The following is a 72,089-nucleotide window of genomic DNA, read 5'->3' as shown; positions in this document are numbered from 1 at the left end:
AGTCACCCCACGGAGCTGTCGTGAGGATTTGAGATAATGTTTGTACCAACTAACTCCCTAAGCTGTTCCTGGAGCACATTAGGCACTCCATGAACTTGAGTTTTCGGGAAGTTTTTTGCTGTTGGAGGCAAATACATGTTGGGAAGTCTAGCAAAGTGCCTGTGAGCAGTGTTTCTGAAGTCAAACAACTCTGATACGAATCCCACATTTACCTTTTACCAGTTGTGGGATCCCAGGCAAGTTAGTTAATCTCCCTGTGCCTTGTTTCCCAATCTGTAAAGTGGGGACGTTAAGAGCACCTGTCTCATGAGCTTGCTTGAGGAATAAATGAAATAAGTGATTGAAAGTGCTTAGCTTAGAACCCGGTGTGTAGAACACATTCCACATATACTAGCTAATAATGTTGCTTTCCCAGCCCAGCACGGGCTATGCTCACCATGGGGGGGCATGTCCCATGCAAACCGTCCGGGGCATGTCCCATGCAAACTGTCCGGGATGTGAAAACCCCAGTCTTTCTTGTCTCTACTACCTCCCAGGCAAGGAAAACACGACCATAAATCCTCATCAAATGAAAGAACGGAATCAATGAAAAGAACCCCTTCCCTCTGCCCCTCACCACAGAAGTGGAACATCTTATATTGGTTCTCAATGTCTTTTTTAACCTTCCTTCCCCTACATTTTGCTAAGTTTAATTTCTGAAATGTTTAACCGTTGTTTTCAGATAAATCACAGTCGAGTTTTCTGGCCCGATTCATAGGACTTTTCATTCCACGGGGGAAATAAGCTCTTCCGGAGTGACGGAGAAAAGCAAATGTGTTCTCATTGTCTATTCATGGTTGTGTCGCTGGGAAGGGTCCTCCAACAAGCAGCCTGTCAGACTTCCCACTACCTGTCATTCAAATGTGTAGCAGAATTCTTTTAAAAATGGATTGCTATTCAACTTCCCTTTTTTTTTTTTTGGCGGAGAAGTGGTTTGCTGGTATGGTTGCATGCATAACAGCTTTGTAAAGATAAACTTGCCTAAAAATAATATGAAACTATTCACAGCATGGGTGCAGATACAGTATATACCCATGATTTCAAAGGAGGACATCCTGAATTCCTTGTCTGTTGAGAATTGGAGACCCTATCAGCTTGCTATTCAAAGTTTTGATTTTCCCAGGCATTTCTCGGCATGGTACCAGCCCCGCCATTTTCTTCCAGAAGAAGAATTGAAAATTCATGGCAGAAAAAAAATCCAGGTTTGAAACTAAGAATTATAACACCTAGATATTCCCTGTCTAACCCCACAAACCCAACCTTCATCCTTTTCTACCTAGTTCTGTGCCCTGCAAGGTTGTTACAAGTGGCCTACATCAACCAGAGACTCCATTGCCTTCTGGATACTGGTTGGGTTTGACCAGTGGGGGGCCCGGCAAGGGGCTGGAAGCTAGAAGAAAGTGTGTTGGGTGTATATTCTCCTGGCTCCCTTCCTGAGGAACTGCATGTTTGTAGTAGCTATTTTCCTTTATGCAAGCCCTCTCCTCCCCCTAGGACCCTCTCTGAGTTTGGACTTGACTGTTCCTTCATTAACTTGCCACCGTTACTCTGCTTGAGTGAACATGAAAGCTGCTTCCTACTGGCTGAGAAGCCATCGTGTCCATGACTCCACCTCTCCAAGCCTCAGCTCCCACCTCTGTATATAGGGCGTGGAAAGAGCACCTACCTCCTCCAGTCATGAGGACCAGATGAGATGATGCGGGTGCTATTATGGTCTGGCATAGAGTTCATGCTTAATAAATGGCAGCTGTTACTTGTCACCATCACCACTGTCATCCACTTAGATTTCCAGACTACTGATGCTTACCACTCGTCGTTCCTGATTATTGTCTGTGATGGTGATTGGTGCCATTCATCGAAATAGTTCCAGCTCTCCTCCCAGACATGAGGTGGGACTGCACTCCCTGTCTCCTCTACTCTTGGGCATGGACATGTGACCTGCCTTGGCCAATGCGATGTGAGTGGGTCACATATGCCACTTCCCAGATGAAGTGTTAGGAGCCAGTATGTGATTCTCACTACATTCCCACCCTCCCCACCAGCCACAGTGATCTTGGAAGCATGGGTTGAGATGCAGCCTCCATCAGCTAGGGCCTCTGAGTCTCTGAACCTGTCTGCTAACCCACATGCACGTGTTACTTGAACAAAACTTCAGCCACTGCTGTCTCCTGGCTAAGGTAAGTGAGGAACGGAGAGGTGAAGGTCCTGGCTCAAGGAGTCGTCACACTCCGGTCTCCCTCCCACCTCTACTCGACGCTGGGGCTGGAAGTGAGGGAGGCAGAGCAGCTGGGACCTGCCTCGCCTTAGCCACATGAAAGAAGGACCACGGAATAGGTCCAGGCTGTGCTCATCACAGAGGGAGAGGCGTCCACTGAGGGTCCAGTGTAGGGAATTAGAGCTGTTTTTACAATGTTCCTGAACGAATGAGTTTCCCTAAGACTGAAATTTCAAAATGTCCCCCGAGAAATGTCACCTACTCTGTCCGAGGAATGCTTAGGAGATATGTCAACTTTGGCGCAATTTCTGAGTTCCCATGGAGAAAAGGGAAAATTGCTAGGTGCTATGTTCAGTGATTTATAAACCTGCTTTGTTTAAAATTTTCTCACAACAACACAGCAAATATTATTATCTCGGTCTATGGATAAGGTGACTGAGGCTCAGAGAGGCTAAGTAAACATGTTAATGTCCCAAACAAAGTGAGTAATAGAAGTAGTACTAATAATTAATATAACAAGTGATAATTTTGGGTGACATTTATCAAGCGCTTACTCGTATCAGGCATTGCTAAGCCCTTCCTGTGGATTACTTCATTTGCAATGTGCTTGTGAAATGTGCTTAAGAAAATGGCAGTTTTATTATTACCATTTGGTGGGTGAAAAAACTGACTCAAGCCCTGGTCTCATTTTCCGATATTTTCTCCATAATGTGGTATTTCCCAAACTGTGTCCTATGGAGCTCTTGAGGTTCCGTGGAATCTACTCAAGAACAAGCAAGGAGAGATCTAATGTCTCACGGCCAAGTTCTTGTCCCTGTCTTAAAGCAGCTAAACCTCCATCTGCTTTTTTTTTTGTTGTTGTTGTTTCATAAGATTTTCTTTAAATAAAATTTTCCATGGCTAGGAAAATGTCGACCTCTGAGCAAAATGCTCTCCAAGGCACCATCTACACTGAGTCTTCTAGAATTCTGTAAATGGAATTCCAATTTTCTTTCTGCAGGGCTATGGAACATTCTCCTTTTTCTTGACTGTCTTAGCCATCTGGCATCAACTAGTATCAGCCAGATATTTATTAGTTTATAATTGGCTCTACCTGGGCCCGATGTCACCTATTAGATGAAAATCACAAAGCCCAGCCATTCCCACCAGGCTTTGGTCCAGACTCACCAAACAGTACTGTTTGGAAAGCATCTGGAGACCAAGGGCTGCCTGATAACAAGACAGCACACATTTTGCTGCTTTGTCATCTCACTTAGTTACATATTTTCTTAACTTGGGCTGCTCACCCAGAGGTCCCTGGCAGCAGACATGCTTTAAATAATTTAAACAACAAATAAAGTTCAAATGAGTGACCATTCTAGCTTTCCAAGTCCAATCTGTCCCCAAGACTTGGGGTCCTCTTTCCAGTGTGGGGTTTGGGATGGACTGTTTATTTGACAAACCCATCACAGTGGATCAAGAGCAGGGCCTGATTGCCAGGACCTATAACTCTGCTTCTCTAATCTGGGAACTCAGTAGTGGTTGCTTTCCTCAAAGCATCAAAACCACCACCTGTGTCCCCTTGGTGTGCTTGCAATTAATCATATAAGTGGAGAGGTATTAGCACTTACCGGATGCCAGGCATCCTATCAGGCTGTACAGCTGTTACTTTGTTACGTTCTCTCAAGGATGCTATGAGACAGCTTACTGGGTCTCCCATTTGATGGATGAAGAGACAGAGACTTAGGGAGGGCAAATCATTTGCTCAATGTCACGTGACTAGGAAATGGGAGACCTGAGATGTCACCGAGGAACCTGACTCCAGAGCCTGTGCCACTGCAGGATACTGCCAAGGAGGTCCTGGCTGCTTCCTGGGAAGCCAATTCAATGGCTTCCCATGGAGTTAAGTTATCCTCTGGGTTTCTCACTGTTGGGGAAATGGTTAGCAACACGAGCTTTGAACTCAGACATATCTTTGTGTAAGTCTCAGGAGGATTCCTGAACCCCACCCGTGGATCTTCTTACTCAACAGACCTTGTGGAGCGGTGGTTAGGAACATGGATTGTACAGCTAGCTGGTTTAGATTTGGTCCTGACACCAGTTCTGACCAGCTGCTTGACTTTGGGAAAGTTACTTGGCCTCTCTGTGCCTCAGTTTTATCATCTGTGAAATGGCAATAATAGTACCTTACAACATATTTACAAGGTTATTGTGAGGATCAAATTAATACATACGAAACACTGAGAACAGCACCTAGCACATAGTAGGTGCTCTGTAAGTCTTCGCTAGAATTATTAACTATATTTTGCACACAAGAACTGTAGGCTTCCAGAACTGGAAGACCCATGAATCTATCACACATCTGAGTGTAATCATAATATTACTAATAACATTACTAAGGCTGTGTAGTTATGTTCTACTTTTGAAAGTTCTTCATGCCTACTATCTTGGTTGATCCTCATAACCTCCCTGTGACAGGGCCACTGAGATCCTCCCCTTTGCACACATGAGGACCAGAGAGGTTCAGTGACTTGCCCAAAATCACACAGCATAAACTGGCATACCTGAAACTGTTATCCAGAACTCATGAAACTCAGAAACAACCATGTAACCTCCTCAGGGACATCAAAAGAAAAAGGAACTCCTGTGAGATGGGGTATTATAAAGCATCCCAGCCTCTGAGGACAGGCTTGGCATGCTACTGCACCTTGCAGAGGCTAGGTCAGCTCTGCTCATGACAGAGAAAGAGCACCTGGGATCTGCCACCTGCTTTGTCTAAACAGAATGTTACAGGCTCTCTACCTCAGACCACATTTCCAAGGAGAGCTGTTCTCAAGACCCCTCAGTCCTCATCTTCAAGCATGAGCATGCCAGCTGCTATCTCTGGCACTCCTGAAAAGTTGTCATCTCTGAAGCAATGTGGGTTGGCCTTTTCCTCCCTCTCTCTCTCCCTCCCTATCTGCTGCAACACAAACCCAGTTTCTTATCACTTGTCATCACTAACCATCCCCTGGCCCTTGGGTACCAGGAGAGACTGTAACCCGGGTGGCCTGGCAGGAGTCCAAGCCAGGCAATGCTACTCTTGTATACCCAAATTTCCTGCCTGTGGTTTGCACTGCTGTAATTGTGCTAGTTCATACTTCCTGTCCGAACCCTTGGGTTGGTGTGACACTGCATTCCTCCAGGCCTCTGCGGTCACAGCACAGGTGGCCAGCCATGGCCCTAGGCCAGGTGAGAAAAGAAACTAAGGCCTTGGACCCTCCTGGACCCTCACACATCCTGACTGGGCCCTCCTGGTCCACCATGTGTCCTCCTTCCATGAGAACATCTTTTCTAATGGGTGACTTTCTCCTTCTGGAAGCACTCCCTGTCAGTGCAGGCTGAGCTGGGTGGGAGGGGATGCTGGAGGCCTATGGGGAGATGAAATTGCATTGCACAAAGACCCCGGGTGTGTTCATTTACACTTGCAGCTCAAAGGGTGCGTACTTTTGCCAAGAGCCAGCCTCTTCTGGGTTCTGAACACGCCCAGGTGAACCCTTCAGCCACTGCCTGCTAACTCTGCTCCCATCTTCCCATCTTGCCAGCCACTCAAGCCTTCCAACTCCAGCTCCACCCAGCATCTTATGCTAGGGTGATCTTGTGATATAACTCACATCAAGTCACACTCTTCCTTGAAGCCCCTCAATGATCTTCAATCCTTCCAAGAAGTACATCACAAGTTCTGACTGTGGTCTAAAACGCCCGTCAAGTATCTGGCCCCTGCTTCCCTTGCCACATGCATTTCCCACTCCTACAGCAGCCCTGCTGAACTCCTTCCATCTCTAGGAGCTTCCCTCAGGGTACGCAAAGAGCCCTGGCATCCCTAACCTCGTCCTCCCACATCCTGGCCTGCAGCTCCCTTCTCTCTTTCGTCTCTGACCTACAAGTTTTGAAATCCTGAAATATGGCTAACTACATGAAAATAGCTTCTCTTATTTATTATCTAGCGGGTGTCAAAGAAATGGTGGCCAATTTGAAAGAAAGACACTATTCCTGGCAGTGAGAGAATAGAAAAGAGCACTAGCTTTGGAGCCAGTCGGATCTGGTTTAAGTCCCAGCCCTGTCCTTGGATGTCCTTGGGCCATCTCCATCTACCTGCTGGAGCTTGTTTCCTGAAAGCAGGGCATGACATCTAGGATGCCCACTGCCGTGAGTTTTCATTGCTCCTAATGAACAGGACTCAGCATCTTAAGAGTGTTAGCCATGTGCCTGGGACCCTGCTAAACCTTCGCCTGTTTTTTCTTTATTTCAGCCTTACAACACTCTAGGAAGTAGGCGGTCCCATCATCGCTATATTTTAGATGACTGAGGTGAGGTTCAGAGAGTTTAAGTCACTTACCCAAGATCATTCAGTTAGAAACATGGGAGCCTGACTCCAGAGAATTTTCTCGTAACCACTGTACTATACTTTCCTCTAGGATTCAATGGCGTAATGAATTTAAAGCAAAAACACATAGGAAGTGCTTTGACACTGTTCATGGGGACAAGTAGCAGGGACTGTTAAGGTGCATATCTTGTGCTCAAGTGACCAGCTGTTCTAAACCCAGGCTCCACAGTAGATACTTTCCCTATTTACTTTTACTTAATAAAATCACAAAATATCACTGGAGCTTAATGGGAACCCGAGGGGGTTAATTATATGGTGGGGAATTGTTCTGGAGCTCAACCACTGTTGCTTGAATAGATGTAGCTTCAGAAGAAAGAAATATAGCACATTGATCTTTAAAAAGGAAAAGTTAAGATCTCCCAAGTGCAGATGAGGAAGGGGAAATGTCTTCACTCAGCATTTCTCCCGCCATTAATCCTCAGGACACATTTCCTGCAGGATCTCTGGGTTCTTCCTGTTGTGGACTCCAGATTTCTAGGGCTCAAGGCTTCCAGCCACAGTAGTTTCCCAACCACCCTGAACAACAGCTTCCTTCTTCTTCTTAGTGTTAGACTCTCAGAAAAAATCCTCTGCAGACTCTCACCACCACCACCACAATAACCCATGCACCAGTTGGCTGTGCCTTTCAAGCACAGAAACCTCCAACATGCTTGTGTCTCTGAGATTCAGTTTCACCATCTATAAAATGGGAATAACACTATTGATTTCAGTAGGACGCTCATTTCAAGCAGTTACTGAATCAATTATAACTAGAGCCAGTAGTTTCATCTGCCTTCAGTGTGAAAAAGACAGCACGCTAAGCACTTTAATTAATGTATCTCTATCTCATAACTCTATGTGATAGATATCGTTATCGTCACCTTCCAGAAAAAAATGCTGGGCTCCAGGGAAATAAAGATGAATAAAATGTTGAGACTGCCTTCAAAGAGTTTGACTTCTAGTTGGGGAAACAGCCCAGGAAAATAGCACTTGCAAGGAAACTGAGTCAGTGTGGAGAGGGGTGGGTCAGGTCAGGGTACAGCGAGCACATGGCAGAGAATCTGAGCTGTGTAGGAGGCTAGAGACAGTGTCCTGGGGTAGGTAGAGGAAGCATATGAGATTCGGAGCAGTTAAGTATCATGCTCAAGGACACACAGGTACTTAGAGGTAGAGTCTGGACTGAGATCAAGTTGGTTTTAGCCCCAAACCATGAATCCTACACTGTCCCGGTGCTGTTTGGTCTCTTCAATTATATTCTGTTTCCCTGGGGTAGAAGTCACATTCCTCTTTTTACGTGAGTCTTTCTATATATGTAAGAAGACAGTGCTCAGTGACTCAGTTACACAGAAGAGGAGTAAGTCTCCAAATGGAGGCCTGTTTCCCCTATCCAGAGCTGCTGAAGAAGCTGAGTCTGTAGTGCCACCTCTGGTTGCATGCACAAGGGGAGAAACAGTTACCAAATAAATAAATAACCAATGCAGTTCAATAGACATACAGCGGCTATCCCACGCCTGGCGCAGAGCGGGTGTGTCAGTGGCCATCTGGACTTCACCCCTGCCCTGTGGGAGTTTACAGTCAAGCCGGGGAGACAAAAGCATGCATAGAGTTGTGTCCAAAGGTGAAGCAGAGTGACACTGTGAGCGAGGTCCCAGCAGTGCCCTGGGAGTGTAGAGAAGCCCATGATTAAATAAAAGAGGCTTCTTGGATTGAGATCAGTCCAGTGATGGCTTGCTTGCTGGGACTTTGGGCAAAAGTCATTTAATATTGCTGAATGTTGTAAGGCTGAATTTGATTAAAGCTCTAAACGCTCAGAGCTCCTTGGAGAAACTTGTTTCATAAATACTGCACAGTCGGAGAACTCAGAGTAGTGACCTTATCTCAGAGAGCATCATGTTTAGATTTTCAAATTCCAAACAGGAGACATGGTGTCTTTTGACTTAAAGTCTTACACAGCACAAGGAGAAAGACAGAATGATGGGAAAAAAATTTTGAGGGTTTACTGAATGATAATAGCATTAGAGTCATCATAAAAATGCTACCCCCAAGAGATTTCTCTCCTGGAATCTAATTGTTTTTCTCTTCTTCCTGGGCATTTCCTGATCCATTGTCAATACTGTTTCATAACAGATACTATTCTGATATAGAGCACAAAGTTTGCTATGTGGCCAAACCAAAGTAGCATCTATTTGACTCAACTAAGCAATCATTTTCAGGCACCGTTGTTCTAACAGGAATTCTCCACCATAGCTATGGGGAGAATACCCTCCTGTGGCTTATTCTCTAAGGTGGGTAGATTTCATTCTTCCCCCACTGAGGGCAAGGAGAATACAGAGGACTTTTCTCTGCACTAGACCATACTTCGCTGCCAAAAATGAGATTATGCTGAATCTCTAAAATTCTTGAAAGAACTTTCACACATGTGGCTTGTTTCTTTTTTTTTTTTACAACAATCTATAAGCACGAGTTCATTCATTCATTCATTCATTCTAAAATGTTTGCTACTAATCACCCACTTCAGCCAGATACTTTGCTGAGTGATATGACTGGACTGTTGAATAACAGATACCAGCTTCTTTGAGGGTTAAGTACAGAGAGAAGAGTAAACAAAAGTAAAATAAGAGACGGTGCTGACAAAGGTGGGGAGTAGTGAGCTTGACAAATGTTAGAAGTTCCATCTTACATGAGGGGAACTGAGGGGCAGAGAGGTTAAGTGGCTCATACAATGTCATACATAGCTCCAGTGTTAAGCCCCTGTCATCCAACAAGGCCTATGGAGTCAGTTCCTTGGAAATGAGTTCATTAGGCCAATAACAACCTAAATTAAATGATTACTTTTTCTGCTTAGATGGGATTTGAAAAGTTGACTGTGTATTATTATTTTTTTCCTCTATTTTGGAATCATATAGTTGTGATGATCCTATGAGTATCAGCATGAAATGACCTCAAACCCTCAAGTATAAATATACACACACACCTATCCTGGAGATGTCTGGTTCCACCCCTCCCCTCACTCCCCTTTCTCAAGCCTACTCAGGCCCTGGGGGATTTGGGAAGCTTTTGAAGGGACTTGCTGGCATCCAACTGTGCCCATCAGCATCCCCAGCTGCTTTGCCTCCTTGATAAATCCTCTGATCCCTGTTCAGGTCAGTTTCAATGGGTGAACGGGAAGCCTGGAAAGCGATCTAAACGACTTAACCCTTCCGCAGGGGAGTTAATTTGTTGCATTAGCTGGGGGCTACGAAGTACCTTCCTGCACGGATTCCCTGCTTCTCTGCAACCCGCATCTCATAGGGATTACGCCTTCCTCTGGGATTGGACTTTGAGGGCGAGTTTTTAGATGCGGATTTATTTGAAACGGGCAAATGGAACTTATCTAGCCATTAGACTGTTGCAATTATTCCTGTCTGGTCAGCCAAATGAGAGCTCAGCTCAACATCCCAAAGGTTAAAGTTGGCTATCCAACATTCATCCTCGATTCTGGCATTTCTAGGAACAGCGATAGAACAGCGTTTTACCCTTCTTCATGTGTTCCCCTCGTAATTGCACTCAGTCGCATAGCAGTTTTTAGTTTGATTGTGTGTGTGTGTGTGTGTGTGTGTGTGTGTGTGTGTGTGTGTGTGTGTGTGTGTGTTTTGTTTTAAATGCTGGTTTCCTCGACAGCTCAATGTCGACAGATACTTCTTTGGAGAGAGACATTTTCCATTGACCAAATATAGAAATCATTCAGTTATCGTCCAGCAAAAAATGTGTCATTACTTTCTTTCCCCTCAATTTTTTATCCCATTGGATATGGGAATTAGATAAGATTAAGTTCTTAGGCAACATCAACTTATGGGGTGGACAGATTCTGTGCTTTTCAACTGTGTCAGGACAACATTTATATCTGCTTAAATAGAAGACAATGTGGCCCGCACGCGCACAGAGATAGCCATGTGAGGTTGGCTTTAAGTAGAGCAGCATTAGGTTACTTTAAGGTGACAATTTCTAAATGAGAGCAAAACTGTGTAATAAGATTTAAAAAATTGGACCCATTCTTAGTTCACCAGCTCCCCAGCCAGTGACAAAATATGCCATTAGTGGCCACAGCACGATTCTGAAAATATACCTTCCTTACGATTTAACACTTTATTTTTTCCCTGTGAGCTAAAAATTACAAAGCCCCGGATTTCATCGCTCTTGCAGTCTATTCTTTTCCCCTGACTTCCTGTTTTCATGAAATTTTAATCAGGCACTTAAAATAAATAGCTATGCAGAGCTTCTCTGCCTCCCCCAATACCCAGGATGGATGTTTTGGGTAAAGTGATAGTCCGGAGACCTTGAGAACAGTGAATCCCATTCTGACTTGGCAAGACAGCAGAAATCAAAACACAGCTCTGTCCATGGCCACGCACTTGGAAGGGACAGAATGGTCTTGGAGGATCAAAGACATAGTACGTTGGACTTTTTTTTTTTTTTCAATTTTTCTTTTTCCAAATATTGACAGCAATTTGATCAATTTAGAAAGACGAGCAAGATAAATCACAACTAAATTATTCCAGAAGACAGAAAAAAAGAAATAAACCACAGTGAACTTTTCAAATCCCCTTGAAGTTGTAAAATTAATCATTTAATGTAGGCTGCTACTTTTTTCATTGCTAATGGTGTTTAATGATATATGTTTGAGTTCCCTTCATTTAAACAAAATGATGCCTGGTGTTTAAAACCTGCTGGGACTTTCCCCCTATTTTTATCATGTAATGATCACAAGTACAAATGACATTATAGAAAGTTTAATATATTTGTCACAAAACCATTCTATTCAAGGGGTAGATGTCTTTTCTAGTAATAACTTTAGCATTCATGGAGAGTGTTATAGGCCAAGAAAGAGGTGAAAATCCTGGAGAAAGAAGATGGTGACAAAAATTCATATTCTATAAGACAAAGTCTTAGAAGGCTGCAAAGGAGATTCTTGGAGACACATGTGGAAATTCACTTCCTTGCCTTAAACTGACAAGCTTGTGTATGATGGTAGGTAAACAGAATGAAAGGCTCGTAATTCATGAGTAAAAATAAAATGAAATGCTGCAAGTTAACATCATTCAACCCCCATGAGTCCCCACAAATCTTCTCCTTTTGTCTCCAGTGTAAATAGATTCATGCTAACAGTAGGTTCTGACAAACAGCCACAGACGATCTGTGAAGGCACACGTCTCCCTGACTTTGGAAGGTCCACCACCTGGTGTTGAATATTAGGAGATGGGTCTTGTAGGTTAGTGATGTGCTGGTAAATGTCTTCCAACTGGCTCTCTTGGACAAAAAAAAAAAAAAAAAAAAAAAAACGAAAAACCTGTGTGTGGGGAGGGGACCCTGATTTATAGCATTTGCCCGTTTCCGTGATGTAAATACTCCCACCAAGGCCAAGTTCAAGCTACTGAGAAGTCACTGAATGTGGAATTGGGAAGAAATACGTAGGACCATCCTGTTAGATGCTACAACAGACACAAAGAATAAGAGCATAGATTTTTTGAGTACCTATTACATATTTTAAAATAGAATATTTGACTGTGAGTTCACATGATGTAATTTTTTGTAATGGCTGTGTATAACAATGACTCACAAAATTACTGAAAATTTAACAGCAGGCCCTTGTGAGGCATGCAAGCTACCTCCAGCACACAGTGCTATAGGGGAACCTGGCTTTAGGGCTCCATTCAGTTGGAAACGGCTGTGCGTCATCTGTGGTCTAGTAAACTTGCCCACTTCCAGGGATATCCCATATTTGGGGGACTGTACTAGTTTGGTGTTGGTCCCCCAAAGTTTCCTCCAAATTAAAATTGACCACAAACTATCAGTGCTGCCTGTGTTCTTTGATATAGGGTTTCATCTCCTTCATTGTCTCCAAATATAGCTCTAAGCTGGCTTCTTACCTTTTTAAGTGGAATCTAAATAACCTCAAGAAGAGAGGAAGCGACTCCCCAAACAAAAGAAGTCATTCAGCTTCGTGGCATCTCAAGTCAGAACAGCTTGAAAACACTTCCCTTCCTACAGCCCCAGAGGATAAAGTTCCACCAGGGAAAAAAAAAGGTTCCTAAGTTTCCACTGAATTCCTTTTCTATTGCCAATACTTGGTGCTCCCGTGGAACAGGAGACTTGGGATGCTTCCACCCTGATGGGAGTCTCATCATTTCACCTCACAGTCATTAAGGGCACTTCTGTGTTGAGGCCTCTGTAAGAACTCTACAGCAGTTTGAAGAAGAGAATATGGTCAGGTCATTTGGAAGAGCCACCTGAAAATGGTTTCTTAATATGATGGCGCCAGCAACATGTTGGTTCAAGATCGACAGAGGAGAAGGTGACAGTTTTGAAATGAAAAGTAAATTTGAGGATTCAGTTCAAGTTGCCAGGGATCTCATATTCCAAGAATTTTCTCTGCCCCCTTTAGTTCCTTGGCCACGTCCATCTCCAAGGTGCCAGCTGCCTCTCACCCCTTCTCGTGGCCGTCTCAGTAGCAAGAGTATGATTTTTTGGAATCGCACTTGTGGAGAAGAAAGCCAAGTTCGTGCAATTGAATGCATCTAGCTCCTGTGAACCACCCACACTATCAACAGACACTGTCCCAGTGGCCAGGAAATCATCCCACTCTTGGCAAAAACTCTGCCACTTGGGTAGAAGCAGAGCAAAGTCATCCAAGCCAAGCAAAACTGAATAAAGCGGGCTCACTCTCTCTGTACTGAAATCCAGATTCAGCATGAAGGATGTTGGCAGAACTACAGCTGGGCTTAGCCCTGGTTAATGTCACAGCCATATCTCAAATAACCCATTCTCTTAATAAAACACAGTTTGAGTTAGGGCTTTGAGATATCAATTTGAAGGGAGAAAAAAGGCAAGAGGGAAGCTGGGGGAGAGCTTCCTACAATATTAGCGCTATTATTGAATGCATATGCTTATATGCATTTCTGACAGAATAATCCAAAACCCTGAAAATGAAACTGGCTGTCTTTGGCTTCTTCATTTACAATCACTAACTACTCAGGGATTTGCAAAAATGCAGAGATTTCTCGGAGCTGGTTGCCTGCAATAACATGCCTTCCCTTCAGTCTCATCGAGGTGGCTGGTGACCTGGTGCAGGATTTCCCTGCGTTTGCATATTTATAGGGTCTCCTCCAGCTCCACTGAACAGAGCTTGGAGCCAGCAAAAGGAAATCAAGCTGTCAGGAGTTTCTATTTTTGTTCTTACCTATAGTCCTAGTAAGCCAATCCAAGTTCTTCCCCCAACTGAGAATAAAACTACCCGAGGACTTGACTGCTACATCAGCAGCATCCTGAGGCAGTTTGGGATGTAGGAAATAACTGACTGGAATGCCTGGTTCCAGAATAAGAGATTCCAAACTCCAGCTGGGCTCTCAGTCATCAGTTCCACCTTCCCCTGGGCCAAAAGCAGGAAGGAGGTTTTACTTTGGATTCAGATGAACCCAAGTTGGACCCCAGTCTCAAGCCCTCACTTGCTGGAAGTTGGAAAATTACTTAGCTATCCTAAGCCTCAGTTTCCTTGTGTATCAATAAGCCAATAAACAAACAAAAAGCAGGAAAAGAAAAGAAAGAAATTCACCACTGGGGAAAGTTGGGTAAAGGGCTTTCAGAACTCTATGTATTATTTTACTAACTTCCTGTGAGTCTAAAATTTTTTCAAAATATTTCTTTAAAAAAGGAAGATTAATAATAACAATGGAAACTTGAATAATATCTCAGAGGGTGTTTTTGGAAAGCTTAAACATAATAATATATGTATCAGTGCTTAGCAGGTGATTGATAATAAATGTGAGCTCAATGTATAGACAAAAGTATGGATACTAAACACTGAATAAATGTTATTTTCACCTAATTTCAAACAAAGGATGATGCATGTTATGTCCATCAAGTATTAATAGAGACATTTTCTTCTCACAGAGCTGGAATAAACATTAAAAGATCTCCCCAGCAGCCTCAACTGGGGCCCACATAGGGGTTAGTAATGCTATGTATTTATGGAGTGCCCAACTATGAAAACATTCCCAAATATTTTCTTTTAAAGACCTTTTTATCTTTACATTTCTTCTAGCTTGAGGACACACCTGCAGATTCCCATTTCTCGGGGAAACTGTGACGCAAAAGGTCAGTGGGATTTCTGAGGTCCCATGAGTAGTAGTTCAAATGCACCATGTCCAGAGCCCGTTCCACATGCACTTGGCTATCCTGTCGCATCAGGGCTCACGGGGCCTCCTTCAAATTCAGAGACCCTGAGGGTACCAAAGGAAACAGGTATGAGTACTAGCCAACACTGAAACCCCATTTTCTCAAAAAACATCGAAATGCCTTTGGAAAATGTGTGTAGAGGACACTAAATAAAAAATTAGAATAAAATATTTGAGGATGTTATTAATTTTATAAAGTGTATTTCCAGGCATTTACACAAACACGAATGGACATGTGTATTTATGCCTCAAAAAATAGATATAAGCGAAAAGACCAAAATGTTAATAAGGATTTTTCTAGTTATTGAGTATATAACTGAGTGATTATTATTTTCATCTTTATGTTTTTTCAAATTTTGTAAACTTTCTCTAATGTAGTACTTTATAATAAAATAAATCTAATGATTGCGGTTTATTGTCTCCTTTCAAAATTAGTTACTGCTCCCTCTGTGCATAATTATGACCCTGGAGGTAGTAAAACAACAGGACTATGAATGGAAAAATGGAAATTGATTACCTTTGAGCCACTTCCCTGTGGACAGAAAGGACACTTGAGCAGCCAGTGCAGTGCTGAGTTTCTGGAGACAGTGCTGGGAGGGGACAAAGGAACGGAAACCAGGAGGCTTACCCTGCCAGTAAGATTTTGGGTAAATTTACAATTCTCCAAGATCTAATTTCCTAAAATTCCTGCATCTACAAGTGTTTGGAAGGTCAGTGGAGTTAAAGTGTATACTTTGAATGCTCTAGATGGAAAGCAGTTACCAAACATGAGACATTTTAATTCTATTGCTGTAGCACTTTTATAATCATACCTGGCTGGAATGTATGTAAGGAGTAACATCTGGGTGTCTCCAGCATCAAAGAATTAAATAAAAGGACGGCAGTGGAATCAGAGTGAGACAACCTCTATACTCAGCATCCCTCCCTCCCTCTAAGAAGTGTTCTGGGAGGCATTTCCTAGGCCGGGAGTCTCTAGGTTGTCTAAAGGATAAGGAAATAGGCACCAGGAGGATCTAGGAGGTTTGATGTCTTGTCTTATTATCTTAGTGTTCTGTGTCCTGTGTGGATTGCCCGGGGACCATGGGAACACCCCAGCACAGGGTTGCCAGATAAAATGCAGGATGCCCACTTCAATTTGAATTTCAGATACATAAAGAGAAAGTGTTAGCATAAGTAGGTACCAATATTGCATGGGACCTACTTGTGCTAAAAATATATTTGTCATTTATCTGAAGTTCAAATTGAACTGGGCATCTTGTGATTTTATTGGCTAAATCTGGCAAACCTACCCCAGCAGCACGTCGCTCTCCAATTACTTGGATGGAGTCTGGGGTGTAAACAGGCCCGATCTCTGGTTTGAGACTAGCCTAGGTGGGGGGCATGGACAAAGGAGAAGCCTGTCCCCCAAGGTCTGCAGTGTCTCTCATGCAGCATTGCCCCAGGCCACCACGAGACAAATCTAAGCAAATAAGAGAGTTGATCTTTGAGAAGCAGCTTGGATGGGGTTTCACTAAATACAGGAAAGAAAGGCAAAACAAACGTGCAGTGGGTAAGAAGCAGGTGCATTTCAGGTGCAGTTTATTTCAATTCGAATCACTAAGTTCAATAGACTTTCAACTGCTCGATAGTCAAATCCAGTGTTCTCCATTCTGGAGAGATGCTGCGAATGGTCTGGCCTCTGTAAACTCGGACAATCTTTAACTGGGAAGAAACAGTTGAAATAAAGTATCCTCATCAGATTGTTAGGAGAAATGAGTGGTCCCTTCCTCGTGCTCTTTCTGGTTTTTCATCAAAGTTGAATTGCAAATGTTTGAGAGTTGGGGGCCTCTGCCAGGCGTGATAATAGAGCATGTGCGTAATGAACTGCTCATGTGCTCGTATGTGTGTGCGTGTGCAGTGCCAGGCCTAGAAGGTGGACAAAAATAACACAAAAGAATCACTTGGTGCCTCAGACGTCTTTGAAGAAGCTCTTGGATCTCGTTGTCCGTCCCCAAGTGGTCAACTTATCCGTGCGGTCACTGCCAGCTTTGCGCAGTTAAAATAAAGAAAACAAATATCCAAATATCCAATATCATTGCTGCGAGCTAGCCTGTGGGTCTTTGCCGACATCTGAACTGCTTCACATAACCTCCTGGGCTCTAAAAATAGATATTCTGTGGTACATATAATTTTTATAAGATGACTAATACAGGAATGCCCTTTGGGATAACTTTGTGTCTTAGTTTCTCTCTTTTCTCTCTATATTTATCTATGTCTTCACTGGCCTCTTTGTAGAAACGTTAGACTGTAGCCATGGACCAAGAGCATTAGCCAAGAAATTATTTGTTTATCCCTTAAAGGGCTATAATTTTTATTGACAGAAGAGACACTTAGATTTTTTTTAAAAGGGGGCAGAGTGATGATCTTAGGCTTGTTTTTTGTTTCTCCGTCTCTAAATATCACTTTTCCACACGAAGGGCACAGAAGGGGTTTCTAGCTCTCCTGCTGGTTCTCTGTTTATAGGCAACTGAGTCAAAACAGAAAGTCAAAAACAGGAAGGTAAATTTATGGAGTCTAAATCCATACACGCACACACACACGCGCACACACGCACGCACACGCACGCGCACACACACACGAGGAGAAGGGGGAGGAGAGATGAGGATAAGTTTGACATCCATTCAAGTCTCCGTCATTGTCTACCTGCAGCATAACCTGATCTTTTGTCTGGAGGTGAGGATTCCAGAAACAGGTCGACAAGATCTTCTTGAGGAAAAAGCAACACAGATCCATTTCTCACTTCCTGTCACCTTTATCTTGACACCAGTGACCTCAATGCCACCTCCAGGTGATTAACTCTGCTCACAAGGACTTGGAAAAATGAATGCTCTTATCCAGTGGTGTCCTCCCTTTGGAAATACCATTCTCCCTCCTCAGTCACCATCAAGACAGTAACTGTTTAAAGTCAATGCACTAAACACAGAGGCTGTGCCCAGATCGCCTCCCTCTCCGTGGACGAGGGCGCTGGGGACAGGGCGAGGAGCCCAGAGACAAGCCCAGGAAGGCCTGGGAGGCTCCTGCCCTTGTGGCCCATGCCCCTCTCAGCTCTCCGGGAGCCTCACGGTCCCCATTCTTACAAGCTCATCTTAGAGAGCTTTGAGTCTGGTTACATTGTAAACTACAATCCCCTGAGGAAAGAGACCAGAATCCACTCAGATAGGTGACCAGCCCCAAATTGGCTACTCAGAAGTACAGCTTGGGGACAAGCAGTGAGACTTTATTCCTAACCTTTGAAGTTGAGTGAGTTTGTTTTGCTCCTTCCAATGAAAGCAGAATTTGAATGTAATTGATTATTTTCTTTTTCTTTTGGTTAAAAAAAAGAAAAGAAAAGTGAAAAAGTCAGGTGCCTTACATGCTTCTGGCTTCCTTCGTCTTGCTGCATCACCATGTGGTTGTGTTCTTGGAAACAAAAGGTGTTAGGCCTGATGGACACCTGAATTTAAGAGACAGTATTCCTCTGAAAAAGTGCCAGAAACCTGCCGTTACTGCAACGCCACAAAGCTGGCTGAGCACCTGCTAGCGAGGAGTCTTTAGAAAGTCCACGGAAAGACTAGTATTGTCTTTTCATTCTGTTTTGCCAAGAACTTTTTGAAGTACCCTTGTTCATGTAAGTTTTGATGCATTACATGCAATACTCTTTACCCACAAGACCTACGGTTTACAGAATACTGGCAATAGCATCTACCGTAAAGACACCTGACCAGTTGTCAGCCACCTCCTTTTCAGGATATCGTCTGTACGGGGCCTACACCTAGAGAAAAAGCAAAAGAGATTTGAGAGGAAACCTACAATGTTTGAGTCCAGGTTCTTCCCTGGATAGTGTGGGCTAGTCTCTTAATCTCTCTGGACCTCAGTTATAATGTTCTCATTTGTTGGGGACGGATGATGACAACGACAATGAGAAAACCACCACCCCTTTCACAAGCCTGCTGTGAGGATTAAACAAACTACTCTTGTTAAGCCTCCACTTTTGCTGTGAAATCTCACTCACAGATTTTCACGCTCCTTGGTGAAGTCTTCCTTGACCCACTTAGGACAAGGTCATTGATTCAATTTTGCATTTGGCTCAGCCAGGAAAGGTGAGACCCTGAAACTCCAGGAAACTCACAAACAATCCTGAGATCTCAGTGGCTTTGCCCATCAGAGATTTCCTTCTGGTTCACACTAAATTTCTAATGGCTGTCTGCAGGGGCAGGTGGAGAGATTGCTTTACACTTTGTACAGTTACTCAGAGACTCTGGCTATTGGCATGCCACAACCTTAATATGTGGCTTCCTAGTCTGCCAGAGCAGGGGAACAGAGTTTAGACAATCCTGCCCTGACTCTTCAATGTTTCTGTGCAGAAATCACACTAGTCACTTCTGCTCATATCTTATTGGTCACAGCAAGTTGCATGACCATGCTGCATGGTCAAGACGTGTGAAAATATCCTAAGGTCTAGGAAGGGGAGAAGAGCTGGAAATATTAGGGAGTTTTACTGATTGTCCCACATTTATACATAATATGCATTGCTCATGAAGGATTGGAGACCTCAAGCACTGCTTCTTTAACTTAGCTTTAGCTTTATTTGAGATCTCCATTAAGGCAAGTATAGAGTTATATGTTCATTATCTGCTTACATGCCTCTCTCCTACAGTTGGCTGTATTTCCAGAATCAAGATTATTTCCAATTTACCTTTAGCTCTACATGCTAGGTAGATAATAGGTGCTCAAAAATACCTACCAGATAGACAGACAGACAGACAGATAGATAGATAGATAGATAGATAGATAGATAGATAGATAGATAGATAGATAGATAGATAGATAGATAGATACAGAGATAGATAGAAACAGAGATAAAATAGAATAGATAAAGCAAAGCCCTTTTCAGCTATGAGACCTCATGATCCTAGTGCAGTACTCAACACCATGCACATGGAAGGCAGCTCTTACCAACACTATCTTGAGTAGCTAACATCCATTTTATAAAACTTTGGCCCAGGCAGAGTCTATAAAATTTTATAGCATGGGATTCACTGCCAATTTTCTCCAGTCAACAGCAGCAACAACAAAAGGCACGTATTTCATGTTAGTGTGGGTGAAGAGACCTTCTGTGAATTCTCCAGACTTAGATATTCATACGTGCATCAGGCATCTGCATGGATGAGCATGTGCACGTATGTGTGTGTGCGTGCACATACCCAGAGGCTCACCATGTTTGCACATCCATAAGACCCGCAGAAGACTGTGCTCTCCACTTGCCAAATCAGCACATTTTTTTGAATGATAAAGTGGGTCATTTGGTGAATCTATTCTCAGCTCAAATCTGCTTTGAGATAGCACAGAGCCACACTCAGACATGCTGTTTCGACTTTAAAGTTTCCTGGTTTTCCTCCGTGAGGCTGCACTAACAGACACATCCACTTTCACGTTGATACTTGATAATAACATCATCATTATTAGCCTCTAATAGTCACTGTGTACTTACTGTACCAGGCATGCTGAAGAGTGCTTTATATTCAGAATCATCTTTGCTTCTCACAAGAATGCTAAAAAGAAGGCGCTACTTCAGTGCTCAATTTATAGCGGAGGACGTTTGCACTTGGAAAGGTTAAGTGACGTGCCCAAAGTCACACAGTTCTAAGTTGGTGGGGCTTGTCTTCAAACCCATCTTCCTTATGTTCCTGACCAAACCTGGCTATAGAAGGATGTCCACCCTGGCTTGGATTTTGCGCTGTAACTCTCTGAACCCCACGAGTCTTTTTCAACTAGGAACAGGTTGTTGTTTGCTGCACATGAACTTGAGAACAGATGGCTCCTAGAAATTCTTCAGATGCCATGAGATCTGCCACCTTCAAATGTCAAAGCAGCAAAATTCAAACCCAGGGGCCCTAGGTGCCAGTGAGACAGCTGACATCTTTTTTACCCCACCAGATGAGGTCAGGGATGGAATGTGAAACCTCTGAACCTCGGAATGACAGTCGCCATTGATTGAGCACCTTCTATATTTCAGGTCCTGAATTCTTGGCTTGATGTGGGTTCCCCTGGTATTCATGAGACAAGAACACTATTTTACCCCATTACACAGATGAGTAAACTGAATATCATGTACATAACATAACTTTGTCCTATAGTTAATGATCCAAAAAATCAAAATTTGAGTCCTTATCTGTCTGGCTACAAAGTGTGAATCTTATTCTATGTACTGCACTTCAAGAAAAAAATAGAAAGCATTACTTTTCCTTTTAATTTTAAAAGCCATTTTGAGAAAGAAGAGTGAGAAGGATAATCACTCTGGCAGATATTCAAATTTGTCATAAAACTATAGAGAGGTTGTGTGTGTGTATAAATTTAAAGAACAATAAAAAATGTTTCTAAATCATTGCAGAAAGGAAGGCTCTTTTGACAAATGCTGTTAGAAAATTGGTTATTTATGAAGAAATCAAGTCAGCATCTCATATCAAATACCCAAATAGATTCTAGATGCACTGAAGATTTAAAAGTCAGATACAAAAATTATAAAAATGAAGAAAGTATAAGGGAAGAGCTAACTGATGTAGATGGGGAAATCTTTCTAAACATAAAAGCCAATATATATATATATATATTAAGTTTGAATATATTTCCTTTACAACTATTGTACATGTAAAAATGTAAATATAATTAAAAGAAGTTTTGTCACAAATATGACAAAGCATTAATACACAATATATAAAGAGCTATGAGAAGTCACTAAGGAAAACCAACACTCATGTCAAATAGGAAAAAGGTGAGGTAGAGAAGGGGAAAAAAAGCCATTAATAGAAAGAGGAATAAAAATGCCCATAAATAAAAATACAAAAAAATATCCAAATAAACAAAGGGACAAATAAAACACATTAAAATAATAAGATAGTATTGTGTCTGACTATCAATGTTCTATGAAATAAATAATTCTAATAAAGTAGTTACAGTAAAACTGGCTGTCTTCTATAGTATTTGTAGTAATATAAACTGGTTCAATCTTTCTGGTAAGCAATTTCATTTTCTGTATTATATTTTAAAATCATGCTTTAACAAATAATTTTACTTCTTAGAATGTATGCTAAGAAAATAAAGATTCAGACAAAGATTCACATATATAAAGATGTTCAGTACAGTGTTATCAATCATTTTTTAAAAAGAGGCAACCTAAATATCCAATAACAGTGTGAAGTTACATTTTCCATTCTTAAAGTATAATATTCAGCAGCCTTTAAAAAATAATTTTTGGACAACAGTTAATTACACATGGTCTAGTGCTAAGTGGAAAAATACAGGATGCATATGCATACCTGTACAAATACCAAATGATCGTAATTACATAAAAGCCTCTAAAACATGTATACATTAAAAATCAATTGCAACATTCCCTAAAGTTATAACAGTCACTTCCTCTGATGGAATTATTAGTGATTTTTAGTTTCTCCTTTATCCTTTTATCTATGTACTGGACTACAGTATTTCTACAATGAAAAAGTATTTTTAAGGAAACACAGCCCAATCACTCTCTCCTGGAGCCCACTGCTGGGAGAAGCTTCCATCATATTCTGCTCCTGCTAAAGAGAGGAATTGAGACTGATATCGTAGAGTCACTGCCAAAAGAATCCCCAAGAGGTCATTGTAGCGACATGCTGCCACAAGGCAGGTAGAAGACTACAGGTTGTTCAGGAATGAGATGGGATTACCAGACAGGTTAGATGACGGATGGAACACAGCATCTCCCTGTAGCCCCCAGAGAGGGGCCACACATCTAGATTACAGCAAAGGCCTCAGCACTCAGCTCTGCTTCCCTGGAGACCTTGAGATTAGGCTTTACTGGCTACCAGCAGAGTCTGAGAACCAAACAACCTTGATACCAATCTGTCAACCACTCAGCCTCCCAGTGAAATCTGTTGCTCCAAATATGAAGGCATTCACACCCCAAAGGACTTGCTGGCCAGTCCAGGAGAAACTGCCCGGGGGACTGGGAAGCCCATTGTAAGTTTCCTTCTCCCATCCCATCTCACTCCGCTCATCTTCCAGGGATTCCTGTTGCGATGATGAGCTCGCCACAAGCCTCTGTGGCCAGTCGGGCCACCTGGCTGGGTGTCTGCTTCCCAACATGTACCACGGAGACGATGGCATGACCTTTTGAATGTGTAATGAGGTCAATGATGGGGATGTACTTTTTCATAGCACGGGCTAGAAAGAAACAATTCTGCATTCAAATCTGGGCATCAGGACTTACCCCCTTCTGCTGCATGTAGAGAAGAGCGACTGTCTCAGGGATGTTGGGAGGAGTAAAGGTGTTGATCCATGAAAGAGTTTCGCATTGTCTGTCACAGCACACAACTGAGGCCAACTACTTACTACTAGTTACTGCTACTACCGTTACTACTACTATTAGCTCTACTACTATTGCTATTACCACTGGTACTACTAACTACTACTGTTGCTACTATTGCTACTTGTAGTACTATATCTCCACGACTGCTATTGCTATTATTATTACTTCTACTGTTACCACCACTATTACTATTATCACCACCACTTTTATCACTGCTATTAACTACTACTGTTACTATTACTACTTTTAATGCTGTATTACCACTACCACTATTGCCACTGTTATCATTACTACTACTATTATTACTATTGCTGCTGCTACCACTAGTACCACCAGTACTATTACTACTAGTGTTACCACTACTACTACAGTTACCACCACTGTTACTAATATCACTACTACTATTACTACTACTATTTCTGCTACTGCTTCTGTTATTACTCCAAGCAGCTGATGTGCATTTACAGCAACCACACATTCCTGACTTGGGGGAAATAATCTTGATTTGAATTATCTGGTCTCATCACCTCCAAAAGTTCTCTCCCAACTGTCAGACCATGCACCTGTTGGTGCAGAAAATATCTGTACCCGTAACCCAAATCCGTGTTGAGTGAAGCAGTAATGCTGAGAGCAGAAGGAGTCTGAGTCAGGTCCTGGTAGGACTCTATGCACATTATTCTCTGCCCCGTTCCACCGGGAGAATTGCCACCACCCGGGAACTGTGCTCCTGTAAGGAGGAGGAAACGGAGGCTTGGAGCGAAAAGGCGATAGACCCACGTTCACACAGCTGTGGGCAGCGGGGCCCTGATGCAGATGACATTCTACCAGGGCTCCTGCCATCAGCTAAGCTATAGGGTTTAAAATGATTAAAAAAGAGGTTCGGGTTCTGGCATTGGCTCAGTTTCCTCGTGGCGTGAGATGGGTTTCAGAACAAGAAAGCTGAGCTGGTTGGTCCCAGTTCTTCTGACTCTGAGCACTGCGTCCTTGGTGATGATTTCCTAGGCCTGCTAATGAGGATTCGCAGGCTGGTGGAGGCGCCCTGTGCAGGAGCCGGAGTGCAGCTGAGAAGGGTCGGGGCCAGGGCGAGGAGGGAGCAGGAAGACCAGGCAAGCGGGAAGACAGGCAAGCGCAAACAGGAAAGCGGTTCCTGGGCCTGCAGGGCCTCTTGATAGCTGGGCCTGGTGTCCCCAAGGCCCCCTGGTGCGTGTTATTTTTGGACCAGCCACGTGATGAGTAAGTGCCTGTCGGATTAGATAGGGTCAAGGCCAGCTTCCAGGCTGGTGTCTCCCAAGCAACACAGGTCAGTGGCCTCAGAGATGAGGCCTATGGCGGGGTTCCAAATCACACCACCCCTGGCCACCCCCAGACCTCTCCAAGACCCGTGGATAACAAAGGGAAGCAGCGAGAGAAAGGGGGAACTGCTTTTCCTTCCCCTCCGTACACTGCGGCCACCAGATCTGATGACCTTAGCAAAGCTGCTCTCGGCCTGGAGAATCTTGCAAGCTTGGACTTTCTGGGGCCTGCACTCTGAGGGGCAAAATGGGTTTCCTGGGTTGGGAGGGATTTGCTTCCTTCCCCTTTGGGCTCCTACCTCAACCCCGCAGGAATTCACAGCACTTTCCTGTCCTTGGTTAATAACCTTCAGTGACCATGGCAAGTAGATCATGATAGACTTTAAGGAGGGAGTTTCAATTCAGTTCATTTCCACCTAATTTAGACACTGGACAGCCTTAATAGCATAGGTTGGCAGAACCTATTCTCTAATAGAAAGAAACTATCCCGTTGTGTGATATATCAGGACAGTGTGTGTGCATATGTGTCTGTATGTACAGCTGTGTTCTTCTCTCTGTCCAACTCTCTCACAACCACATAAACAATAAAAATCGGTAAAATTTTTAGATTTTTAAAAAGCAGAACTATGTTACTGTGAATTTTGCATTTCATGAGACAAGTTTATTCGGGTGGTAAGATCATGGCCAGTGGCAACAGTAATAAAAGCAGATTCTTCCCAGGCTTTTAAAAGGACAAGAGACAAAGGCAGTCCCCACCCCATCCTACTACCTGCATCTGTCAAGTATCACGTAGTTATTCCCCAGAACCTTGAAGACAGACCAGAGTGGAAATAGAATGGGATTTGGAGCCAGAGACAACTGGGGTCCAATTCCAGCCACTCTGCAGTGTGCAATGACATGACTCTGGTTTTCTCGATTCTCACTTAACTCATGTGTGAAAGGGAATGGCACCTGCACTGGAGCCTTGATGCTGAGAGGAGCTGACACAAAGTGCTTATGGCTGGCACGTAGTGGATGCTCAAGGCATTTGGATGTTCTCAAGGTGGTGGTCACACCCACGTCTTCACAACTCCCTCCTTCCACCTTTCCATTGCTCCCTGTGGGCAGGAGAGGAGCTCAGCACTCAGCAGTACTCCTCTGTCTAGATGTCCCTCTTCTGGGATAGCACAGTATGATGCTCAAGTGTGCACAAGTTTCAACACTAGGTCTACGGCTGAGCAATTTCCAGGCCCTCGTTTCTTGTACCAGCCTGTATACACCAAGCAACTCTCCATCATTGAATCTTTGACTAAAAGATGAAAAATATTTGTAAAGTTAAGTTTTAAAAAGACACACAGCAGGCAGTGAGATGTGGTCAACTGTGGGGGGGGGGAGAACAAAAAACAAAAAAAAACCCCTGGAATATTGGATAGAAGAACATACACAAAAATAGGAGAAGTAACTATTTGGAGCCGTGCTGTTCAATACCATAGGAAATAGCAACATGTGGCTATTTAGATTTACATCAATTAAAATTAAATACAATTAGGCATTCAGTTCCTCTGTCACAGTAGCCTTATTTCAAGTACTCAATAGTCACCAATGGCAGGTGGCTATTGATCTAGAATAGTCCATCATCAGAGAAAGTTCTATTGAACAGCACTGATTTAGAGATTAAGGGATTCTGAGTGATTTTAAAATTTTATTTTCCCAAATAATGTTTCATCATTATGTTTTTCTAGGACTTACATATCAAGAGGTAAAATACTGAAGTACTGTTTTATGTATTAATATTATGCATTTAATTACATTCATATTTGTAAATTTATTAATATTATTATATTACCATTACTCAAAAATGCAAACCTGAAATCACAGAAAGAGGTGCTAACCTAATAAGAGGTGAGCTGATACTCTCACAGCATTTTTCACGTCCAGCAGTGCCTGAGATGAACCCTGTCAAGGTTGTTCTGAACAAACCCAAATGGTCTTGGGCCAGGGACTTCTGGCTCCCACAGAGCAGGACAGGGTCCTTCATCATTCCCCAAGAGGCCATTCAGCAAGCGTTTCTGTTTGTTTTTTTCCTTCTTAACTCCTAGAATATTAAATAGATGATCTTTGAATCTTTCCCTCCATAGCTTTAAATTTCATCACTGAATAATGTGGGGGGAAGAAGTAAACTTGGCAGGAAAAAAGACGTTACAGAGTATGCCAGAAAACTGGGAGCAGTTTTGCACCTCAACTGCCAGCAACTCAAACTTGGAGAAGACGGATAGATGGATAGATAGATAGATAGGTAGCCAGGTATACGTGGACATAGGTATAGATGTAGATGAAAACGTAGACATGCATAGACATAGACACGTACCCACTCAGATAAAGGTGGGGAATGCAGAACTGGACCGGTTGCATAACTCAGAGGACACTTTGCAAAATGACAATGCAAAGCCCCTTGCTCAAAAGTTCAAAAATTTCAAGAAGGGAACAGCAGAGTGTTAAACCAAGAGTGAGAGCCTTCTGAGCACTGGGCCCTGTGCAGCTGCACACGTTGCATGCCCACGAAGCTGGCCTTGATGCAGAATTTTAATTTTTCACAAGCCACCAGGGGAAAAAAAGAAGTGATTCCAGTAGAAGATAGCAGACATTTCAAAATCTATCAGTAATTTTTTTTTTTTTTGGATAAGTATCACTGCAAACTCCCCAAAGCATCTTATTTTTCTGTCTATCATTGATCTCAATATTTCAGTCTAAAGCATCTTTATGTAACCTATTTTAAAATGTAATATGCTCATGGGAGCAGAGTAGAATGATGGTTACCAGAGGCCAGGGGTGGGGGATAAGTTGGCCAAAGGACACAAAAGTTCAGTTAGACAAGATAAGTTCAAGAGGTCTATTGCACAACACGGTAACTATAGTTAATAACAGTATATAGTATACTTAAAAATTGTCTAGAGACTAGATTTGAAATGTTCTCACCACAAAAAAAATGATAGATATGTGAGGCAATGCATATGTTAATTAGCTTATTTTAGCTATTTTATAATGCAAACATATTTCAAAACATCATGTCTTATACCATAAGTATGTACAATTTTCTTTGTCAATTAAAAATAAATAATAAAAATAAAATAAAGATATCACTTTATTGGAAAAAAGTAATAAAAATTGGCACAAATGCTAGCAACATCATCAAGGGGTTAAGGAGACTGAATGGACCCTAAAAATTGATCTACTGGTTAAAAGACAAAAAATTCCTATGTTATGACTGCAGGCCTATGTCCACCTTATAAAATAAGTCATTTGCTTTAAACGTTATTGCTTTAAACGTTAAAGAAATCCAAATCCACGAGAGGATTGTTTTTCTCCTCGGAATGGGATGTTATAGACTTAATTCTGAAACTACGTTCAGAAAATAGGCTTTCCTATCATATAACCTAAATTTTGTCATTTCTGTGTGGAGGAAGGGACTTGGGATGGGAGAAGAACTGGAAGATTTTGGCATGTTTGAAAATTCAGGAAGTGATGAGATCTTCAAAGCAGGTAAGTCTTTATGGAAACTTCTAAAAATTAAAACTACTTCATTTCATATAAGATCACGACAGTGTTAAGAGAAGCAACTTGGTTTACATCAGGACACATTAACTAATTCTTAGAAAAAGGAAGAAGTTGGCTAGCAACTCCATCCTTTATACTATTGCTGGCCTCAGGAACAATATCACCTGGTCAAGTATAAGATGGGGAGTTTATTTTCTCTTTCTGCCTCAGTTTCCTCTTCTGTAGAATGGGGTAAATAAGAATACTTGCTTCATGTGCATACATGTGGAACAAAGAGAAAAGGCACATAAAGGGCTTAACCCAACAACTGACCAATTATTAATATTATATTGGAAATAACAGTAGAGAGGATAGATTTTATGACATATTTATGAATTAGAAATTAATCAAGGATGAATCAAAATACGTTGAACATAATTTTCTAAGCCAGACATTGGGACATATGATTTGACAATTGCAAATGCACACATTTTGGGGAGATGAGACAGAAAATTTTAATCCACATCTATCATGGGAAGTGCAGGACGTGTGACTGATATGGTCATAGGACATGAGTCTCAATCTGAAGTTTTCTCTTTGGAAAGTTCCTTTCTGAAATGAGATGTCTCTAGTACTATGGGTGAAGACAATGAGAGATGCTGATGACCTGGACCTGGTGATACAGGAGTATCCTCCACTGCCAAACACACACACACACACACACACACACACACACACACTCCTACACAAATCCCCCACACATGCACTTACACACACATCCCTATGCACACACACCTACACACCTACACACACTCCTACACACACACCCCACACACGTGCACCCCTAAACACACACACACACATGCATACACACATATGCCTGCACCTACACACACAGTCCTACAAACACACACCTACACACACATTCCTACACACACACACACACACACACACAATTAGTTCATTAAAGGCTCATTTAAATGTTTAACCTATATTTTAAATCCATGAGTGTCCAAATTTATACAAATTCATACACACACACATATGCACACACACACATGCATGCTTGACTTGAACTTGAAAACACACTTAGAAATACCTTTGTGGAAACTCCTAAAATTAGTTTTAAAGTAATTGAAATATTATATCCTGTATATTGCTATATGGATGCAAACAATAGGTCCCTCTGGAATTAATGTAATGAGATTCACTGTGAAGGATTATTTAAGATTCATCAGATCAATCTTGGATCCCAAGAAGCTCAGTTACTTATGTCTTAAAGGCCTGTGTTACAAGAATGCTTTATATGTTAGTCACCATATAGCATAAATCCAAGAAACCACATAAAAGTGAGGCCAGTACTGGGTGTTTGTCTACAACTGGTCTCTTTCTTCCTCTGTCTCCTCTATCACAGACTCACTGGCCATTTTGGATTACAAACTATATTTGTATTTTTATGTGTGAGATACAATAGCGTATATAGTACAAGTGTTTTGTTTTCTAAATACATTCCTAACACACGGGCTCAGCAAAGAAACAGGTTCATGAACAACTGAGATCAGTTGCTTTAATAAACATATCACGGTTTGATATAGTGGTTGTTTTCTTTTTTAGACTTGATTTATCTGTCACTTTCTTTCCAAATTTGATTTATTGGTCAATTTCTTTTCAAGATTTGATTTATTGGTCAATTTCTCTTCAAGATTTGATTAAAACACATTACATAAGTCTTTTCAGATCTATTTCTAAATATCATATATATTTCTAAGTATGGATGTTTAAAGTCTTTATTCATAAGTGTTCTTGATTGATGTCTGTTTTTTCATTAGTTTTTTTTTTTTCTTTTAACTCCAGGTAGTCATTTATCCTGTAATCGGAATCAGCATAACAAACCATAAAGTTCAATTGTGTAATGAATTACTCATATCTCAGATTCAGAGAGAAAAGAAGATTAAGATAGAACAAGGTAAAAACAGCTTTGTGTGTAGTGGGGTGAGCACACTGGTTGGTGGTCTTCAATCTCTGGACTGATACATTATAAAACAATTCCATAAAAAAAGATTTTAGTGCAACATCTCTGGTGACCATTAATTAGTTCATGGCTACATAGATGGCTTTGACGATGGAGAGTCTTGTATTGTCCTGAGAAATGTTGTTTTATTTTAATGGATCCATGGTACTCTTGTTACTTCTCTCTTCTTTGGCCCTTTCCTACAGACTTCCACAAAGAGGCAATGTCTCCCAGGTAGACACTTGCTCACCGGACTCGAGGACTCATGACAAGACAGTGCAGCAGGGCCATGGGAGGTGGCGCATATGCCACAAGATTGGCTGAAGTTTGGCTGAATGGCAAATCTAGAGCTGAGAGTCTGAGAGCCCAGAGCCACAAGCCTTCTTTCCTATATGCTCCTTAAGCCTCTTTAGATAAGAAGGATGTTGACTAACTAGTCACCAGTGTGCACCTCTGGGATAGTGGGATTGTCTACATTAACACATACCACTTTTTAGAAAAGAAATAATTATTCTCCCCCCTACTTCACACAAACAGTCTTGCAGCCTAGTTTCTTTATCTGCCATTCAAGGATATTGTTACCTCCTTTTGAGGATATTTGCAAGGATTAAATGAGCTAATGTATGCAAAATGCTGAGTCCAGGGTTTGCGAGATGACGGCTGCTGCAACCTATTTTGAAGGGTGATGATAGAGTGTCAGATGGCATTTACTGAACAATCATGGTGGGCTGGCTATATTAGTCTATTTCTGTTGCTTATAACAGAATACCTGACACTGGGTAATTTACAAAGAAATGGAATTTATTTCTTATAGTTTCAGAAGCTGGGAAGTATAACATCCGGGAGGAACATCTGGTGAGGGCTGCCTTCTGCAGCAATGCAGGGTGTTACATGGCGAGGAACAGCATGAGCGAGAGAGTTAACCTACTTACTTGCCCTCCTTATAAAGCCATCAGAACCATGCCCGTGACCACCCATTAAACCATCAACCCATTACTTCATAAATGGGTCGATTCATTCATGAGGGCACAGTCCTCACAATCTAACCACCACTTAAGACCCCACCTTTCCATTGCCATAATTGGATTTCCCACCTTTAACGTTGTCACGATGGGGCTTAAGTTTCCCATACACGAACTGTTGGGGGACACACTTGATCCATAGCACTGGGCATAGAGCAAAGTGCTCAATGATGCATCAGCTCATTGAACAGAACAACCCTGTGAAGTCGATACTATAGAGAACCCCCAGTTCCAGTTGGGTAAACTGAGACAAGGTCAGAACATTTACCATCAGTTCTGAGCCAGGCTGGGGCTACACCACTTTGCTGTATACCTCCTGTACTTTAAGAATACCACAAAATATTGGTCATGAAGGCATGTTGGAACTGTAAGTTACTCAACAACTGCAGGGTATTAATGTCAAATCCAAGGTGAGGAACTTGTGTGGTTTCTGCAAGCACCGAACTTAATTGATTCTCTGCCTGGACATTGGCATGGCCAGTGAAGCCAGCTTCGATGGCACTGGCCAGGTCCCCAGTGTAGAAACCTCCCTTTCAGATTGACATTCCTCTGAAAATGATCCCCTTTGGTTCCATTTTATCTATCTGAAGTCTGAAACCAATGTGGGTCATCTTGCAGCATCCGAAAGAGCACCTTGGCAAAGCCCTGGCAGGGAGGGTAAGAGAGAATCACCTCCTCTGAGCACCTCTGACTTCCACTAACCTAGAGGGTTAAAGACCATTGCCCCTATATATTGAATTTATGGATAAAATGCCATTCCCATGACAGCACCTTATAGATTGATCATTCCATAAATAGAGGAAGACACCTAACAACAACTGGAAAGCAGACCTCCTACATGGCTCCATTGCAAGAGTTTAAGTAGCAGTTTGCTGAGTTCCTCCACACAGGCCATCTATCCAGCACGGGTGGCAGCACCAACCAGGGCTGGAGAAGCTTCACTGATTTCCGCCTCCATCTCTCTATTCCAGCTACATTAGCTTTTCTTTGAGCATGTGCTGCTCCCCCCAAACCCCGAAACTCCATGGGGGTGCTGAGAGCTTTAGTCTACCGCAGTACCTGCAGAGCATAGTGTTTAAAAAACACACTGGCTCAGTGGATGGAGGACCATTTATCAAAATGAACTTTAATATTCTGACAAAGAAATGGTATATAGGGGGAAAGGGAGGAAAAGAGAGGTGATAGTGATTTGTAGGGGAGTTAGGAAGGAGACAGAAGGGACGACAGTTCCACCCCTGCATGAAGATTAGGGAGAAAGAAGAGAGACAGGAAGATGGACACCAGCTCTTGGCTCACCCTGTGGTCCAGTGGGCATTCGCTCCACTTTAAACATTAGGCCAGCTGTTTTGCTGATACTCCCAGCTTTCTGACTTCTCCAATCAGCAAACCTGGAAGATCTCACTCTGGGACAGCTCACGATGTAACCCACTGGGATGGACACTCTCCAGGCTATAACAGAAGCTAGCTGAGCAGCGTCACCCAAAAGCAGACAGAATAGAGTCGGAATTGAGGGGCCACACCTGGCAAACAGGGTTACCCTCATCCTGGTAAGGAGGTGTAGCCTAAACTCCCACTCACACCTTCCCACTCACTGCCTTTGCTAGTCTCACTGCCTGTTTTATCATTGGCTATAATTTGCCCAGCTTGAGTGTGGTAGGAGTTTGTACTATCTAAGCTATGGCTAGAGGAAGAATCTTTCTGTTAGTCTACTGAAGTTGCAGGTGTATGTAAGATTCTTTCTTTCTTTTATTTTATCATTACACAATGTAAACAATTTTTGTGGCCCTTTACCAATTTCTCCGTAACTTCCCCTCCCCCTCCCCCTTTCCCACAGCCAGTGTCCTCAGTTCTGTTCTCTCCTTTTGAGAGTTCAAGGAATTATGGTGATAATTGTATCCTTTTCTTTTCTTTCTTTTGTTTTTTCTTTTCAGCTCTCACTTATGAGTGAGGACATGCGGTATTTCTCTTTCTGTGCCTGGCTTATTTCACTTAATGTAAGATTCCCACTATATGTAGATTCCCAACCAAATTACTGTGAAAGAAGAGGAAACCAGCAGACTCTGGGGGGGGGGGGGTGGCAGATATGGCTCAAAAAATAACCTCTCTACATCCCCAGGACAAGGACATATGGGGTCACTGCAGACTGTTTCTGCCACAGCAGGTGTCGTGGTCATCTGGAGACCCCCGTGGCCCCATAAACAGCAGGAGTCCCCAGCATGGTGAGTGACAAACTCCTACTGTGCACAGGTCCTTCCAGCACCCGCACACACTGGGAGTCACAAAGTACTGCCAAGGACCTCAAACAAGTCTCCTCCCCTGAGGGCCTGCTATATATAGTGGGCTACACCCACTATTCAAAGAAGGGTCACCCAAGGAAGAAACAACTTAAAGGTTCTGGATATCCAAGCAAGATTTGCTCCCTTATTGGAGTCAGACTGCACACAGCATCAGTGTTCCAGCAGTAAGTTTCTCTTCCTCTCCATCAGAAAGCCGCGCAGCAAAGGGCACTCAGGGCAGTATTTCTAGTTTGGAAGCAGGTTCTTGCATAGCCACCGGTTCGTCCATAGTCTTTCACCTTCCTTCTTGAATTGCTTTTATTGCAGAAGTGCATGCCCCATGGTAACCTAGGGAAAGAGTAAGGGCATGGCCAAGCTCAGGTCAAGCCCTTCTCCTTGGATGAGATTCCCAAATCGGCCCTGTCAATTACAGGTGAGAAGCACATGGCACATTCCATCTCTAGGATCTTTTGGAACAGAGGTCAAATCCCTCACTTCTCCACTTGAAACTGCGCATCCCTGTGTTGTGGTCCTGACTGTCGCAAGCCTCTTTTATGAACCTCCTGGGTCAAATCCCCGCAGCCTGGTTTTGTCCGCTCAGGAGCTAAGAATAGTTTTTATGTTTTAAAAATCAAAAGAATAACATTTTGTGACACATGAAAATTATATGAAATTCAAATCTCAGCATCCATAAATAAGACTTATTCATGCCATGCCCATTTATCTACCTTCCGTCCACAGATGCTTTCGTGTTACAATGGCAGAGGTGAGTAGCTGTGACAGAGTCAGTATGGCCCAAAAGCCAAAAATATTTTCTCTCTGGCCCTTTACAGAAAAATTCTGCTGATCCCTGGCCTTACAGGGATGACCTTGACCTATCTAATTCTGCCTCCTGCTTCAACCCAGGTTTGCTGTTGTCTTCTTTATACACTGGGATCCTAAGGAAGGTATATCTTCGAAATATTAGTAGGATAAACTGCAAACTCTTTAGCTTGGTATAAAGACCCGAGACCTGCCTGTTTTGGAACCTCCCTGTCCTGTCCAAATAGCCATTGTGTGGCACCCTGTTCTCAGGACAATAAGTACTGACTGACTGTTCCTGGGGACATTGTCCTGCTCCCTCCAGCTTCTGAGCTCTTGTACCTGCTCTTCTCTCTTCTGAGAGAATTCTGCCTTCCTGGAGAATTCCTTATCCTCCCATAAGACTCATCTCAAGTCTCACCTCTTCTGTAATAGTTTTCTCAGCTCCTCCACAATTAGACCCTCTCCCGCTCTGGCCTCTCAGTGTCCAGGACAGGATCTCAGCCCTTATCATTTGTCTTCTTTAAGCACAGATTGCTGTGCCAGGCAGCCAGTCCTGTGTTCACCCCTCCCGGATTTTCTACTGTCGGACCATGATTTCCACGAGGGGATTCTTTTCCTAGTAGTTTTGTTCCCAGCACTTCTCTCCAAGGCTGGTGTACACTCAGGACTTGGCAAATGTTAGCTGAGGAGAGAGCAGAACTGTAGTTCTGATGCCATTGCAATCCCATCTACCAGATTCCATTCTGCCACACCAGTTCCATTCGGGGACAATTGCAGGGAGGTGTGACAAGGGCCCCACACTTCCATGAGGCAAAATTGAAGAAGCATGAAAGTTTTGGTTGTAGGCAAATTGGGTCCTAAATTTCCAGTCTGAATGATCTTTGGGCTTCAATTTTCCCATCTGTGAAATGGATTACTAACATCCCCAACCTGGCAGAGTTGGGAGGATTAAGTGAAGTGAGAAAATAAATTACCTGGCACATAGTAGGTGTTCAAATAATGCCAACTGTCATGCTGAACCTCTGCCTTGGCAATAGCTATGGGTCTCTTTTGAGGGAGACTGCTTTTGTGCAAGGCCCAGCATCTCCAGGGACTGCCTTGGCCTTCTACAACTTCTCCATAAGGTAAGAGAAGACTGCGATGCCCACAGTCAGCTGAACAGCATCCAAGGGAGCAGGGCCCACCTGAGCCCCTGAGAGCAGGCCAGAGACTGAGACCACTGAGAGTGGGGGCTGGAGTGGACCGATCCTGGAGGCTTCTGGAACCCTATGCCACTCGCGTTACAGAATCTGCCTTTTGGGGGAGGCTCAGGCAGACAGCTTAGAGTCAGCTTTGCTCAGAAAGCACCTTTGTCAAAGAGATACTTCAGCAGATTGTCTCTGCAACCTAGTCTGCCATCCCACCCAGAGCCTGTGGACTGGTGCTGCTGAAGTTAGCCACATCAGAAAGCTGCCAGGTCCCAGCCCTGCTCCCAGCAATGCCACAGCCTCAAAGGAAGCTCAAGGAAGGCTGGAAGTTCTCAGTGTTCTTTTTCAAGCCTTCTTGAAGGAACATCTAGCACAGCACACATGGAAACACCATGGTTCTATGGGTTGTTTCATTCAGTGACTAGGTCTGCATTTCCTAGGTCTCTCACCACTGTCTAATAATAACAATCAAAATAGTAATACCTAAAGCACTGTTCACCTACCGTAGGCCAGGGACTGCAGAGCTGCAAGAGAAGGCTTTCCTGCTGTGAACCTCTCCACAGCCCATGAGGCAGGGATCAGAGTCCCCATTGTAGAGATGAGGAAACTGAGGGCCTGAGACAAGTGACTGAGTCACATGTCCCACAGCCGTGTCTGCTGATCTCTAGAGTCGGTGTTCCTAATCTCTCTGATCCTTACTCATTAGGAAGATGAAAGAACGTGAGCCCCATCAAAGAGGCTGAGACAGAGGGAAAGACTATCTCAAGAAAATGAGGGTCACTGGGAAAAGCTACAAAGGGCCAGTAATTGATCAGAATTCTGGTGGTCCGAATGACATTTCAGAAAGAATATGTAACAAGGCAAAGGACAGGAAGGCAACACACGTGGAAGAGGATGTTTACAAACGAGTGAGGTGCCCTAGGTTTCTACCAGTGCTCTTCTGGGTGTGGCCATTAACCACACAGAGCCCCCCAGGTATGCCCATTAGAAAGGGTGATTCCCAAGCCCAACCCCAGTTCTAAAGACCCAGCACTCTCAAGATGGGTGCAGAAAACTGACCTTTGGACGAGCTCCCACAAGTAAGACTTTTGTCCTCTAAAGTTTGAAAGTTGTAAGGAACATCTCAAGCGCTCCTTGGGTTTCTCACAGCCTCCCTGTCTCTGCCGGATGGATGCTGGTACATACAGGAACTGACTCAGTGTGGCCCTTCATGTTTCTGCCATCAGAGTCCTGGTTCCTCCCACGACTTTCTGACTCAAATGAAGTGCCCACCACTAGATGGGCTGAGATCTGGCTTCCCCAGAGGCTACGACCCAGAAACATGGGTAAGTTAAGTCTTGGGCAAAGAACATTTGACCAAGAGGAGATGGGATGGGAGGGAGCTGGCAGATAAGCTCCTTCTCTGCTCCTCCCTCTGACGAACTGCTCTAAGGCTCTGTCTGGAAATGAACACCGGGCAGTGTCTATTTGTGAGCTCTGGAGCAGGGGCTAGTTTGGTAACACAGCACCCATATTTATTTGCTCCATTCTCCTCTCTTGTAATTCCCGGTCCCTTACCCATGCTGCCCTGGGTTGCACTTCCCAGTGAAGACACGTGCTGAACGCTTGCCTCAGGCTCTGGCTTTTCAGGAACCTGAGTTAATACAAGAGCTGATACTCCACAGGTTACAGCCTGAGGTCTCTGGAATGCATTTGATGTCTTTTGATACCTGGCCCCTTCTTATCTCTGAGCAGGGGTTTGCTGGTAAATACTTAACAACCAGCTCTCCAAGGGGGAAAAAAGCCCTGATTTTAGTGTTTAGCCCTGATGTTTAGTGATTTCTGTGGTATAAATGCTCCCACCATGCCTGATTTTAGGCTACCTACATAACATTACTAACTGTAGAGTTGAGAAGAAAGTGTAATACCATATCAATACCGTGTTTTTACCAAACAGGCAAGATAGTTATAGATAACCTCAAGGGCATAAATAGTAAAATATAGCAAAATAAATAAGTAGGGATGATTATTTTTATTTACCTTTATTTATAATATAATGTATTTAGTTGTAATTTTACATAATTTAATTGTAAATGATGACTGTTTAACAATCAGCTTGCAAAATTCCTGAAAAATTGACAATCAGATTCTGCAAGCTAATACAAGCTGACTTTAGCACACCAGTGTCTCTAAGCTTATCATATCATCTGGCCAATAACATCAAATACAGTTTACTACCTCCAGCCTTCAATCATGCTCCTCCATCTTCTCTGGAATGTCCTCATCTCCTTTGGGTAGCCATGAAGTTCCTTTACAGCCTTTACCACTGAGCTCAAGCTCCCTCCTCAAAGCATATACTGAGTGTCCACAAGATTTGCCGTGATCTGGTTCAGCATATTGATTTTATATAGGAAGTTATATTGGGTTTCTGTTTTCCGTAGTCCTGGACCATTACTGCCTGAACCCACAATAACAACACTGCAGAAGGAGATTTAAGTCGAGGGATCTCCTACGAGGGGATCCCAGAGTTAAAAAAGCTGAAACCTCTTCTCCAAGAGAACACCCAAAGGCAGATGATACCAGTGCAGCAGGAGGGCCTGGAGACCCTGGGGGCCCTGGAATGGGAGGCTTTGGTGGCTTCCATGGAGGCTTTGGCAGTGGCATCCAGGGCTGGGGCTGTGGAGCTTGTGGAGGCAATGCTAAGGACGAGGAGTGGAACCTTGTCACCCAGCTGCCGCCTGCTCAAGGACATGAAGCTCAAGTCCCTAGAGGAGATCCATCTCTTCTCCCTGCCCATTAAGGAGTCTGAGATCACTGACTTATTCCTGGGGGCATTCCTCAAGGATGAGGTTTTGAAGATTATGTTGGTGCAAAAGCAGACCCGTGACAGCCAGCAGACCAGCTTCAAGGCATTTGTTGCCGTCGGGGACCACAATGGTCTGGGTGTTAAGTACTCCAAGGAGGTTGTCACTGCCGTCAGAGAGGCCATCATCCTGACCAAGCTTGCCACTGTGCCGTGCAGAGCAGCTACTGGGGGAACAAGACTGGCAAGCCCCACATCTTCCCTTGCCAGGTGACAAGTGCTGCTGCTTTGTGCTGCTGTGCCTCCTGCCTACCCCCAGAGACATTGGCATTGTCGCAGGCCCTGACCCAAGAAGCTGCTGCTGATGGCCATATTGATGACTGCTACACCTCAGCCAGAGCCTGCACAGCCACCTTGGGCAATTTCACCACTACCTTTGATGCCATCTCCAAGACCTACAGCTATCTGACCCCCAACCTCTGGAAGGAGACCATGTTCACCAAGTCTCCCTATCAGGAATCCACTGACCATCTTGTGAAGACCCACACCAGACTCTCCATGCAGAGGACCCAGGCTCCAGCTGTGGCTACCACAAAGGGTTTTTATACAATTAATTAATTAATCCTGTTAATTAATAAATAAACAAACAAATAAAAAGGTTGAAGCCTAGAAATTAGTTGGTGACATTTTGTGACTAATTAATCATAAAATAACAGAAATCATGGGGGTAAGGGTTGGGTAGGGAGAGTAGATTCTTGAGCAGCCATTTAAAATGGCTGTCTGTTATTTATTCTTCTTCCCAAGTCAAGTACAATTGGCACCTGCACATTTTAGCCATGAGACCAGCCCAGTTAGGTAATCTCCCTATGCCTCAATTTGCTCTTTTGGAAGATGGCAATAATTAATAATAACCACACCATACATTTGTTGTAAGGACTTAATATATGTGAAGATCTTAGAACAGTGCCTGGCATAAAGACAGTGTCAGCTATATTGGGGGTTTTCCCTTAGCGGTTTTCTGCCATCCTTACACACATACTCACTCTTTTCGGCCAACACTCTTTTTGACAGACTTCAGCCAATGAGATGGTTATTTATTTATTTATTTATAATTTAATTCCATCGCTAATGCCAGCTCTATTGACACTTGGGCTGCTGGAGAAGAACTAAGAAAGACTTTTCTGCCAAAGTAATTTCCCGAAGTTTCCGTTTTTGGAGGAGAAAATTAGACAATGGCCAAGATCAGCAGTTTGAGGGTGGAGGAGGAGAAAAAGAGCTTCTCTTTGCCAACGATCTTGTCACAGAATTTTCCAGGCTCCGAGGTGCAGAGGGGGAGCAAACACCACCCTGGCCATGAACCATAAGAATAGACCCAGCAGCAGGGTCAGCCCAAACACAGAGCACAAGGAACTGGGACTTTCAGGTTGTAGGCACTTTTGCCGTACAACTTGTACCCAAGCCCTTCCATTTACACATGTGACCTGGGACACATCAGAGACTCCATTTCCTTATCTGCAAAATGGAGATAATAACCGTGATGGTGCAAAGATTAATTGGGATGATCTATGTTATAGCTGAAAATGGTCATCCTTCAGTAATGCTAGTTATTCCAAGGACAGGTGTCATGTGTATTTTCTCATTTATTCAACTAATATGTACTAAATACCTAGTGTGTGGGTCCATTTTGTGTTGCTATAACAGAATACCTGAAACTGGGTGATTTATAAAGAAAAATGACATTTTATTGCTTACAGTTTCTGAGGCTGGGATGTCCAAAGTCCATCTGGTGGTGGCGACAGTGACCCAGGGGTCTCACATTCCAAGATGGTGGGAGCAGAGAGAGCAAGAGACAGACTCTCCTCTTCTTTTAAAGTCCTCAGAACCACACACCTGATCACCATTTTTAATTCACTCACTACTGCACGGTCCTACAATCCAATCACTTCTTCAAGGCCCCACCTTTCAATTACCATAATAGGATTTCCCACCCTCTTAACAGTCACAGTGGGGGCCAAGTTTCTAAGACATAAAATGTGAGGGACACAATTCAAGTTTCAGTGAGTTTTGGGGGGACATAATTCAATCCACTACACCTAGCATGTTTTGAATGCTCTGTTAGGGGAGAGGATTCAGGATAAAAAAAATAAACAGATTCATCCTAGTGAACTGAGCACTATAAAGGAGACATCCAGGTGCCATGGGATCATAAATCTGAGGCTCAAAACCTGATTTAGGCATTAAAAGGAGGCTTCCATAGGAAGCGGTGTTTAAGCCAAGGCCTGATGGATGCTTCAAGGAAGGGCAGTGCATGTGGTTGTGATGGGAGAGGTTTAAGGGAAGTGTATTGGCCTCTCTTGCCCAGCCCCATACATCAGAATGTCCTGGAACCAGAGCACCACACACAACCAAGTCAGTGGGAGACCATCACAAGCCAATGTACCTTACAACTAGAGAGACTTGGTCTTGTGTTGGTTTGGTCTGTGGGGCTATTTTATTAGCACAGTGGTTGTTGGAAAGAGCCAGAAGAGTGTGAAAGGGAAATGTGCCCATTTATGCTTGAGCTAGAACATGCTGAGAAAGCAGATTGAAACTACGAACTGAAATGAGAAAGAGGAAGGAAGGAAGGAAGGAAGGAAGGAAGGTTGGTTTAATCAATCCACCTTCAAGGAAATGCCATGGTTTAATGTTTCATATCCTTCTCTTTGGCTAACTACATTGATCAGATCTGTCATTTCAAACAACCATAGTTCAGCCCTTTACTTTTACTTCTTTGAGCTAAAATTAAAAAGCAATACTGGAATTGATTTTATATCATTGTTTTCTCACTTTAGAGAGAAGAGAAGGCTGGGGTCAGACTTTTGGGGGATTAGCTCCGTTATACAAAGAGAGTGAGGCGTGGGTGTAGCTGTGCCCCTGGAAGCAGCCCTGGATGGAGGGTTTTCATGGATACTTGCAACACAGACCTAGCCCCTGAGGCTACCTGTGTCACCATTGAGTGACATAGATACTTCCTCTCCTTCTAAGCCTTACTATCTAGTTGGGGTTAAATTCAAGGGCTTTTTTTTGGAAAAACAAAACAAAACAACAGCCTCTCCTGAGTTTCCACGATTTTAAACCTGGTTCTCATGTTTGTAATAGGGGATCCTGATTCTTGGGAAACTTTGTAAGTTTGAGAGATGATCACAGGGTAACCCTCATGCTTCCTGTCTCTGAAGTCAAGCAGATTATTCACAGAATTTGTTTTTTCTTGGCTGGACACATGCACTTCTGTTCTAAACCAACAGAAACACCGCAAAACCCCTACCCGGGTGTGTCTTTTCAATCTCGCCTGGTTGCTATGTGTTTGTTTGGGGGCTGTTGACTTTGATCTAATTACCATTTCTGAAACCACAGCACAGCTCGTCAAACACAAGTGTCGAGCCTGAGGACACTGGCCGTGGTTTGAGTGGGCTTAGCTATTAACCGAGCTCGCACCACTGAGAAGGCAGCCCACAGAGCCCCCAGAATTTGGCTACTGATGGTTTGAACCCAAGCTCAGTGCTCTCATCAGAATGAACCACTGTTAAGAGCAGACGGCGGCTGGGTTTACCACTTGAATCACCGTGGCCATGCCCCATGCAAGAACCAAAAGGCCTCAGTTATTCTCTCTCCTCAGCGATGATAGTCTCTATGCAAATTCTAAACTCATGACAGCTGAGTGGGTCTTCCAAAGGGTAAGTGTGCAAGTGGCAGATTTCAAAAGTGACAGCATTCACCCCGAGGACACGCATCCTCACCTTCTGTCCTGCCTTCCACTCAGGAGTAAAAGCAGGAAATAAATAATAAATACCAGGTGATTGAAAAGCTCATGCCTACCACTATTTTATTGACTTGTCACTGCAGATAAATTGACTATAATTTACTTCAAGAGTAAATTACTAGATGTTCATAAAAAAGTTATACATTACTGTACCTAATTAAGATGTTAAACATGATTCCATTTTTAAATTGGAGGAGCCAATGGAAATGAAAAATGCAGATGGTGCTATATTTCACCCCATTTTTCCCTCCTCTCTATCACATCAATTTATCATTTGGCTGTCTGACGGGCAGATGTGGTAAAGCAGAACATGAGTGCTTGAAAATTCTCCTGCCATGTCTCTGTGTTTGTTTTGTTTTGTGTTTCTCTCCTATGGCTATGTAACCAACACTATTCTTTCATGAAATATCGAAGTCACATATTGCTGTGGAGACCCTGTTGGTTACATCAGAGAAACCAAAAGGATTTGAGATGAGAGTATACAGGAGGGAAGTCTATGCCCCACTGCATCTGAGCACTGCAAATTAAGTTGACCCAATGGAGTGATGGAAAACACACATACCAACAGACAAAAACTGAGCTAGGAATAAAAAGTAACCTGAACTATTTTGTTTGAGTTTCTCAAAACATGTACAATTGTGGAAGATGTCTTGGGGAGAAGAACAGAAAACGTTCTCCAAAGCCAAAGAAAGTTAGAGCAGTTATCCACACAATTCAGAATGAAACCCATGGGTAGAGAAAAGAGGAGGTGGTGCTTTTGGGTGCTTGACAAGAATGGCCTCCAAAACTAGCACTCCCCAGGGGAACTATTTGCTTTCATTTATTCAGAAAATATTTGCTGAGTGCCTGTGGTGTGCCAGGCACCAAGCTGGGTGTGAAGGAGCCAAGACCAGACACAATGGTGTCTCTGGTCTCACCTGGAGCCTTCGCCTCATGCTTGCAAGCACTCACTGGCCAGCTTACGGCTCCTTCTTGTCTTCAGCCTTCCAATACATTCCTTGCTCTACCTGGAAAACACTTTCCCTTTCTTTCTTTCTTTTTTTAAAGATGACTGGTAAGGGGATCTTAACCCTTGACTTGGTGTTGTCAGCACCATGCTCTCCCAAGTGAGCTAACCGGCCATCCTTATATAGGGATCCGAACCCTTGGCCTTGGTGTTATCAGTACCGCACTCTCCCAAGTGAGCCACGGGCTGGCCCACACTTTCCCTTTCTATCCTTATTCCTCTAATTTCTCATCCTTAAACACTCAAATATCACAGGTGCTAACATTCAGACCAAGTCTGGTCACAGCATTCTGCTCTCAGTCTTTATAGCACTTAGTGCAATTGTAATGAATTATTTATTTAAAGCCCATCTATGCCAACTGACTGTGATGTTGTAGGTGGGCAGGGACAAGGTTTGCTTTGTTCCTGTCTATGTTCCCAGCAACCCACTGCCTCGCACTAGTTTCTTCCTAGGTGATGTGCCAGGGGAATGAGCAAGTGGCTGGAAGGATGACTGAGTGACTGAGTGGCCCTCGTCCCCACGTTCTAGGACCCACAAGTCAGAGACATGGTTCTTAGCCTTGGAGAAAAACCTGTTTTATGAGCCTAAAAGTCCATTGTCCAAGCAAAGCACCCACATTTTTCTACATTCTCTCCTCCCGGCTGTCAACTAACACTGCAGGACGTTTCTCAGCCTCGTCCCTGAGCACAGATCTGAGAAGGAAGATTTTTCAACATTTGTAGACTGGGATTCCAGGAAGAAAGATCGAGCTCTCCCCAACCCTCATTCCCAAGCCTCCATGCTTTGGAGAAGTCCCCCAGCTCATCACAAAGCTGCCATCCAGGGCTCTGACCCAGTCCTCACTCCTAAAACAACAAGTGGAAGATAAAGAGAAACCATCATCCCACCCAGGATGTGGGTCTGGCTATGAGACCTTCCCACTTGCCCCCTGTGGTTCCAGTCCAGGTCTGGAAAATAGAGTAGACACTCTCCTTTCTCAGATCCAAATCGAATCAAAACAAAAACAAAAACACTTCAGGCTCCTGTTTTAAACTCGTGTGTGTCTACCAAGCAGGAAATTCTTCATTTGTCCCTTCTTCTGTCCATCCATCCATCTATTCAGCAAATACTAAGTCTGCATTATGTGCAGGCGTTGTGCTAGGTGTTTGCACTACATAAACAGGCAGCGGAGCTTACCCTCGGGTGGGTTGAACATGCAGGCTGAAGCCTGTGTCCTTAAAGCTACTGGACTTTCCAGACAAAGCTAAATCTCCAACTGGTAGTGAGAGATTTTCAGCCAGATAACTCAGATGACTCTCGAACTCTAGAGCTTAGAGCACTGTCTAGTGTGGTAGCCACTGGCCGCAAGTGGCTACAGAACACTTGAAAAGTGGCCGGTGTGTCAGAGGAACTGCATTATTAATTTCATTTGATTCTAACTACTTTACGTCTAAATTTAAAAACTGAAGCTGTGCGAAAGATTTTTTTTCTGTTAAGCACAACTTTACTGCTTTGGACAGGCTCCATTTCACATTAAACTTGATAAACATTTAGCATCCAAATTGAGATACATACCAAATTTCAAAGACTTGGCACAAAAAAAGAAGATTATAAAATATCTCGATTTACTGGTTTAAAATAATATTAAAATCATTTTACCTGTTTCTTTTTCATTTTTTAAATGGGGTCATTAGAAAAATGTAAGATTTAAAATGTGGCTTACATTTCTCATTGAATGTTTTAATAAATAAATAGCAAACGCTTGTGCACACGTGCACACACACATGCACACGCACACACACACACAGGCTTGACTACTTGGGGGATCTCAGGGAGGCATCCCCTCTGATTCCTTACACTCATATAGCAATTCTGGCTGGAAAGTAGGAAGCCTTTTACTCCCTGTAAGTTCTCATGTCCAAAAAGTGTCATCCAGACTCCTCAGAGCAGAATCACCTGTGATCATTTGGGGACGTAGGAAAGCCAGCCCCAAACTGTTAGCTTAGTTTTGACATTTCTTCTTAGTCTAGTTTGCAATTTCATGCATTTCAAAGACAGAAAGAACCTTCAGGCCAGGTGGGTGCACTTCAAGTGAAGCAAACCCTGCTTTCAATAGATTCTCTCCCCGTCACCAGTGCCGCCCCTGCAGGCCTCCAGGGACTCCAGCTAAGTGGCTGCCGCTGCATAATTAAATGTGAAGTCCTGTGGGACAGCCTCCCTTCACTCCACCTTTGCAGTTTTTTATTTTGTTCCAGAAAAGGTGGCAGAAATATTTTCTAGGAGCGTGTCTGCCTTGCTGGAAGACTTCTTTATCGCATCTGTTACCTAGAAGGTTCTTTCTTCTTCTGGTTGCAGGGGAGGAGAAAGGAAGAATTGCGGGGAAGAAAAGTGAGGAGTCTGTCCACAGAATAAGGTTGACAGTGTTAATCTGGAACCCTGAGACAGGTGAAGGGGAAGGAACTATGAACTGCTCACAATGGCTCATTTTGAAATAATGTATCTGTCAGCCTAATGGCTTCCTGATGGAGGGAGACTTGGACTGGGCACCATTCTGAAGGAGCCCCCCTGTTTACAAAGTGTTGTCACCCATGTTGGCTTCTTTCAGCCTTGTGGCAACCCCGGGGAGAAGGGAGCCCCCAGTGGCAGGCAGTAGTCATTTCCCCACCCCCATCTTCTTTGCTAATGACAATCAAGATTTTGTTCAGGTGTGCCCAGGTAATGTGCTTGGGAGAAGCCTGGCAGGTCTCCAGCCCTGGGGCATATGTGGGTGAAACTTGATCAGTCCAAGCCTCTAATGGTTAATCCCATAAGAAGTGCCAACTGTTGGCAGAGGAATGGACACACGACAATTCCAGCTGATTAAATGTGTGGTGAAGTCTACTGCTGCAAAGCTTCTCTTGCTCTGATAAAGGAATAAAGAACTGCACAGTCTCTCTGTGGCTCTGAATGTGTGAAGACGTAGTGCCTGGAACCCTCTGTCTTGTAGCTGAAGCCTGAGAAGGGTGGAGTAGAAGGCAGACAAGAGCCAGGGACAAGAGCCTGATGTCACTAAGCTGTGGAAGTAAACAACATGGCACGGCTGAACGCTGGCACTTCTGATTTGAGATAACAAATCCTAGGATGTCTGCACCATTCAGAATCAAATTTTCTGTTGCTAAAGACCCAAAACACTGTTACAATCCTCTATACTGGCTCTGCAAGATGTGGCCCATGGGCCACATCTGACCTACCACGCTACCTACTTTGGTAAAACAGCTTCATAAGAACAGTCATGTGTGTTTGTTTACATATTGACCATGGCAAAGTTGAGTGGCTGCAGCAGAGTCCAAATGTCCACAAGGTCTACATTATTTGCTACCTGGCCATTTGCTCAAAGAGTCTGCTGACCTGTTTATGACATCACAACCTTCCCTTACCTTAGTGAGCCATCACGTGTTGTAGTACTATCCTGAGAGAACTGAAACCACCATTCTGAAATCCTCTGAGGTAGGCAGTATTTCTCCCCATTTATATATAGAGGAGAAAACCGAGTTCAGAGAGGTACAGATGCTTGCCCCAAGTTACACAGCTAGAAACTGACAGGACAAGGATTGGACACAAGTTTGCAAACTCTAGACCATGTACTATTTACCCTGGAGACCCTCCAAGGTGGTACCTGGGGTTATATATTAAAAACAAAACCCAACCAACTCACAGGTGATTCTGATGTGCAGCCAGAAAAAAATCTCTGTAGGTCATCTGTTCATTTTTTTTTCTAAATGTACATATCCATGTGTCTATCTACTGGGACCAATTAAGTGCCAACAATCTGCCAAACATTAGAGACACAAGAACAATCCCCATCCATCAGAAAGGAACACAGGTCTACTTCATAAAGTTTTTAGATCAGTGTGGGAGAGAGATTACTCCACTAATTCTCTAACTAAATACATAGGTGCAGAAAACCACAGAGCTGGGAGAGGGGTTGGAGAAAGCTGGGCTGGTCAGGAAAGGAAATTCAGAGCAGGGGTTAGGTGCTGTACTGCATGGCCTCAAACCCTCCCTGCTGCACAGCCCAGCAAACCAATGCTCAGCTGAGGAAGTGGCTTCATGGGAGGAGGGGACATGGAAGCATCTTGCCCACCCTTTGGTGGTATCAGAACTGAGCCCCTATGGAGGATGGATCCTTGCCAGGCCTCCTGCTCGCACTGCATCCCGGCCACCTAACTCTCTTGACCTTGCCATTCTCCTGGAACCAAGGTCAAAGAGTAAAAGTACAGTGCCACCAGAGTTGGTGGCAATCCTGACTTGGAGTCTAGTTGGCTATCACCCATCATCCTTGTGAGATGTTACCCTGAGAATCCTCCAGATCCTGACTCCTCCCCACCAGTCCATGGAACCAGGGATGTCTCCAGGAGGGAAAAGGCCTTTGGATCCCTGTGGTTTAACTTTCAAACTCTCTTTGGCTATTGCATCTTGAATACCTGTTAGGAGATTTTACAGAGACCCTGAAGGTGATCCTTGGGCTGTCTTGGATAAACTGCATCTAGAGAAAGAATACCTACCCTTAAAATGAAAATGTTAGCTAAAAAGGCATTCAATCAATCTGATTTTTTGATTACTACCTTAGCATGATACACACACACACACACACACACACACACACACACACACACACACACACACACACACGCTGTCTAATCAGTGGCGACTGAGAAATGGACCTATAGAAGCCATGGGTCAAGGTAGTTCGTTTTAGTTTTTGTTTTTTAAAAAATAAAAATAATAATAAAAAGACAGTTGCCAATGATACTAGCAACCTAGTTCTGTTTGTTTTTACATCCTTCCCATCATGGTACAAGTCCAATTTAATGAGGGTTATATGAAGGGAGACCTTCAAAGGGTGAAACTCTGCCGCACCTGGTGTGAGGGGCAAGCCAACTTCCCAACAACCTTGGAGGGGATAGTTGGGAAGCTGCATTGGATAGATGAGGCAACCAAATCTGCCCAAGGCCACACAGCTAGTAAGTGACCAGGCTAGGGCTGGACAAGGGTCTAACTCCAACAGCAGGGTTCTTAGCCACTGTGCTGAAGTCTCCTGCCTTAAGCAAGCCACAGCTCCTACTTCCAGGAGATCCCTCTCCAGCTGGGGAGAAAAATATGAAACCAGCAACCTCACACTCTAAAGCGCTGAGTACAGTGAAGTTCCAGACACTACCATTCAGCCACAGGTGAGTGCAGCTCTACAGATAGCAGCATTCGAAATAGATGATAGGGGCTAGGACAGGGCCTTTGTGGATGTCATCTCTCTCCCCACCATCACTTCCATGAACAGCTCCATGTTGTGAATTCCTGATAAATAAATCCCATCTGCAGGTCAACAGGCCTTCCCATGTCCCGGGATGTGTGTGAAAAGTGCCTTCTTGTCCCTGGAAATGGAATCCTCTGCTCACCAGCCAGTGTCTCTTTGAGCTTCCCACTTATTTTTATAAGCATCTAAAGGTGAATTTTCCCCTGCACCAGAGAGCTGGAAGTTGAGCTTAATGTACAAACCTTTATTTTCCAAAGAGGCAGCTTGGCCTTCTTGTATCGACAGACTCCAGAGCTGAGATTTATTACAGAATGGTAATCAGGCAAAAGAATAAATACACCGCATCTTTAATTCATTAATCACCTCGGAAAGCAAAATGAACTACAGTAAAGAAGACAATATGTTTTCGAATGTGGGGGGTGGGGGAAGAGAGAGTCGCTTTCTCAATATAATCCGGTTGTTAAAATCCATTTTGCGTGCAGATTAGAGAAAGGACATTTTGCCTCTGAGGCTGGAGTTCAGATGGGAGCTGGAAGATCTGCAAAGGAAGCTTGGCAGGACTGCGTGTCTGGACGGTCCCTGGTCATCTCTGGAGTCCTCTGCTGGGTTCTTGTTGTAATTCACAATGTGATCCACGGGGTGGTTCAGAGACTGGGTGCTGGAGTCAGACAGGCCAGGGTTCAAATTCCTGCTTCATTTGGAAAATAGGGAGGCCTGGGGGGAGCCATCCTAACTCACTTATTGCCTTGAGACACGTCTACCTCATGGGTTGTGGGTCCGGGGGTGTGTTTTGTCTTCTCAACATTTCACTGCGCCAAATTCTCATTAAAACAAACCTGTAGTAAGGCTGGAAAAATGTAGGCAAAAATTAAACTTCAGGTTTTCTGACCGGCCACATGTGGTTGGGCACTGTTGCGGGTGTCATCTGGCTTTTGAATCTCTGTTCTGGCCTGAAATACTAAGAGGTTGCCCTAGTCTGGCTGCTGTTCCTGAGTTTTCACGACCTGGAAACTAGAAATTAGCTGCCTTTACACCTATTTAATGGACCTACGAATTGAGAAGTAGTAAGTCGGCATCTTAGACTCTCCAGGAGAGCCCTCAGAATCAAGGTCTGGGCAAAGACATAATGGAAACAATAATAAAGATAATGTTTACTGAGCATCTCTAGGAACTGTACATAGATTGTTTCCTTTAGTCCTTACAACCACTCATCAGAGGGTTGGCCCTACTGCTGCGCCCATTTTACAGATGAGAAAACAGGTCCACAGAGGTCCAGGCCCTCACCCAAGTTCACATCACTGAGTGACTCAGCTGGAGGTTAACGATTACTACCATTTATTGAGCACTTTCTGCCTAAGGTACTGTCCATATAGGATCTCATTTATTTTTATCAACAATCTAGAAAGACAAGTCTGACTATTCCCACTTTACATATGAAGCCAAGACAGTCCCAGAGACTTTAAACCAGGGTTTCTCAGTCTCAGCATGATTGACATTTGGGACTGGATAATGCTTTGTGGTGAGGGCTGTCATGTGCATTATAGGATTTTTAGCAATGCCTCTGCTCTCAACACACTAGAAACCAGTAGCATCCCTCCCCCAAGTCATGACAACCAAAATGTCTGCATACATTGCCAAATGTCCCCTAGGGAGCAATACTGCCCCCAGTTGAGACCTACCGCTTTAAACAAATAGGTGATGCTGTGCTGGTGAGAGCTGCAGAGCTGGAAATTGGAGCCAATTCTTCCACTAGATTGTTTTCCGAAGGCTGCTTTAATTACCTTAGGGCAGTGGTTCTCAAATGCTTAAACGTGGCCCTTGTTTCAGTATCACCTGGGAATTGTTTAGCAATGTAAATTCTCAGTTCCCACCCCCAGACTGCCTAAATCATAAATTCTGGGGGGTAGGCCCCAGCAATCAGTGTTTTAATAAGCCCTCCAGATGATTCTGAAACTCACTGAAATTCAAGGGACCAGTGCTTTATAGCAGTCAGAGTTTCTTAGTCTCAGCTGCTCATAGAATCATCTGGAGAGCTTTGAAAAAACTATTGATGCCTGGGTACCACCCCGGGACTCTTACTTAATTGCTCCAGGCTGGGGCACAGGCGCTGGGATTTTGAAAGCTTTTCTGACGATTCTCATGGGCGGCCAAGATTGAGAAGCACCAGCCTAGAGGAAACTGCCCCTGGTTCTCAGGGCAGCACCAGTTAAAGTCCAACAAGTTAAATCAAAGCAACTGAGGCTGGTCCCATGATCCATCAGCTCGAATCTCAGACAGGTGCAGCAAGGACCATGCAGGGGTTCCCTTCCTGTCAGCCTCAAACCACAGCCCCAAAGGCCAGTTCCTCTCCCTATTCTTATTTTGGATCCCTCTTCCATTGATTTATCCAAATTTCTAAAGTTTTTTGGAAGCTATTTAGACTCTGCTTCAGCTCAAGAGGTTAAGGAGGCCACTAAAATTGGCAGGTTAAGGCTTTTCATTATGTTGGATAGATCTGCAATGTAAAGGAATCATTGCCATGGGTGGAAATGGAATTCAACTTTTCTTTTAACAATACCTAAGCATCCTTCAAGGCTCTGCCTAATCCAATCCTTCCCTCCATTCCTCACCTTCCGTGATTTTCTGCTATACACCTACCCCTCCTCAGCTCGGAGCAAGCCTGTCTCACCCCCTTTTAAATTCCAAACCCATTCTCTTATTAACTTGGCCATCCTATTCCCCACAGCCTGGGACACCTATCCCTTCTTCCCAGGTACCCATGACCTCTCTCCTGTCTAAGATCCTTCTTTAATGCCTCCAGCCCACAGCAATCTCCCACTTATCTGCTTTAGTGCTACCATCAGAGCAGCAATATTAGCAACACATTTGATGCTCCCCCATTCACCATTTTCATCTGGGCATCTCACGCAGTGGTGTGCCACTAAATGCTTAATAACTGGCTCCCTGGATGGGTGGGGTGAGGAAGAGGGCCCTGACTTTATGACATTTGCAGTCCCTCCTGCAAATATTCATACCATGGCCAAATTTCATGCTATCAGTGTAAAGTCTCTGAATGTGGAATTGAGAAAATATGCACACAATAGACTCCTGAGACCCCATGGACATGAGCTCTAGCACACCACTGATAGTCAATTCAGCAGTTACTGGGAGTATGTTCTGTGTGAATCCCTGTGCTAAACGCTGAGTGTAAGAGGAAAAGGTACGATCCTGGATCACAGTCTAGCATGGTATAAAGGGAAAAACTGCCTTTCAGAGTGACAGCAGGAAGAAAACAAGGAGGGTAAAAGGAGGCAGTGGTCAGCTTTTGCCAACTACAGCATGGGATTCCCTTGAGTCCTGAGAAAAAAGAGCCTCAGATTTTGGGGGCCAAAGGAGAACAGGTTATCACACTGGTCACCTCTGCCACCACCTGAGTGATAATGAGAGCATTCATCTGGCATTGGCGTCTAATAGATGCTGCCCTGGCTTTTCACTTATCCTGTGCAAGAATCCCATGAGGTTGGTTCTAGCATTCCCATCTGAAAGATGAGGACACGAGGCATCTATAGAGAAGTGACTTTCCCAAAGTCACAAAGCTAGAAAGGTCTAGCGCTGATGTCTATGTAGTTTGCTCCACCCTGAAGAGTCCCAAAGTGTTTGCAGTGAGGGAAGGTGGTCCTTGGCTACATTAGAGGCTGTGGGTGCTGGCACTCCCTTCCAGAGAACCATTCCCCAAAGATATTCAAATTGGGCTGCAGAGAGCCCAGGATCCCAGGAGGCTGAGGCGGAAGCAAGGAGGCCAGGAACTTGGAGGACCAGCTCCACCCTCAGCAGCTCCCCGTTTCTCTCTTATGTAGTGATCCCACATAAACTTTCATTTTACAAATGGTTCCTCTATTGATACAAAACAAAATAAAACAGGTTTGAAAACCTCTGATTCATGCCAAGTCCTTAAATTTATGGAGGTGGTAACTGAAGACCAGGGAGCTCATAGCGGTCATTTCCACCACTCTGTATTCCTTTCTAGCCCAGTACAGTGTTGGCATACGACAAGAATAAAATAACTTGGGGGAAATTTTCAGAAAACGCACTGAAGCCCAATCACCTCCTCCCCAAATGGAAAACTGCTAAGGCAAAATTTAAGCATGACAGGAACCGCCGCCCCTGGACCAAAAGCAGTGGGTTCAAATCTCCCTGTCCTGTCCTCTCCTAGGTCCGTGCAGGATGCATCTACAGGATTTCCAGGTTTGGCATCACCAACTTGTCTCAACACCCAGACAAATTCGGATTTATGTTGAAGTCAATGGACCCCATGTTGGAAATGCTTTTCAGTCACACTGCACAGAACATGTTTTACATAATTTCTCTGCAGGCCGTTTTGCCCCCGCTTCAGGGACTTCCTCAAAACACAACAAGGTCAAAGAATTAGAACTGCAAAATCTCCCCCTTTCCTCCCCACAACCCACACAGCTCACTCTCCATTTTTCTCTTCCTAAGAAAAGACTATGACTGCATTACTGTATTTTAAGATATAACTCACAAATTAAAAACTGAAAGAAGAAACACATTTTTCTGTCAATGGCTTAAGGGGATTCCACCTCTAAGCTGCTGCTAAAGCTTTCTTAGTCTTTTTTACATTTGTAGCATTTTGGAGCAATTTGCTGGAGTCAAAGAAAGCAGTGAAATTTCCACAACTGACTTCAAAGCCCCCAAATCCTGTATCAGTGCAGGGGAGTCTGGTAGCAACACCAGAGGGGATGTTTTTCAAAGAGGTGTATAGAGGGACGTGTGAGGCATTTTTGCCCTGTGCTGTGATTGATGTTAATGGCAGACACGTGACCAAATCCTCATGTAGTTCTTTGAAAAATGTCCCCCCCTTCCTTCCCCCCAACACTTTCGGCTGTGACAGTGCAGATGATACAAAAAGGGGCTAAAAGAGATGAACTGCCGCCAAAGCTCAATGCACAATACAGGCCTTAATTCAATTAACGCACGTGAGTCTCTTTTATCTGGTGGAGAGCAGCAAGAGTAATTCAGGTTGATCAGGGGGAGGAGCTGCCTGCATGGTTTCACACTTGAAAACAATGAATTCTAGGCCAAAGCGGCTTGGGAGGGGGGGGGAACATGTAAAATGCCAGGGCACTGGCTGCCTTGGCTCACTGCTCGCTCCTGTGTTGTGGCCTTCTGCTCCCGTGACTTCCTTCACCTTCTGATTTCTTCTGCATCTGCCCCCTGTTAACCCATCTTGGCTGGGGGACAGTCCTTCCTCCCGAACTTCCAAACATAAACACACTGCTGATTCCAGCTACATCCAAAGTGCCCTATTAAATTAAAGTCCTCAAACATGAAATGTGTATTAAAAGGGTGTTTTGTCTGTGACTATTCCATGCCGTAGATACTATAAAAAGGAGCTGCCTGAGAGGTTTTGCTCAATTTATGCTTACGATGGTGCTTGAGACTGCCTAGCATCCTACATTTTAGCCAAAAGGGAATATCATTCCTATGATCATCACTATTACTTGATTATGAGGTTGAACATTGTTTCACAAGGTTATGAGTCATTTACTGTTCTGAAAACTGTCCATTCTTCTCTGCCCATTTTCCCATCAGGTCGTTTATCTTCTTATGGATTTATAAGAGCTCCTTAGATTAAGGAAATTAGGTCTTTGACCATCTCGTGGGTTGCAATTTCCCCCGCTCTGTTCTTTGTCTTTCGATGTTGTTTATGGTGTTTTTGTTATGCATAATATTTGAATGTTTATGTAGCTAAATTTATTAATCCTTTGCTTTATAGCATTTGGGTTTTATGTCAGGCTAAGAAAAAACTTCCTTGTCCCAAGTAAAAAAAAAATCTGGTTTACTTTTGATACGTTAGAAGTTTTGCTTTTGTACATGGTGTTACAAAACCCCTAGCCTGCTCCTGTTCACCTCTCAAACCCACAAACCCATGTCTTCTAGAAATCGTTTCTCAAACAAGACCAGCATTTATTTTTTTAACTGTCTGTCGCATCAATAATAAATCTTGAGAGCAAGAACTGTGTCCTATTTGTTTCTAAATCCCCAGCACCAAATCCATTTTCTAGTATATAGGTAGTACACAAAAAGTCTTTGTTGAATTCAATCTTAAAATAATTAAAACATTATAACTTTTATGGCAAACCCATCAGACAAAAAGGACCTATTTTCCAACATGAGTAGATCAACAAAGGACATTCCAAAATAGCTCTGGTGCAGACTACATTTAACGAGCTGTCCAGGAAAGGAAACTTTGCCCACAAAAGTGACAAGGAAACGTCAGGACAGAGGTCTTTTGAAAAGCTGGAAGATTAAGAGAACAATTTCTAATTTTGACAGATTGCAAAGATGTCATCTCTGTCATTTCCCAAACTTTTCTTAGGCTCTTATCACCTATCACCCGTCTGCTTGTTTGTGCACCTAATTGCTTATTCAGGTATACTCTGCCACTTTCTGGAAAAGATCTGAGACACGGCTGCTATGTGCTACTCATTGATACATGGCTGTGTTGGACACGAAAATAAATGAGGCATGAACTCCACACTTCCAGAGTTTAGCATCCAAGAGGGGATGAGAAATTTAAAACATAATTGTCTTACAAGGCAGAGCAAAGAATGCCTTCAGAGCAGGCCTGTCTTTGTGGGGTTTAATACTGTGTTTTAGTGGAGAATCAATGTGTCTGACAGTGTGTGATCAAGCATCTTGGTTAATTCCAGACAGTGCCATTTTCCCTGTTTCTACTATAGCCCCAGTCACACTAAATAAGTGCCTGACGATAATGATGACTAATAATGTAAATATCTCATTGGTATTTACAAAAGTCTGTGCAAATGATTCGAGAATACATCTATCCTTGTAACTCTATAACTAAATACGTTATTCTCTTTTCCATGCAGAATTAAAAAAAAAAAAAAAAAAAAAGCATCACACTGTTAAAATGAGCCATTCTACCAGCTCTAAGTATCTCTTGCTTCACATGATGGATCTGTAATGAACTGGTCACTTAGTTGATCGTGTTAGACCCATAGAGGGCCTCTGATTCTGGCTCATTGACCCATTTTCCAAAAAAGAATGATACCCAGCTGGGTGATCAGGGAAATGTGGCCCACTCAGGTGACACGGCTGCTTCACGGCCAAGTCAGGTTTAAAATTGGGCTTCTGGACACCAACTCCAATTCACCGTCCCTGGGTACCTTATCTGACTGCCTTGGCCTTGCTTATAATGAATAGGGTTGATGTTAATAGAGGACGGGGGAGGCCAGATGAAGCAGGGAAAACACAAAGCAATTGTTCATGCCTTTCAGTTTTAAACTGGACCTGGAAAACGCTGAGTTGTAAGACATACAGTACAAAGGGGGAAATTCACCAATGGGTTTTCATAGATAACAGTGTCCCTTGGATTCTTCCACTAGGAGTTTTCAATCCTCATTGAACATTAGAATCACTGGGAATTGCTTAAAAAAAAAATACTGATGCCTGAGCCCACCTGCTCCTAGAGGTTCTGACTTAATTGGTCTGGGGCGGGCATCAATGTTTTTTTAAAACCCCCAAGTGCATCCTAGGTTAACAATCCAGCCTCTAGGTTCAGAGTCCTGTTTATTCCCCAATTATACTCATGCCTATCTGCAAAAGAGGCATAGATGGGTCTCAGGTAGGTACCAGTTTCCCTGTCTCATGCTGGCAACTGACCATTGGCCAAACCTCACACAAGGCCATTCTTAAAAAAATTTGAGGAGGCAGACAGGGGCCATGAGGATCCACCCCTAGCTACTGCTGATTGGATGAGAGATAGACACCTGATCAGGATAAGCCAATGAGCTATTTTTTCTGACAATTGGAATTTACAGTCCCTAACCAAACTCTGTTGGGGGGCTTAGAAAGAAAGGGCATGTTTAGGTGAGACCCAGGGGTAAAGGTGGGGATTGTGTGTACTTCAAAGCAGAGAAGACCTGCCTGCTTTCTGTAGAGAGGATGAAGCAGACAGGCAAAAAGACAGAAGAGAAGAAAGGGACAGAGAGAATGAACATTCCCAACTCCCCCCCAAGCCAGCTTGTATTTCATATCCTTAATACACACATTTATCCTTGTAAGAAAGAAACAGACACCTGAAGATGGAGTTTTTATGTCCAAAGAATCCCTGGGCAAGATCTTAGGAAATTAACATATTCCTTACAGTATCTCTTCTTTCCTTGGAATGCTCATCCAATCACAAATGGCTAGGCCAAATTAGACAGTGATCCTGGGTTTTCTACCAGAACAGAGGATCCCAAACTGGGGTCCTAAAATCCCATAGGGAGCCTATGAAGACAGTAATGGCACCTATAAGCCATTCCCATTATTGTAAAGACTTACTCTACGATAAGGTTTTCTTCTCTTTTGACTGATTATATACATAAGTGGAATTATACCACCACTCTTGCTGACCTAATTAATAAGACAGAATGTTAAATGAATCTTTCAGAAAGTGGGTTTCATGGGGGAAAATTAATAAAAAGGTCCTTGGGCACAAAAATAAATAAATAAATCAGGATTTCAATACTTCAGATTTTCAAAACTGCCCTAAATAATGCTAGTTCCATGAGATGGTTGATTAAAAAGTAGGTTCCATGTTCACATAAGTTTGTAAGATACTATGTACCAACTATGTTAGTCCTTTTCCATGGACAGTCACAATACATTTTAGAATATAAAGGCTCTGAGAAGGACAATAGCAAAATTAAATGTATAACTTTAACCCATAATTTCCCTAAATTATTTGACCACAGAATTCCCCGAGCACAACTTTTTTTATTTTTCAGGGGTGGTAGTATTTTTTTCAGAGGAGGGTAGATAATTGCTATAAACTACTGTTCTATGTTCTTCTCAATTTCCAATTTTGAAAAACTTATGTTAAAGTGGAGAAGAAAAAGTCGAATGTCATAATAGCAAAGTTATTCTAAAACAAACCAAAGCTTGCAAGGTGTCAAGGTCAAATTTTTATTCCATATAATACTGTCCAAGGCCAAGCACGGGGGGGGGGGGGGGGGGGGGGTGTGTTTACACTGTGTCAGGTGCTTTACATACATTAACATATTTAATCCAGGTGCTTTACATATATTACCATACTTAATCCTTTACACACACTTTTGAGGGACTATCCCTATCTTACAGATGTGGAAACTGTATTCTTTTTAGTGTTGCTACAGATTTTGCTGACAACTTTTTGTTAAATGGGGCTTTCATTGGAGCGATTTAATGCTGATTTATCTTCACTATCCAGCAATTTCCTGAGTGCCAATTGTACACCTGACACTTTACACATTACAGGGTATTAAGAAAATGTACCATCTATTATTTTAAAAATGTTCTTGAAATGACAATTTTTATTTTTTGAGTAGGAAAAGGTTGTTCCATTACCTACTAAAATCAAGCCACAGGATCATTTGTTTTTAGAGCTGAAACAGTACCTGGAGTCAAGGTCAGAAGTCATGGCTCCAGTCTCTAGATACTAAACAGATTACACGTATTTTTTTCTGGGCCTCACTCAACCCCACTCAGAAGACGATGGCCGAGAAGGAGAGGGCACCTGGGCTCATAATATTTAAGCTGAGTTAAAAACTGGACTGTTTGATTGAGAAGGAGCAACGGGATGGGACAGGGGCGGTGTAGTCTCTATCTAGAAATATCTGAGTAACTGTGGTGTAGGGTCAAATGGTATCTTAATTGCCTTGTGCCTGAGTTTTCTCATCTGTATAAAGAGGATTAAAATATCTGCCTCTGTAGTTGTTGTAAGGATCAAATATGGCAGAGGTCTGGCTCCCAGGAGTCACACAATCCATGGTGGCTGCACTCATCGTGGCCTACGGAGACTTTGAACAATCTCCAAAGGGCAGGACTGGGTGGAACATTACAGTCTTCAATTCCATGGAAGTTTTCTCTATCTCCTAACAAAACTGCTATGGCCCCCAAGTGACCAGACAAAATGCTAAATATCAACTCTGCTTTAAATATAAAAACATCTGATTCTCATAATCTTCTCCATAATTGTGCAGATAGAGAAATATAGTCTATCTATACTGAAATTTTGTGATTAAATATTAGGATGTAAAGCCCCCCAAAATAAATGCTCTAAGTCTTGACTGTGGATCTCCATGTACATCTGAGAACTCTTTCATGAACCCTTTCCTATATTTCCTCTTAATTTTGGTGATCTTTGCAAAAACTGAGGTCAAGGTAACCTCCAACTCAGCCTCTCCAGTTTCCTGAAATGTGCTGGCATTCTGGTTTCAAGTTTATGTCTCTGGTACCTTTGTAAAATTATTTTCCAATTTCAGGAAATAAAACCCTGCTAATGAGCATATAACAAGTAGCAAATAACAAGCAGAATATCTGCTTTGAAAAAAAAAATCATATTTCAATTAATTAGATACTCTGGCATTAATTTTAAATGATCACTTGTTTAACCAACATTCATACATTTCATTCCTTCATTAAACATTTTACTGTATGTCTATAAGGTGCTATGTTCATTGTGTTTGTAATTTATAGAATTAATTCGTATTTTATTTTATTGGAATGTTTTGGGGTGAATTTGTTTAGGTTTATATCAGGGACCTATTTTGCTCCAGAGAGCCACACCAAGCTCTCCTCAGTATTAATGAATCCTAAGACCAAATGCCCGGGACACAGGTGGATGCTGATATTTATATTGATACCCATGATCAATTTCACTTTCACTTTCACACGATGTATCATTTTTCAAATGTAAAGATTTTATTGTATAGTGCCTAGTCTCTAGATAGAATTCTATAGCCCTATTCATTTCTCATATTAACAGCTTAATATTTAAAGTTGGAAAAACAGACAAGGATTTATATAATGAGCAAACTTTAGGATTCCCCCAATAAATAACACTTGTCTTCAATTTGATAAATATTAGACAAGGTTTGATACACAAAGCCTTTCAAAAAGCTATCCTCCCAGGTTCAAACCCAATGGTCCTGAAAAATACATGAATAGTTTTTGTTTGATATTAATCACAAATTATTTCTTCCTTTAAAAAATTAATTAAAAACACTAGATGGAATAAATATTTCAGGCGACCAGCAGCAAAATGGGAAAATACCATGTGTTTGGAGTTTTAGAGCCCTTTGAGTACAGAAATTTATTTGCAGCAAGCAGAAAATAGACAGCAAGCATAAAAATACAGCAGAGTCCCCCTAGTAAAATTATTTATCAAGCTAACAAGGGAGGGACCCTTCCAGTAACAACAAGTCAGTGAGGAAAAGACATGGTTTTATATTTTACCTTTGGGTTAGCAAACCAGTAAAAATGCCAACTGACAAGCACTTCACATAAACATTTCTTTCTAAATGAGCTTCCTTGTTAGAGGGAAAGAAAAAAAAGTCTTCCAAGCTAAGGAGCACCATAGCTTATAGACAGAATTCTAGCATGCTTACTCTGACTGTTTAGAGCAAAAATAATATAACCGAAAACTAAGGTAATGTGAATTATGAACGGAGTGTAAATAACAAATTAGGAGTTCATTAAAGAAAATGTGCTTACATCCTATCAATGTATCCTCATACTTGGAGGTTTAGAAAAAGTCACAGTTTTGGAAGACGCTTTTTCGGGACTAGCTTTAACAGTCTCTGAGACAAAATGCATGCATATATACTCATATACACAGATATATGTGTACTGACATTGCCTCTTCTGTACAAGCTTCCTTGCAATATTTTTCCAAATATTTATTTTATGAGCAAAACCCTAAAGTCAGTTTTTACAGTTTAGCTTAACGATACCAAACTTTGATTATAAATTACAAGTCAGTTTATTGCAGCTTGCAACTGCAAAAGAAAAAAAAAAAAAAAGAAACCCTCAACTCAAAACCACACAGTGGCCCGATCCCAATTAAATTTTAAAGAAATAGTAAAAATATCCATTCTCAGAATAACTACCACCTCAATAGCTCAGCAAATAACTCCTGACGAAATTACAATAAAATCACACACTATGATCTTGTCCTACCTAAAGTGAAAATCTCATTGGTTAACTGTGGCAGACACGGGAAGGTGCCTTTTTATTGTGAAAGAAAATGATTTGGAGAGGATGGGGAAATCTAACTGGCACGTAAGATGTTGAGTAAAGACAGAGACACTTGCAGAATGTCACATCCTGCTCTGCCTCCTCACCAACGCCTTAGAAAACACAAGCTTCTCAGCAAGAGCAACAGCAAGTTTTTCATTACTATCAACCGGCTCAAATAAAACAGAAGAAAAAAACAAAACAAAACAAATTCTTCCTTATTTTTTTTTTGTCCTCTCCAGAACAGGGTGACATTTCACCACGCCTCTGTAAAACCTCCCACTCTCAGGCAGGAACCAAGTTGTACACTGTACTTGTCTTCTGGGGTCAATGCCCAAAGTCTCCAATTCCAGTCCTACCAGCCCGGTTTGGGAGATGGGCGTATTATTTGCCCACAAGTTAGGAGGGATAGTTTATAGCACAGGTCACGTGCTATTTCATGACCACAGCCTTTTTTGCCCTTAGACGAGGATCTGTTCGGGATGCTATCAAGGAGGCCACTATCAAACGGATGTAACGTTCTAAATAACTAGGTTCCCAAAACTGCACTTGAAGACGAGTGCTTAGAATACGCGACACTTTTACCAACAACTTTGTCACTGACAGCTAAGCTGGGGTCAGACTCGGAAAGCAGCAGTTATGAAAGTTCTGACTCAGTGCTTCCACTGGATCAGTAGGACATCAAGTGTGTGGAAAGGCCATTCGTCCAGGAAAAGCATGAGATGCCAAGGGGTTTCGAATGTTCAGTGAGTCTCCAGAAGGCTGCTGGAGAGGACAGCAGCTGGGAACCCCAGACAGGCAGCCACGCAGCCCCAGCCCCGCAGCTCACAGAAATCCTGTCCCCATCACAAACTCTCTCTCCTTCCCTATGGAGGCACACCTAGACTCAAACCTCCAAACACACTGATAAAGCTTGTGCTAGCCTGTGCACTTCACACATGCATTCTATTAGGCCATGATAAAATAATAATAATAAAAATTTTTAAAAACCTGGGGGAAAAAAAAAACTGTTCTGGGCTTTAAAAGGAGAAAAAAAGAAGAAAAATTAAAAAAAAAAAAAGTCTGGGTAAAGCCAATAATAAATAAACAAAACAGCCTTTGAGCATAGGGATAGCACTTCAAGTATGTGCTACCCACTGGAACAAAGAATCAGAAAGCAGTTCTTAGCTTGGGTCAAAAAGGTCAGCACGGGTAAAGGAATTTCTGATCTCTCTTGGCTACTCTCACTGCTGCGGGGAGAGAGATGCCAAGCTTCTCTTCCAGCAGACTCGCATGCCTTCTAAAGCTCCCTGCATGATTCCAAACACTAACAAATGTATAGGAGTGTGCATCTTCAGATTTTTTGAAAGGGTTCTAATCGTTCCATTAAAAAAAAAGAAAGAGAAGAGGAAAAGGAGTAAAGTAAACACAAAATTCTGTTCTCCTACTCAAAATGTTTAGCCCAATAAGAGACCCTCACGTTAGCTTTCTCCCTCATTTCCTGTACATCAGGAATGAACCTTATTTTAAAATACAAATAAGCCGGAGGCACACCACAGCAGTATAGACTCAAGCCCTTTAATTAACTACCATCGGTAACAAAAGGTCTCTATTTTGATTAACTTTGCGGAGGGGGAGGCAACCCTGGTGTTAGAATCCCTTTAAATAATTACAACCCCCAACTCAACTCTGCTGCTGGCAGCAGTCAGGAGTCAGGGAAGAAGAAAAGAAACTTTGTCTGTAGAACCCAATTTAAAGGAAGAGCGACCTCAGGGTCAATTTCTCAGAGCATTTCAGATCAATTCGATTCTCACCTCCACTGTCTACCTGCTAGCAAATGACCTTACTGTGCTTTCAGTACATTGAAATGACTAAAAAAAAAATTGTCACTAGCTGCACGTGAATAACCACATTATTAGATGATGCTTGCTGAAGGAGAAGGGGGAAAACAAAATTCTACCAATAAATTCTTCCTTCCCCTCTCTTTTTGGACTGTCATTCTCTCCTCATGGGTGATTAGTTGTACGACATGCCCCTGATTGTTAATTATGTGTTAATATTCTGCAGTAGCTTACACCTGAGGTCACTGCTCAGTGGCCACCGTTGACAATACCTGTAAGTCCCACAGCTGGTTTGATTTTGCCACTGAGCACCTGAAACTGCATCCTCCCCTCCTTTTTGGTATAGTTCCTATCTGAAATTAGGTGAGTGCTAAGAGCTTTATTACAGTTCCTGTAGATACTGGAAAGAGAGGCGCACTGAGTTTTCCTACTGGCTTACCCTTGTCCAAACATTTTCCAAATATTGCAAAATGGAGACTGAAAACAAACAAACCAAAACAACTCAAGCCTGCTGCTTAGCTCATTTATTGCTGATAATTTCATTAGGTGCCAGGAAAAGCAAAAAAATGCAGACACAAAACAACAACTTTACAGTAATTTTTGGATTGAGGAAATGAAAGACTCAGCAAGCAGCAGGTGAAGAGAGTTTAAACATTGGCATCTGTGAACGGCAGCAGTAAATCTTAGATTTTGGCAGGTGACTGTGTGCTTTTAGAACGAAAGCTCCTTACAGAAGCATCATTTTGTTTTAAGTAATGAGTGCCGCACTTTTGCAGAAATTCCTTTTCCTTTTCTTTTTCTTTTTTTCTTTTTCTAAATTCATGTTACTTTCTTTAAGTTGGCCCCATCAGTAGTATTCTGGAGCTGACTGGAAATAATAGGAGTTCATACAGCATTATTAGTGACCTTATACATGCTGTGCTATAATTAATTGATTAAATCAGGTCAGTAGGAGTGAGTGGGCCAGTGCCCAGAGAAAGAAAAACATTACCCAGAGTGTATGGGAAGAGGATGGGGTGTTGGTTAGGGAGGAACATCATGTAAATAAACAAGCAGCAACAAACTATTAGAGTGAGTTTGAATAACAAAATGCTTTAAACGGAATTGTTTTCCCTTATTTTCTCAGTGCCAACAGATACATTGATGTAATTTGCTTGGGACATACTCAGGGAATTTGTGATAGATCGGTCTCGGCCCCAAATCTGCAAGCAAGACAGCATTTTCTTCCTTCCCATCTTGGGGGTGGGGAGTTTACTTCAAAAACTGAATGTCGTTAAGCCCCAGGGGCCTATAGTGAAAACAGGGTTAAGACCAGCCACTTTCGCTTTTCAAACAGAGGCACCAAGAAATCAGAACTTACAGTCTAGGTTTTCACACGTCCTTTGCATGGGAACACCTGGTTCACCATTTCTGTGAAAATATTTTGCTGGGCTCTGCAAGGGAAACTAGGTTATGGCATCTTTACTTTTACATGTAAACTAAATAGCTACACATGCTACGCTAAGGCACCTGCACTGACACTGGGCATTGGGAAACCACATTTGTATTTTATTTCTGGAAAATTATACGCAACATAGAGGGACAGATATACAAAATAGAAACAGGAATTCTAAGTGCTTTTACTGTTTTTGTTTTGTTTTGTTTTTACCCCAGTTCATAAAATAAGAAAGCCTCTGTTCCATTTGACAACGTTTTAAGTTATAGTCAGAGTAAAACATGTCCACTCCACCAATTGTAAGACTAGGAATAAAAAAAAGTGATGGGTACTCCAGAACCCAGGAAGTGCTGTTTAGACAAGTTCTGTCAGCTTCTCCCAAAGGAAAGCTACAAATGGGCCTCTCCCCATCCGTGTGTCTACCTGCCCTGCCCCAAGGCAGCTCTGTAAGGCTTGATTGCATCTCAATGGGTCTTTGCCAATGTCAGGAACATCTGAAATGGGCAGAGCATAGATATGAGCTATCTAAGGTCAGCTGCCACCTTCTGAATCCGTGTTTCAGCTAGTAAGATGCAAGGACATGTTTCGAAGGGCCTACTTTGCACTTTGGTACAAGCCATGGGTAGTAGTGTTATGTTCTTGTGACAGGTTCAGCTAGGAGACCACCCTTAGCATGAAGGTCAAGCAACATTATCACGAGCTTCATGGTCATAGTCACATCTCAGCTGGTGATGCCACCATGAACAGTTGACATCAAATTGCCAGATGGGGTGACGGTCACACAAGCAGCATGAGAGTGTTGTCTATATTGATCTTCATGTTAGAAGACCTTTCTTGTGAAGGCACAGTCTTGATAAACCATGCACTTTAGTTGATTTGCATACATTAAGCTGTATCAGGCACTCAGAAAATGTGAATCAGGATCAAGAGATACTACTGAAATGAAGAATTTAATCTATTTGCAATACTACGTGGGATGAATAGTTTGTAATATGCCCAAGAACCATAATATAATCTACACAGTGTTTCTGGGGATAAATGAAAGGTAATTAAAATGGCTTCCCAAATGGCTTGTGATTTAATTTACATACCCTAGCCTAGAAAATTGCCAGAAATAAGCCACAAAGCTATACATGGTTGAAATTAGCAAGAGAGCAGAAAAGCTAGTGGTTCACCATTTTTGGTTTCCACTACTGAAATCCCTTAACCGAAGTGACTTTCTGAAAATAAACTAAGTAACTCTCTCAAGAGTACCATGTACTGAACTTTTCATATATCAGCTTATAATATCTAATATCAATGAGTAACTTCAAGGAACTGTCCTCCTCCTCCCCAAATTCCCAACCTGACCAAATGCCTTTTTCTTCCTTGCTCTGGCCTGTCAATCATGTTCACAGCTGAAATTTGATTTCTCTCCCACTAGTAACCTTATATGAAATATTACCGGGGGGTCAGGACCAGTGTGACCCTTACCTTTAAAGTTCATTAACTCTTTGCTCACAATGGATAGTTTCAATGTCACGAAACCTGTCAGTGGGCCTAGGTCATCATATTTAATAGATGGTTTTCAAATTGCAATTATAAAGACAAAGATAAGAAAGAATGTATTGGAACTTCATGCACACATGCAGACACACAAATTAACCCCAAAGGTATACATAGAGTGAAAATCTATGTATGAGAATTATTAAAGAAAATGTTAATTTTGTATAAGACTAGCAAAGAAATCATATTAAATATTCACAATCCAGTTATTCAAAGCAAGACTCTCATCATAGCAGTGTGTAGAAATAAGCAATCAGATACTATTTTTGAATGGTGGAAAAAAGGGGGTTCTCTTCTTCCAATGCTTTCAATTCACTGGATCCTTAAGATACTTCTTTTGCAAAGAGTAGCGATTTGACAGTGTGACTTTTGCCCCCCTCTGTTTTGCTAGAAACAAAAAATGTATTTCATGCAAATTTCTCAGCAAGCAAAATTTTTAATAAAAAAAAATCAAACTGTTCCATTCGCCAATAAGAGGTAACAAGAATACTTAAAACTATGACACTAAATAATTACCAGTGTAAGAGTATCGGTCTAGCTCTCCAAAAGAAGAGCGTTCATAATTAAATTCACGCTGGGATACTTGTAATTGAAAACCCATTTAAATAGTTCAATTTCATTCTTTTTAGTAGATGAAAATCCCATCTTTGCCTCCCACCCGTCTCCTTCCCTCCCCTTCTGCTTACAATTGAAGGGGGGAATGACTCCATAGTCACATTTGAACACAGAAGGGGAGACATACTGTGCTTTGAAATGATACTAAATTTTCCAAATGTGAGTATGGACAAAATTATAAGTGACTGTAAATTTAGAATGTTTATGAGGCCCAGGTAAAGCTGGCCAAGGGTAATCAATTGTGACTCACACATATTCACCCAAATTGTCTGATATTCAAGTAGAAGGACTAGCTGTCTATAAGTGTCAGTAGATTCATAAGGCTGAAAATCTGGGATCTACTCAAACTGGATTCTATCTCCATGTAATGAAATAAATGCAGAAAACAAATGCATGCAGGTTCTCACATATACTGCTTACATCACTCCTCTTCAGCACCTAGTATCAGCATTTAAATTACATGTGAAACCCAGATACTCAAACTACAAAAGCAGGAACTTTTCACACCTAAAGAATTAGCAGCATCCCTTGCTCACTGGTTTGTTTCCCCCTCACAGAAAACTCACTCAAACAAGCACATGCAAATCAAAAATCAAGATGTACCTCTTTGACTTCAGGCAACTGGATTTTTCACATCACTGATGTAGAGGATTCCCTTGGGTACCTAATTTAGTAAATATATTAAAATAAACAAAGGGTAATTAATAACCACGAAGAATGTTTCAAGGACAATATGTCAAAGGCAGCCTAACTATCTATGAAAAGGGCAGAGTGAGACCAGCAGAAAAGTGATTTAGTTCCACTTGCTTTTGCAAGGCAGCCTCAGCCCAGCCAGGCCAGAGGAGAGGTTAACATGGAAGGGAATGTCCTGCGATGCTCTGCCACCGGGAGAGGCTAAGATAGCCATAAACCCACCAGCTGGGCAGCCCGGATCAGCTTTGAAGCTGTCCTCAGTTCAAAGGGAAGCAAGTGATTCCGGGTTCATAGCCAGGGAGGATTTGAATCATTCCTTATGGGCTTCTCTCAAATGTTAGCAGAGTGCCCACACTGGTCCACCTTCTGCAGGCAGCTCTCTAGGGCACATTCTCTTCCACCTTCCCCCTTCTCTTCTGTTGTCCTGGTCTATTCTGCAGGCACCGATGACCTTAACTGCAAATGTTCTCTTAATAAATAGAACCATTTAGATACCACCCCTTTATTTATTAACTATTATGCTGTTTAAATTGGTAGCAGGGAGTGCTTAGAACAGTGGTATGAAAATGAGGTTGCTTTGAAAAAAAGTCTTTTTGCTTCACAGTGAATAACAAAGCACAGTAATTTAAAATAGTTAGCTTTCTATGGTTCAAAAAACCGTTATTGCTATTAGCTATACTAATGTAAGTGGCAAAATAATTATCATTTACTGTACAGAGTCCAATATTTTCCAGACAGCAGTTTAATAACAAAGCAGACCTGTCATTTCTTCCTATAGTTAGTCACACTACACAAGTTCAGACTGTCAAAATATATTTAAAATCTAACTTAAAAAATTCAACATGGTTACAGCAAATCTGTGTACAATAACTGCAATAAACTAGTAAGTCAATCTAATTTTTTTCCCAACAAGGATATTCAGTTATTTTTGTTTAATCCCCCACACTTTTATTTGAATTACCTCACAATTGAACAAACAGATTATACCCATGCACCTGCTGAGTTCTGCAGGCTTCTGTAACTGAACATACAATCTTTCTTTACTGAAATTTTCATTCAGTGTAACTATGTATTTCAAATGCCCTTCATCTAAATGGTGAGACAATGCCCAAAACACTCAGATAAACAAATTTGTACCCTTGTATCCATCGGAGCTGCCCTAAATACATTACGTGCCTTCATTCACATTTTATGTTAAAAATACTTTTAAAACCTAAAGGTATAAATTACTCTTCTTTATGTATTAGTATACGTTAATCTCTTGCCAAATAAATTCTTTCTATGAAAAAAGAAAGAGGAAAGAAATACACTGAAATTATAAACCTGGAAGTGTATCAGTAATATCAATTGTTCTCCATTTGAAGTTCAGGTGGCTAATTTCTAAAAAAAAAAAAAATAATAAAAAATAAAACTTCCCATATAAGTTTACTTTTCAAAAAAATCTTTAGAAACAGCAGATTCTTTTATAAATGCGAGTGAATAGAGTTTAAAAGCTTAAGAGATCATGGAGAGAATATTTTTGTAATTCCTTTGGGGCATTGCAAACATATGTTAAGCTTCGGCAAGAAATATTTACATGAGATCATATACTTGCGAGGCATTTTTCAATTTTAGAAAAATATTACAGAGCAATAATTGAATGAAGGTTTTGCAAAATGTGCCCTTTGCCTTCCTGACCATATCATTGATAGCCTCCGTTATTTTTGGAGAAAAAGAATCAGGCCTCATTAAATGCAATATTTGGCATCTTGCCTGAAATTTCATAAAGTAAATGTCCTTTTTTAGATCATTGGTGTCATTTTCCTTAAGATGACCTCTACTCTCTGGCCACCTGGGGAACCCATCCTGTTATCAACGCATTTACTTTCAAAAGGGGTGGGGGAGAGATTCTGTTTGCACACCTGAATAGAGTCCAAAAGCCATTGCGGTTTCTCTGTTCTCATTACCTTTGTCCAGACCAGTCACTGGGGAAGGGTGGTAGGGGCGAAGGGGTCTCGCATGGGAGTCAGAGAGGAGATTTTTGAGCTGGATCATGATGGTGTAATCTAAGCCAGATGTCTGACAGCACAGAGCCTCTCACACTTGGATCTGTTTACTTAACAACTAAAGAGTATTTTTTTAAATAGCACAAGAGTGTGCACTGATATTCCAAGGAAGATTTAAAAAGGGCTCATTACCTGCACAAGTGTAGTGAATTAACATGAACAGTGTATCCTGAAAACGTCACAGATTGTCTGCATGTGTCTCACAGAAATTCTGGTGAAGGGAGTTTACTTGTCTATTATATCGGAAGGCTGTTCTAAGACAGGAGTTTTGCTCACTAAAGGAGAGAGTGTATTGATGAATTCTGCCCCTGTGGTCATTTTTATTTCATAAAGTAGAAACTGCAGATATATCTTTTAATAGCTTTCCCCCTCTATGTTGTGTTACTTTAAAGGGTTCCATAGATAAATAAATAAACAAACAAACAAACAAATAAATAAATAAATAAATGAAATTTTAAAGAGGCAGATGAAAGAATATGTTGAAATAATTGACTGAAAATGGAAAGACACAAATATCACCTTTTAAGAGACTTAATCATAGAATGGTTGACACAGGTTTTTTCTCTCACATTCTACCAAAGGGATTTTTTGTTTTGTTTTTATCTGACAGTGTAAAAGTATCTCAGATGCTGACATCATTATTTTAGTTTCAACATATTTATCTGCACATTAATCAACCCTTTTCTAAGACAGAGGAAGAGAAAAAAGGTTTATTTAAGAAGACGCAATTATATTTGTGTAAACTAACTACACTCACAAACCCAGGGTCCCTATATTAAAAAGGCCCTATATGGAAGGTGTCCTTTCTGAAATTAGCTGTTTTGAAGTTTGCTTTTTTTGAGTTCCTGCGTGCCTGAGATTTTTCTGGAACTGTGTTAAATCCGAGAATGCAAGCAAGACCCTCATGCTGGCGCTGTTGGAGAAATCCTAATAAAGTTTGCTTGACTGGCTTTGTTTTATAGCGTGCATCAAACTCTACCGACGAAACCCAAACCATATCGAGATTTCCATAAAGATTTTAAAACATGCTTCCTGGATTTTCCTCTTCCTTTTCTTTTCCCTTCTTACTCGGTCTCTAACCAAAGCAGGAAAAAAAAAAAAAAAAAAAAAAATAGATCTTGAAAATGGGCTGGAAAATTAATAGAGTAAAAATCAAATGATCTGGAGCTGATGATCTTATTTGCAGAAGGTCCCTGGGGCCCTCTCTTTGGTCAAGTGGGGGGTCCCAGGGTGAAGGGCGGAGGCTTTCAGGGCTGAATCCCGCTCTCTCCCTCCCTAAGCCCACCCAGGGGCGCAACACAGCAGGCAGTTTTTGATATCCCAGGTCTGATATTGCTCAGACCAGAGCAATCCTCTTGGAAAATCCTCTTGAAAAAAACAAATTCCAATACGAATCCCAGCCCCCTTCAGGACTCGAGCGCTTGGATGGACGCCGGGCCCTGGGGCGCGCTGGGTGTGACAGCCCTTAGCGCCCCCGGGCGCTGGACGGCGTCTTGGGTATCTCCGAGGGACGCGGTGTTGCCGGTGTCCCCGAGCCACCGGGCCCGGGGCTGCGGGGCCGGGCACTGCGGGACTTCCCGGTGGCCTCAGGCAGTCGCCGTCCCCGCCCCCACCGTGCTGACTGCAGTCCATGCGCACCTGCTGTGCGCCCCGTCCTGGTGACCACGAGGGTGGGGCACACCCGGCTCCCTCAGTTCCAACCAACGAACCCGGGGCAGCGACGACCAGGGCGAATGGGCCCCTCAGAGCAGGTGTAGAAAGGGACTGGAGCAAGGTGGAACTGGGCGGGTGGGGGGGGGGGCGGGGAGGAATTGTGCCTGGAAACTGGGAGAGGGGACAAACTCAACGTCCTCCCTGCCTTCATCTCCTTCACTGCAGGCTTCAAGACCCCTGGCACCAGAAGCCCCAGCCAGTGCTAAGCGTTCGGGAACCACCTCCCAGCTCCTCTCCCAGCACAGCTCCCCACATCTTCTCCGCATTCCTGCTTTTGTCTGCACTTAAACAGGGGCAGGGGTGACCTATTGGGCCCAAGGCCTCAGCTTAGGTGACTGCTTTCTGGCCTGAAAGCAGTGCCCTCTGAGGCTTTCTAATGGCCCTGGGTAACCAGGCATGGGAGGAAGAGGTGCAGAAAATTATGGGAACACTGGAATGGGACAAGGGTCAGTTGGTAAGGGGTCCAAACCCTGGAGCTAAGGACCTCACTATTGTTTTTAGGAGCCCGTGGCTTGTCCACAGCTTGTCAGTTGCTCTGCAAACAGATCCTTCTAGTGAGAGGTGGGAGACCTGAGAAAGACCTGGCGCTGATCCCTGGCAGTTGGGGGTCACAAGCCAAGGTTGGCCTCTGTTAGTAATACTTTCCCCAGTCCCTGCACAGCGGCTCCTTCCCCTCCTCTGCTCTCTGGGTCTAGCATGGGATTGTCTATTGTCCTGGGATCCTCATGTCTGTTTTCTTTCTGGAGAATCCCCCAAAGGAAGTTAGAAACCCATTTCTACAGGCCACCAGAAATGGATGAGGTCATGTACAGCCAAGGCAAATATAGATTGTGAAAAGGGAATATACACCCCAATTTGCTTTTCAACTATCTTTGCTGGGCATTCTCGAAGGATAGTGGTTTTCAGTCCTCCCCGCCCAGTTCTATAAGGTTTCATGGCCTCTCCTATTCCGTTGCTGAAAGAATCAACCACAGGAAAAACCGTTCTTTGGAATCTTAGCTTGGAAACTGGCAAAGTTGATAATCAGAATATTTAGAATAGAGAAACTCAGAACCCAAATCCCCGGTTTGCAGCTTATGTCCAGGCCTGGGCTGGGGGTGAGGGGTGGATTGAGGAGTGTGTGGGGCCAACATAGAAAACTATTTCCTCTCCTCCCCCTCTTTTACCCAAATCCAAGCAGACACCCCTCCTTTATCTTCCCTTCTTGAATTAGTGCCCCTTTCTGATTGTAACTAAAGATCCAAGATGAATCCGTGCAGAAGGGAGGAATGTGATTTTGCAATCCAAAGTCCTGATTATAGGGAAAAGTTGTTATTTAAGTAAAAGGAAGGAAAAGAAAATGAATTGTGTTGAACAAGAGAAGGGGTGCCCAGTAGATGACTATGATTTGAGTAAGGAACTGTGCGTTCCAATCAGCCTCTCTGTGGAAAATGTGTTCTGTGAGTTTTTTAAAACTGTCCAACTCTGATGCAAATTCACATAAAGATCTGATTTCTGTGTGCTATTGATGTGCTCTTTTTATCTCAGTCTCACTCTGTTGGGCAGACTTAGGGAAAACACCAAATGGCTTTCAAATTTAAATAATAAAAAACTGTCATGGTGTCATAAAACCTATCGCAGTGACGATATAAATACTGGCATAACATGTCTGACCAGTCCCAAATGTTGCCATCATCAAATCAAAGACTGATATATTTATAAATGCCCAAAAGTTAAGACATTAACAATTTCCTCAAATCTCTCTATTTGGATTTGATCCCTAAAACTGTTTTCAAAAAGGATATACATGTGAGCATATCTTAAAGAAATGGACAGCCGGACTCTGTTTGCACCTGGTGCTTGGGTACGCTAGGTCTGACTCTGGTCATTGAGCAAGTGAAATTGAGACTGGTAATTGGGGTTATTCCTAGGACTCTTGCCTTGGAAACCCTCCTTTCTCTCGTTTCCTTCATTTCTCACCGCCTACAGATGGTGCAGGGAACAAG

At 42.7% G+C, this 72,089-nt stretch overlaps 1 pseudogene; it reads left to right on the top strand.

Moving 5' to 3' along the window:
* The first annotated feature begins 27,960 nt into the window (after positions 1–27,960).
* On the top strand, positions 27,961–38,721 carry LOC134387706 (small ribosomal subunit protein uS5-like; annotated as a pseudogene).
* Positions 38,722–72,089: the final 33,368 nt, after the last annotated feature.

Source organism: Cynocephalus volans, chromosome 10 (genome assembly GCF_027409185.1).
Source record: "Cynocephalus volans isolate mCynVol1 chromosome 10, mCynVol1.pri, whole genome shotgun sequence".
Taxonomy (NCBI): domain Eukaryota; kingdom Metazoa; phylum Chordata; class Mammalia; order Dermoptera; family Cynocephalidae; genus Cynocephalus; species Cynocephalus volans.
Note: the sequence above shows the minus strand (reverse complement) of the source record. Positions and strands in the feature narration are given on the sequence as shown.